Below are 72,089 nucleotides of genomic sequence, written 5' to 3'. Positions count from 1 at the left end.
GGTGGACCAATTAATCCTGATTCATTTACACATTCCACTAAATTCACACAATACTGTCTGACTGGCCTATTGTGCTCTCTACTTATCATACCTACAGGAGTTCTTCCATCCCCCCAGAACATTTACATCCCCACTTCAGGACCATTCACACCTGTCCCTGAACAATGCAACAACCATCCCCCAAAACATTCAGAACAGTCAGAATCTGTTTCTAACTAATGTAACAGGCAAACAAACAAAGCCCAGAAAAAAGCCCAGGAGCAGTTAAATCTATTTTTTATCTGATAAGATACAGATAGAATAAATACTGCAACCAGAAACAGTTTATTCATTTGTTCAATTCTTGTTTAAACTCAAAATTTTAACAGAGTATTTTCTATAGTATTTCAGTTTTCCATGTGTGTTTTCCATACGTCCCCATGTCATGTGTAAGGTGCACATGCTTTGCTTTTTTTTTTTGACTACCAACCTCACCCAGAGATGTAGAATTACAACATAGACATAACAAGCTCAAAATCAAACTTGATGAATGTATTCCACAATCACTAAGTATCTTCATGTTCTAGACATTGTAATAATCACAAAAAAATATTTAAGGCATTTTATTTACTTCTTTCTTGACAAATCCGGTCAAATAAAACAAGGAGATTGACGGAAAGTTTGCAGGTAGTGTGAGTTCATGGCCAGATGGCCGGACCTATAAACACATTTACTATCCAATAGCATTGCAGGGATAAACAATAGGACCCATTGACTATGTACACGTGGTCTTTAAAAAAAACTTTTTTTAAAGTTAGCTAAAAGTGGTTGTGTTAAGTCCTGCGTTTTATTGTGTATGTTACATTTTGTTCCCACACAGCAAACCAGTTTTTCTCTGGGATAATAGAATTAATGAACAACTACTTTATATGATGTTAGATGTTGTGTTTATACTTTAATCTGCTGAAAACAAGTGGACAAAAATGATAACAATGAAAAATGATTTAGTATTAACCAAATTGAAAATATAAAAGGACCAAGACTAGAACCCTGAGGAACCCCACAAGTCATTACTGACACTGTTAATGGGATGATCATGTTGCTCTGTGTCTGCTGTTTGCTAAAATGTTAGCCACAACTACTTTATAAACTGATAATATATCAGATGTTGTGTTTTAAGTTTGTTATGCTGCCAACAAGTGGACAAAATTAAAATGAAATCAGATTAATTTAACTTTAACGGGATAGAAAATATGAAGGACAAAGAAAAGAACCCTGAAGATGTGGAAGAAGTCAGCTGTTTGCTAACATGCTAGCCACATGTTAGCCACAACTACTTTATAAGCTGATAATTTATCTATAATCAAGTAATTCAGCTTTAAAAAATAATTTCATCCCTGAATCTGACCAAACAATCAGCAGACAACCTGCAGAAAACTGTTAAGTTGCTTAAAGAAATCAGTTTTGATGTGATTTTGTAGCAGTAGAGTGATTTTGATTTTGTTTTTTGTATTTTATGTAACATTGGTTATAATCTGCTGTTGATGATGTGCAGTCCTGCCAGCAGCTGTCAGTCTGCCTTTAACAAAAACAAGGCAGTTTGGTGAAAGTTGAGGGTTTTTTTATGACTGTTTCTGTCACTCTCTCTCTCTCGGCTCAGTTCCCAAGGAGACTGAGCGAAGGTCACATTTTTCTCTGACCTTCAGTTTTTTATCCATCAGCATATCACATTGCGTCAGCCTCCATCTGTCTGTCTGTCTTTTTTCATACGGCGCTTTGTTTTTGTCTGACTGTTGCAGTTCAGAATTAGACACACCCAAAACGTTATCAAAAACTCATAATTTAACAATGTATATTAATATTTTCATTAATAAACAGATAAAATTAAATACTTTGGTAACAATTTACCTGAAGTCCCCCTATTTAGCATTTATATTCAGCATGCAATCATTTAATAAGTGGTTTAAAGTACATTATAATGTAGTTATAAGCAGATATAAGGACATTTTAAGTGCTTATTAATGTACAATACTGTCTCTTGTAAATACTTCATTAGAGAACCCTTAGAATATGGACGATAGAAGACATGAGCCTTTAACACAAACACACTCAAGGTTACACTCACTAGTTAATAAAACCAATTAAATAAAAAGAGTTCAAGAATTTTAAAATATGAAATATGTATTTAAAGTAACATTGAATGTGTAGATGATACACTTCACATCGTAATGCATTTGGTGTCATTTTAATGCAATATAAACAACAGGCTTGGCACATATGGATGTGTAATACATGAGGAAATGCATACATTGTCTATTTAAATTATTCTACATGTGTCCAATAGTCTACCACTCATTCCACAGAGCTTCTGCACTGTGTATATACACACAGTGCAGATGAAAAATTAAATAAATAAATAAATAAAAAGACACTGGCTACTGTACTGACAGCTAGCTAACTTGGCAACATCTTACAGTGCTTGTAGCAAAGGCAGCCGTTAGAAAAAAAAGCACCCAACAAACATTGTTTGGATGGTGACTCTAATGAATATCAAGTCTGGCCAAATGTTGGTTTATAAAGTGTTGTGATGTCACAAGGTGTCGTCCTTTTCATGTTCAATAAAGGTCTTCCTGGACTTCAAAAACACTTCAAACACAGCAGCAGATCCAGATTATTTAGTTAGATTACATCAGTTAAACCCATAAATGACAACAAAAATGAAGGCCGCCTCCGTCCTCTCTCTTCAATATTTAGACTACAAAGTGGAAACAATTACTTTTCTTAAATTGTACAGTTACACTGTGTATTTATATCTTCACTGTGTTTTTGTTGGCTACATTAACTCTTTTTGTCCTTGTTCCGATCCCGTCCATGCTGAGTCCAAGGGAAGGTATTCAGGATCTGTTTGAGAAATGTCTGGAAATATAAAAAGTTTCAAAATGAGTCTGTGGAGACTAATCCTCATGGTCATTGCTGAAATAGTCCAGAACTACATCATTGTTAAGCAATAACAGTTTTGAAATATTACACTGAGGTGTTGAAGTTTTACCTGTTTTCACCCAAAATGTAGTAAGGTAAGCGGTTCAAAAGAGCAATTCACATATTGCTGCACGGGGACCTTTAGGTGCAGCAAATGTAGGCACTGGTTGAACTGGGAGGTTCCTGCTGCTGTCATCCTATTCTGCATAGTCATCATCAGGGTCAGTGGTCTCCTCCCTGGGTGCATCTAAATTTAAATGATACTCTCTACGATATAGCATAAAGTGCAGATGTTTAACAAAGGCGTACTAATAAAAGCTGAACAATGCCATCAGTTTAATTTGGTAATTAAAAGTAGGTAATTTAATCACTTCATTGACTGAACAACTGTGAAATCCTGCAAAACAACAAATTATATAATATGTGGTGTAAATATGACTACATTCTAAATCATTTTCTTCATATCTGTATTTTCACCGGGAGGTTCATGGGTGCTGTGTGACCCTGGAAGTTTCAACACGTGACGGTGTCTGCTGCATACAGGCGGACTCTGACCTTCACCGTTGCTTTCAGTGCTCTCAGCCTGACCTGCACTGTCCCCGTTCTGAGCCCGACGTTTCTTCTTCAAGTCAAAGTGAAATGAAAAAAAACCTTTTTAACCCTTTTAGATCACATCTTCAGCCATATTATGCACCTAGTTAACAATATGCAGTATGCCAAAAAATAATATAAAAAATCAATTTCTTTGTATTTTTGTATCAGATCCAATCATGTTTTCTTCCTGTAAAATAAAATATGACTGTGTGCTAACGTAGGCTTGAACCAACCAATAATATCATGACATCCACCCATCAATCAATCTTCAACTTTTAGCAGCACAAAGCTGAGATTCATTATGATGCGCTCACTTTTCAATGTTCAAATCAAAAGTCCTCCCAGCGTTACGTCCCGCCCGTCTGTCCTGTTTCACTCAGTTAGGTAATCTCTAAATGCTGTTTCACCTGGACTTTAATGAAGTCTTGAATATCTCCTACAACACGTCAACAAACACAATTAAAAGCAACAAATTACTCGTACTGTTAATTCATGTCACAAAACAGTGAAAGAAAACAGAGTGTTTACACAGTGCTGTAAACTAACAAGAGAGAGAACAGTGCTGTAAACTGAAAGCTAGCTAGTTAATGCTAACTAGCTAGCTACTGTAACAGTGAACAACATGACCATGCTAACTTTAGCTAAACCAGACAGACAGCTACGCTAACCACATGAAAACATTAGTCTATTAAGTGTTGTTTAAGAACATTCATGGAAAAAAAGTTTTTTATGGCATAAAATGTAAAACTCTATAAGTTGCATGAACCGTACACAGGATAGCTAGCTGCTAGCTGCTAGCTAGCTAACTGGAAGAACATAGGCTATATATTTATATAGCTAGCTCAAGGTACAGTACAATCACATCACCTAATGAGGTTTAACAATGCTGTGAAGATTTTACATAACAATGAAAGCAGAAGGCCTATTATGGAATTAAACTGACTGGCTCCTTCTATCAATCAGCTGATAAAAGGTCTTCATCTGCTGACATTAGCCAGCTAGCTAACCAGCTAGCTTGTTAGTTTTTATTTTTTAAGAAAAACTCATTGAAAATAACTAAACATTAATGATGTGACCAACTGTGGTGATTCTTCCCTCTATATTCTTTCTTCTGCTCCTTTCTGCGCTGCTTCCTGCCTCGTCTGTCTGATCATTTTGTCCTTTTTTGACTCATTTTGCAGCTGCAACTCAAAGGGAGCTAGAAACGTAGTCTTTGAGGACAGTGCATAATATCCTGCATGCTGGCTGGTTACGTGCATCACGTCATGACAGCAGTGTTTATTCCATCATGATGTCAGTTTATGACTGTTTATTATTGTAATTAAAAGGCTGTTTTAGTTGATGTTGTTACAGTAACCATGATGAATAAAATGATGTTAGTAGCACCAGAAAAGAAAAGCAACACCACACTTATGAAGAAAATAAAACAACCCAAAAAACTTTATCTTGTGGCGCCCCTGTGACATGTTACACCCCCTAGGCAACCACCTATATCGCCTATGACACGGGCCGACACACACACACACACACACACACTGAGGCCAGGGTCAGGCTGAGAGTTATCAGTCCTGTTGAGTCTTGGGTGTCGCTGTGGAGGACAGAACAGGCCCGGAGGATATCACTGTCACTGATATAGAGCGTGTTCATCAGTGTGTGTGTGTGTGTGTGTGTGTGTGTGCTCTGCGTCCATTCAGCCTGTTTGCATCTCAGACCTTGACAGCAGAGACATTTCTTCATTTTTCTTCTTCCTCAAAGCTACATTTACTGCTGAAATTTACCTGCTTTTAACCCTTAAAGGCTTCATATTCTGCTTGTTCTGTTATTTATTTCCTGTCCTGATGTCAGATTATAAACAAAACCTGAGTTGAACGTATGTAGAAACGCTGCCTTCAACCTGCTCTACCATGTTGTTTTTTTTCTACCTTGCTGACAAGCTGACGTCAGCTCATTGTTCCTGCCCATAAACAGCCGTCCGCTCCGTAGCCTTGGTTGCTAAGGTTGTTGCTAAGGTTTTTCCATCTGTTGTTTGCGTCGTCCACCCTCATGCTGATGACAGTAACTCTAAAAAAAGGACATGAAACTGAAGGAGCTCATAACGAGGATTATATTTTTTTGCAAAGCGATGAAACTAGTAATTCAGAAAGCAGAAGTAGAGCAGTGACGATGCTAACTCTGACGACACGACGAGGGACAAGACCATATTCATCTGCAACACATCAGGGAACCTCGTATAAAAGCAAAAATGAACAGGCTACGATGAAAAATATTAATGAATTCCAAAAACAAATCTTTATTTTGTTGAATGACTGAAAAAAACTAAATGGTAAAAATGGTTTTTGTGGGTTTATTACGATAAGATTAGATGCATTATTGTTATTTAATATGTAAATCTGCATTATTATATATGAACCTGTTGCTAACGAGCTCAGGTTCTGTATGTAGGAACGTTTGATCCATTTAAGGGTTAAACGCTCAGTTCACTCGAATCACAGACACACATTTTTTATTTTTAGCTCTGATTTTGGCAGATTTGTTTGAGGTTTGCAGATCGGGAGATTTTCTGACCTCGTTACTGAGCTGCAGCCGACTGGAATTTACATTTAGTTTGCGGTGCTGAAAGCTTCCAAAAATGATGTTTGAAAAGCTCAGCAAGAGTGAATCTATCCAGGAATAATGTCCCTGACTGCTACACATTCATTTACAGTTACACCACTTACACACATCCTCTATATATGTGTGTGTGTGTGTGTGTGTGTGTGTACGCGGATTACATATATTTAATGTTTTACTGAGTGAGAACAAGGTCAGCCACCGATGGGAGCGGGAAGTATCGGATGGGGAGATGATTTAAGGAGGCTGGGAGATGAGTTTTCAATTCACAGCAGCAGTTGGGGAGTAACAGCAGTAAATATGCAGATATGACAGCAGGAATCCCCTCCGGACCGCAGGAGAAGAAACATGGCCGACTGAACAGGAACCAGCCGATCCAGCCTGTAACCTCAGGAGACCACGAACATGAAACAAAAAACTGAGAACAATCAGCAGGTTGTACAGAAGCTGACGGATGTCCTTCCACACAACACGCTGACGACTTCATCTACAGTCTTCAGATGTAAAGTTTGTCCTGCTGGTGGCATCAGAGGTCATGGGGTCATCCAAACCTAAAGCCTTCATCCTCTGGGTTCATTTGAATCAGATGATGGCACCAGAGGAAAGGTCAGGAGGTCACGAAAATCAGCATGATTCATCTTCTGAGGACCACAAATATGAAGGAATGAATATATCTGATCATTTGTTGTCTTGTCTTGGCCCAAAAATCAAAAACATCCCTGAACTGCTAAAAAACTTCATGTTAGAAGTTTGTACGGAGTCCCTGAAGTGCCAAAAGATACATTAAAAAAAAAAAAAATGTGCATAAATGTAATTATTATCTGTGGACTGAGATCATTTATGCAAACAACATCAAATTTGCCAACAAAATTATTATCTAGATGCACAAGTTTTCCTGTTCACACAAGACAGTTTACACACTCACACGTTAATAATGTGCCTGAACAGGATCATGCAAAAGATAATGTGCAAAAAAAAAAAAAAAAAAACGTTGTTCACCGTAGTTACAACGTACTCGGCCGCCATTCCCAGTTTGAAAAGTGGTCCCTCCCTGTGTGAGTGCATAAGTGCGCATTATACAAATGTAAGTTATACATGTGTTTTTTAGCACTAAGCACCACTATACTATTGTCGGATATAAGTTGTCAGTATGTTTTTTGGGTTAATTTAGCAGTCTGTAATGATTTGGTAGCGCGAACGGTGACACAAATGCTAATGCTAGCTGATGCTAATTTGCGATCATCATTTCCGGTAAGTGCAAAACGGCTGTGTTTGTTTTGAGACAACACAAAATTTGCACATTACGCCAGTAATATATAGTGTACTCAGTGTACTACATGAAAGTGTACTAACAGAAGTATGTGATTTGAGACACAGCTTAGGAGTTTTTCTGTTGAACATTAGCTAGCTAGCTAACATTACCCGAGGTTGGCCAAGGAAATCTTAAATTGTAATTTGAGACACGGCTTAAGATTTCTCGTTATATAATAATTGTTAACACAATAATAATAGATCATTTGTGCGAACTGCATAGTAATTTGTCTAAACAAGATAATTGTGTGAGAAAGAAGGTGATGGTGGAGAAAATCATCACCATCATCGCCAGGTTTAATTCTCTACGCAGCAGGAGCATCCTCGGTGAATCCATCAGAAAATGAACCTTCAGTTGTTGAGAAATGTTGCTGGTCGCCTTTAAACTCCGCCTCCTGCAGGTCAACATGGCGGCGGTTGGTTTCAGTAGGAACAGCTGAAGTCCTGGATCAGACTGAACCACGCTGACCCTGCTGATGACTAACAATGTCCTCGACCTCCACACCGCTGTGGGCGCCTGTGCACACTGTGCTACGGGTGTATTTGTCCTCCTGCTTGTTTCGCTGTAACGACGGCGACTAATCTAACGTGCATAACCTTTCAGTGTCGAGGCAGCCGGCCTGGTGAAAAGCCAATTAGGACATTATTATCCCTCATGATGCCTCGCCAGTGGAAAGTTTCCCTGTGGGTTCTGCGGTGTGCATCACTGAGCAGAGAGGAGGAGGAGGAGGACGGATGTTTTCCTTTGACAAAAAAAAGTCTGGTGATTCTGCAAGTTTCATGTTGGAATGAAAATTACTTCCTACAGAGCTGCACAGATGCTGACTGACTTAGAGTGAATGGAAAGGTTGTAACTGTGATGGTCGGCCTGCTGCACTGCTTCTCTAACTGCCCCCCCCATCATCACACAGTATACTGGTTTAAAATGAAGCATTAATTGAGTAGAAATTAGTATCAGAGAGACTTCAGGTGAGTGTTACTTGATTCTGTGAAGTGAGTTTGCTGCTCGTTTTCTCTGAAAACACTTAAAGTGTTTTATGACAAAGTGTGAAACAGAGATCAAATCTTATGCACACAAGTTAATTATTGTGTAAACAACATAGTAGCTCATATAAATGACACTATTATAATTTGTGCAAAGATAAAATAATATCTACAATATAAGATATATCTATCTATATCTAACTAATCATGTCTGTGCACGAAGGTGATCACATGAATGAAGATCATTTGTATCAACAGTAACTTGTGTGAGTTTGAATCAGAAACAGGTTTATTGTTTAGTAGATTTGCATATTAAAGGATTTTTTCTCTGTTATGGTGCATATCGATCAAAATATTCACAAGAATCAAGTAATCAATGAATATATAATAGAAATTTACAATAAAATATATGTAAGTGAAAACAGCTGTTATAAGTTTAAATAGAAGAGAATGAAATGTTCGTAGTATAAACAGCGATGTGCAGATAATAATAATAATAATAATAATAATAATAATAATAATAATAATAATAGAACATTAATGTTAGTTGTGATGATTCACAGATGTACAAATATAAGATTGTAAGAGTTTCCGTTACTATAACGTGTCGTCTGAGTTTGTGTCTGATGATCAGCTGCAGGCAGAAGAAAGAATCCAACAAACTCATGAACATGATTCACTTTGACTGATTATCATCATCTGACATCTTTGTCTGCTGTAAATATTGATCATCTTCGTTCTGTTCAGAGATCCGTAGTCGCTGTTTGTGTCGTTGCTTCACTTTTTCTCTGAGCTGAGTGATCGAAACACTGCTCAGATTCACCGCAGCAGGTTCGCAGCTGAATCCAGCGGTATGTTCAGTTCAGACTGTTTACTAGTCGAACATTCATTCATCATGATTGTTTCTGTAGCGTTCATGGTCTCTACTGCTAAAAGCTTCCGATTCGTTTGTACCTATATTGATCGTCTCTATTATAAAGCGACTGATGATGATTCTGTGCAGCTATAAACTCATCTAACTACCTCGGCGCTGAGCTGCAGCAGGAATAATGAGCCTGAGGAAGCTGTGATGTCAAACACATAATTATTAAATATTAGATGAAGATGATCTAGAGACTATTTGACCTCCATATTGTACTCGACATGCAGTTTTACTGTCTGAACGACTTCATTCAGCTTCAGTTTTATTACAGGAGGAAGTTCATTCATCAGGCTGCAGCCTCGCTGTAACTTTCTCAACAATCATCTGTTACTTTGTTGGACTTTGACGTAAGCAGGCGACAGTTTCAGAGACTCACTGGGAACAAGCAGGATGTGCTGCAGCACTTTGTATCAGCTAAGAGGCAACAATACTTTGTTTTACTGAGGACAGAAGCTGTCGGACCACTGAAGGTCTGAACTGTGAGGGTCACTGCACATTTAAAGAGACATAGTGCTGCTTTTACTCATGTAGTTCATATCCCTGCAGATCGTTTTCGTCCTCCGTCTGTTTTTAGATTTCTTGGCATTTCTGTGAAAATCAACTTTCAGAGATCTGGAACCTCCTGAGAGAGAAGAGATGAGTATCAGCAGGAGTGTAAACCTGCAGCAGTCAGTGTGTCATATTTAGCAGGATAATGTAAATCATTTCTAACATGACGGCGGTGAGAAGAGGCCTCGCTGTAACAGGCTGGACCGATCAGCTGCTTCGCTTCGTGCACGTCGTCCTACAAGAGATGAAAAGCGAAGAAGAGCGAAACAGATAATCAGATAAAAGCTGACGGATGACAAACAGTGAGCGAGGTCAAAGCCGCCGCCGCCGTGCGAACGGCAGCTGATAAAATGTATTTTAGGAGGCGATGAGGACACTGATAGCGAGGGCGTTCCTCACTCAGAGGGGCTGATGGGAAACAAATGACAGCAGTTAATCAGACTGAGGACAGATCTCTGCTACACACAGATGATATTTGGCCTTCCTGAAGTCATGTAATCCATTCGCTACGCTGTCTTCTGTCTCACTGAACAGCTGAGCTGCACTGAAGGAGTAAAATATTGACATCAAATCTGTCCTGTGATGTGTCTGTTTGGCTGTAAATCACTTCAGAGACTGTTTATGAATAAAAAGACTCTTCTGAACTGTAAACCAGCCTGTTTGTAAAGACGTGAAGCCTCAGAGGAGACGTCAGCAGATAGATGGAACCCAGTTTCTCACCTTCTTTCTTGTGCACGTTAGTTTTACACATGTTTGTGTGCACGACAGGTTTTTCTAGATACTTTCTCATGCAGTTTCTCATATGCACTAGGTATACACAGATATGTTGCGTGTGCAGTATGGTGCTTCTTTTCGTGCACGTTTGGTAGTTTTAGATACTTTTCTTGCATTTTTCCAGATCATGTTTGTGTGCACATCAGGTAACTGCATGGTTTGTTGTGCACGATAGATAGATACTTTCTCATATGTGCACGGTAGTTCCTCATATTTCCTTTGCACACTCAAATCAGTTAGTTTGTTCCTTTTCAGGGAACAGAGGGACAAATCCCACATATTTTACCTGCACATTACGTAGTTTTACATGTTCTTTGTGTGGTTCAGGTGCTTCCAGATAGTTTCTAAAGCTCACTTAGTGAATCCAGATATGTTGCGTGTGCAGTACGACGCTGCTTTTCGTGTACGTGTGGTAGTTTTAGATACTTTTCTTGCATGTTTCCAGATCATGTTTGTGTGCACATCAGGTAACTCTGCATGGTCTGTTGTGCACTATAAGTTTTTCTAGATACTTTCTTATATGCACAAGGCAGTTCCTCATATTTTTTTTACACACTCAAATAAGTTGTTCTTTTTATTTACTTTTCACCATCAACAGGAGCAGAAATCCTTCATATTTCACCTGCACGTTATGTAGTTTTACATGTTCTTTGTGTGGACCAGGTGGTCACTAAGTGAACACAGATATGTTGTGTGTGCAGTACATGAACGTTGGGTAGTTTTAGATACTTTTCATGCAGATATAATTCCAGATATTTTTTAGGTGTTTCCAGGTAATTCTTAGTTTTGGTCTGTATAAAGAAGCATAAAGCTTCTCCACCAGGACAGAAGTAATAAACATCACACTCTGCTGCGGAGGTGAGATGATTAATGGGCCTGTTGAAGGATTGATGTGCAGAACATTGGGTGAGTTTTCTGATGAAGGCAGCAGACTCTGACTGGCTGTGACTCAGTGGAAACACTGATCTGTAGGCTGAACCCTGCAGGAGATAAGAACTCACAGCAGAACACTCATTAATGTTGCAGTCGAGCGTTTAAAACACAGAATGTGTTTTTCATGAAAGTCTGTAAATCAGTCTGAGGGTTCAGAGGCCTCGGCCTCTCATGAGGGCCAAACCGCCGACCTCAGCTGCGATCCTGCCGCCCGCGATGGCTTTCTGCGGTTTGCGGTTTGGAAACTCGGGTTAACCCCATTTTACATTTTATGCCACGATTAAAAATCTTCAGAGGGTATCCAGCTCTACATCATGTTACATTCCCATTCTACAGCTGGTAATTACAGCTCTCACTGTGTGCAAGAACGCCAGCGTTTCAATTTGAATATAGTGCAACAAAACAGATGAAACGCTCATACGTGCATGTACACACACACACACACACACCTCGAGTGTGTGTCCAGTATCACATGAACTCATAGTTTCCTGCTCGGCAGCCATTATGTTATTAAGCTCTTACAGTCTAAAGATAAACCTGTTTCCACTGTTTGACATGTCAGCGCTGAGTCACAGAGTGCAGCTTCACGTCTCCTCCGGCGGCCATGTTGGACGTCTTTGATCTGCACAAATCAACTGTGAGGTTTGTCACCAGAGGAGGAAAATACATCATGTTACTTCAGTTTTGTCCAGGTCAGAGGTTCTACCAGCTCTGCAGAGGTTTTTGTTAAATTTAACAGGAAAATGTGTAAAAAAACAAACGTCAAAATATCCCAAAAACACCCAACTAGTGTTCAAAAACTCCACGTTTGAGACTTTCTTAAAGTTGTAGCTGACAGATTGAACTTGAGTCATGCTCTCAGTAGGGGTGTGCCCGAATACAAATACATTATTCGGCAAAGTACAAGTAATAGTGGGTTTTAAAAGAATATTTGTTTCATACAAATATTATATCATAAAGTTATTTGTTGGGGGTGTTCCCCAGAGATAAAGCTGAGCTCCCAAAGAGACTCTTCATCACCTGTTGTTCCTCTTCTCCTTTCCACAAAGTTAGGTTGTAAAAAAATAGGCAATAAATGAAAAGTGCAAAGTAATAATCACCTTTGAAGTTCTTCTACATGTTACATGCTGTGCTGTCTGTGTGTTATATGACCTCCTTTATAAGGTAGTTTATTCATGAACACTTTAATTTTCTCAAATTAGAATTGTCATAAAAACAAAAACAGGCTCTTTCCACTTTTATTTGAACACAAATACAGATACTGAGCTCTCTGCACATCCTGGAGAACTGAAAATTCTCAAATATTGTCTTTAATCACTTTTCGTTCATTTATCTCACTTCGTTTGAGGCTGACATTAGAGACGAGTCTTTATTTCTCATTTCCACTTTAATATTCATATTTTCGTTTTGAAGCCTGTTTTCTGATCTGTTGCTGTTTTAAAGTCATTATTATGTTTATTTATCTGTAAATGTCATAATCACCAATCTGTTGAAAACTCTTCCTCTTCTTCTCTGACACAAATACTGATTTAATTTCAAAGAACCAAAATGTTACTATAACGGTTAAAATATTAGATTCAATTCATTTCAGTCATTTTCAAAAGTTTCTACATTTTAAAAAAAATCATAGTTGAGCTTCTGTCAATGAAATCCAAACATTTCATATTTTTCTCTCGTTTCTCTCTGCTTGTCGTCTATTAGGTCACGTTTTATTGAACAGTGCACTAATAAGACATAAGTTTAGTTTATTATACAGTAAACAAACACAGTTATACCCTAATTAGACCTAATTACTATTACAGTTAGCTCAGCATGAGTCTCATTCTAGTAAAGAATTAAGTAAAAAATATTTTGCTGCTGAGTTATAAACCAAAGCAGACTCACCTGTTTATTTAACCTGCGTACTAATAGATGCAAATCTGTGCATCAATTAACCATTTTCATCTATTAATTCTATTCACCATTAACGAGAGATCCAGTTACAACAGCACAGCTTTAATTAGAGTCAGATATGTGATTCCACTTTAGTAACAGTTCGGTTCTGTTGTCATGTGTTGAATTATCCTCTAATAAAGTCTAATAAGGGTCTAACAGTGAGAAATAAAGATCCAGTGTCGTGTTACTGGGGTCGATAGTGACCTGGTATTACATGGTCTGATATTTTAACTGGTATTAGACTCTGTATTACTGGTTTGGGAGCAGAGCGGCTCAGTGTTACTACCTACAAACTCCATGTGACTCTGGAGAACATCCAGATGTGACCTGATGTGGTTTGACTTCAGTTTTCTTCTAACGAGCAACAAATGACCTTGTAAGAAAGTGAAACTATGTTAAATAAAGCCAAATAAAAAAAAAGTCCTCCGAGCTCTCAGTGTTTAGACTATTATAAAGTATATAATTGATATAATATGGTGTAATATAAATTACATCTAATTACAGGCTGTGGTGTCTAATTAAACTATGGTAGGCCCATACTGGCAGCATTAACTGTGGTGTCTAATTACAGCGTAGTAAGAATAGAGCATCTGTGCAGCATATTTAGATGTGATATTGTTGTATTTGATTTCTAATTAGACTTTTAAATCAGCGTATTAGGATCCTATCTGGTCTCTAATTACAGTGTAATTTGGTATAATAGTGTCTAGTAAAGCATCATATGTGGTTTATAATTACAGCGTAATTTAGATGTACAGTGTCTAATTAGAGTATAAACTAAATGTTTGTTTACTGTCTAATAAAGAACATATTATTTATAGATTTTGTCTAATTTGATAAAAATAGAGCTTATTATGTTTTATTAGAGCACGTTAATTAAAGTGCTCGACTGCATTAACGTTGTTTTTTTAAATGGAAAAATAGAAACTATTTAAAGTAAATTAATTTCTGAATATCTCATGTGAGACGTTCATCCAGCCTTTATTTGTTCTATTATTTGAATCTTGGTTTTTATTTGGAGATTGATAGAACAGATTTGAGACACATCTGCAGGGTTTGTACCTTGTTTCTGCTGTTTCCAGTCTGCATGAACCCTTCAGGTCAAACTGACTTTTGCAGGATTTGTTTTCCTTTGGCACAAAGTTTCCGCTCTTCAGTCCAGTTCGGTTTAATAAGCTCAGCAGCAGGAACAAGAACAGTTTGGGTTGTGAATTCAGACTGTATTAAGCTTTAACTCAGGAATCTATGATCTAATTACTATGATCGTATTACGAACGGGTCGTTTTTTGTGATAGTTTCCCATGCAGCGCCGTCAGATTCCCGTTGGCTGGACGTCGGAGGGGAAATGACTCCTGCTGTCACACCCTCTCTCCGGTAAGCTAACCGTCACTGGACGGGCCTTTCACAGCGCTGCTATCGCACAGGGAAATGCAGTCATTTGTGATAATTGCCCTCAGTGATTTTATTCCTGTGCAAATCGCCCATGTCGGTAATTTGTCAAGAAAAACTTCCGTGTTAAATTACGCAGAGTGCTTTCATTCCCCGAGCCAGATCTGATCTCTCTCTCTCCACTTACTGCAGACTCCTGTGAAACTCTGCACAACATTTAATATCCATCAGAAAACTAATCATTTATTTATTTAGATCTTTATGTTTATGAGACGTGCAGGAGGTGGTGAGTATTTGGTGAAAGTACTCACGCCATTATTTTATCTGTTTTATTGAGCTTTTATGTCTGAGTCATCACGGTAGCATCAGTTGTAAATAATGCTAACGTAAAGAAGTTATTAAAGTTCTGATGTTCTGCCCTTAAAACAGGGAAAATAGTGAGTTTTCACTTGTTTGTATTGAGTTATAATTATGTACAGTACAACCAAATTCACACATTTTCTCAGTATGGATACACTCAGGACCGCAGTTTCCACAACTAAGTTATTCTGTGGTTTCTAAATAGCGTAAATTATATAGATAGATAGATTACATAGCCACGTCATGATTGAGCTGATTTTTTAAAAAGATTCTGATCTGTTTCTCTTCAGTAAATTACTGCTTTTAGCAAAAAAACGTGTTTTGTTAAAATGGATTACGGGACTTAGTTATATCTTCAGTTATGAAGGTGAGTAATGTTAACGTAATTTAAACATTCACCAACATTGTTCCTTTAACTTTAGTGACCACAGACAAATGAGTCTTGGTGGCTTTCAGTTTGAATCTTTCATGTAACATTTAACTCGTGTTATTTCGTGTCTGGACAGTTTTGAACGAAGACGAGCAGTCAGACGACGTCAGCGTGAGAGATCGTTGCTACGAGTCGATGAAGAAGCTGAACAGTTTGAGATTAAATGTAGAGACGGTGATTGTTGCTCAGAGTCAGTCATGTTTTGGTGGACATCAGTCACTTTGAGTTTTGGCAGCTCTTCTAATCACTGAGTGTAAACAGCCATAGTGACTCGACGTTAACGCTGTAAATCAGCGTCGGTGCTACACTGAGTGACTAGCTAACGTCGCAGCTAGCTAATGTTGCTAACGGTTATCTAAGACACTGAGGGAATTATCAAAAATGAAAAATGCTAAAAACACAGCATACAAAAATAAACAGTAAATATTAACAATATGTACAGAACTAACTGTGAAGAGTGAAATAACTACAGTGGAGGTTACGTTACTGTAGAGTTGACAGCAGGTTGACTGGAAGTAAACAGAAGCAGTTCGTAAGACAGATACACGTCTGTCTTAGTGGAGAGAAAATGACGGAAACACTCTAAATATATATTTCTAAATATTTGGAGACCAGTTCCACTCCACTACATTTCAGAGGGAAATATTGTACTTTCTACTCCACTACATTAATTTGACAGCTTTAGTTACTTTTCAGATGAAGATTTGACACAATGGATAATATAACAAGCTTTTAAAATACAACACATTGTTAAAGATGAAACCAGTGGTTTCCAACCTTTTTGTCTTTTGACGTCTTACAAAAAGCAGTGTGTAGTCGGGGTCACATTTCACATGTCTATGAGTTGTTAACAGCTCCACCAAATAGTGATTTTTCCCTCTAAACTGCTCACATGCTTTCATTTCAATAAATGTTCAAATGATCCAATATTTCAGCAAAAATCAAAGATTAGAGAAAAAGTCCAAAAACTGAAAACAGATTTGTGTATCAGAACTTTGTTTTTTCTTCTTTCCTCTCCCATTAATCATCTCACCACCCCTCAGATTTATCTGCTGACCCTTTGGAGGGGCCCCAACCCCTAGGTTGGGAACCACTGGACTAAACTAGCTAACTGTATATAAAGTAGTGTAAACTAGCTCCACCTCCAGCAGCTACAACAGTTAAACGCTGTTAAATAAGTAAAAAGTCGTTGAAGTTTAATGAGTGAGAAGCTTAATTCAGATCCTATAAACAATCAGTCAGTTTGTATTTTTTCAGTGTTTCCTGAATGTGACATCGAGTCCAAAAATGCCTCGCCTCCTCAAACAGTCGAGCATCAAACGGCGGCGGACCTTGCTGGCGGGGAAACACCCGGCTGTGGTCTACTGCGGCCTTTCATCTGCACTCACGCTCTTTACATTTCAATTGCTATACTTATGAGGACCCATATTGGTGTAATGCATTCCCCAGCATCTAACTTTAACCCTACCAGTCACTGACAGGCCTCCTGGACCATAATGTGAGTCCCAGCTGTCCAACAACCGATCGCTGTGTTAAACTGTCCTCGCGGCGCTGGCGGGAAACTCGTCGGTCCTCACAGAAATAGAAGAGCTGCTACTGAGGCGGTTTGGTGTCATCTGCTAGTCATTTTACTGTCCTCCTGTCATTAACACTGACTTCTATTTATACTGCACACACACACTCATGTTCAGACACACAGACAGGAAGTTTTATTTATTTCAGAGCTTAAAAGATAAAAGATGGATGTGTGGGTGTAAAAACTACATACTGTCACATGTTAACGTGTGTTTTTTGTCTGTTTATACGTAAAACTTTACTGACATGTTTATTCTGTACATTGTGTGGAATGTTTTTGTTGGTGATCTTATGAACACATATTAAATTATGGATAGGCATTTAACACTAAGTGCTGTCAGCCCCGTGTAGGCAGATCGCTCCATCTTCAGCCGCCCCTGTTGGTCCGCTGTCGGCACGCCGCTCAGGATGAAACATGACGATTTAATGGAGATTTAACGAGCAACTCGCAGGTCGGAGACTCCAGTGATTCAAAGTGTAGGAAATATTCTTACTACAGTGACTTCTGCATTTAAAAAAGCCAAATTAGAGGCAACATAAAAGGGCAGAGTGGTCACGTTGAACAATAATATTGATATTGATGCTGAGGGACTGTAAATGTTTGTTCATACGCATATGATGGATCACAGCCTTATAATTATGAGCCTGATAGGCGTCCAAGAGACCAGGAACAGACTGGGATCAGGAGGAATAACGGTCAGAGGAGACCAGTGGAGGACTGGGCAGGTGTCTTGTTGACGTTAGCTTATAGTTACATGTATATAGCTGCGGGCGCTAACGAAATTTTACGTTGTCTTCACATCACAGCATCTTAAAGTCTTCTATCGTGTATCAGGCTTTAACAAAACCAGTATTGATCGTCTGTTACCAGCAGGAGTATTGATACTTAACCGTAACAGAAACTAATGTGCAGATATCAGCTTCTATCAGTCGTATCTCGCTATGTGTAATAACGACACGCTACGTTTACAGTGTGCTACTGTTACTGCAGGAGATTTATAAAAGTAATCATCATAACAACTCAATGTTTGGATGTGTTAAAATGTTTTATGCATTAAGAGCAGATTCATAATTATCAAACAGGTGCTGCATTACTGGCCAGACCTGCAGACAGCAGCAGCTGATACTAATAATAAACATATATGAATAAAAACTATTGGTGCATTGAGTAAAATAAAACATATAATACAAATATAAACCACAGTTTAATCCCACCATCAAACTGATCAGTAAGTGTTTTAACAGCAGGCAACTATCAGTTTAATTCAATTAATTAATGAATTACAGTCAGTCCTAGTTGACATTGTGGGCGTCTGCTGTGTGTCGCTTTGTATTTTGTATTTTGTATAATGTGTTCTGTGTGTTGTTGTGCTGTTGTATGTATTGTTTGTAGGGGACTCTGGTGCAGTTCATCATTTATGCTAAAAACTGTAAACTGTCCCAATCAATAAATATAATAATTTACGCCAGAAAGCAGAGAGCTGAACAATCCTTCATTAACTGTTTCAAAATGTTCAATTTGTGTTCAATCAGAGACAGAAAATCATGAGAACGGTTTTGTTTTGCTTTTTTGATTTGTTAATTTAATAACCATGAGTAAATAGTGCAAATGTTCCAAAACACCCCATCACTACATGTTTCCCCAGAATTTCATATAAATCTGTTCCCACGTTCCCAAACAACAAAACAAATGAGTCAGTCTGAAACTGTGAATATAACCTCAAACAGAACCACGACGTCTGTGCTGCTTTCACACTAAATCCACATCCAGCAGTTACAGAGCAACATTATCATTCATGTGGAGTCGTGTTTCTGTCCACCTGGTGAATGTGAGTCCAATATTCACTCTCTTTTAGCTCTGTTTTTACTCTCTACCAACTCCTGAGGGAAATATCTGGCTCTTTAGCTGCTAAATGCTCCACTATGTTCACCAGCTAGTCTACAGCTAACTGTGTCTGTTTGGTGCTGAGCAGGTAGTGTACAGCGGCTTTTTACAGCTTTTTCTCTGAAAACGACACTATGAGACGCTGAGAGTGAACCAGAACAGTAAAGTTGCAGCCGGACAGATAAACAATGAGCTGAAACTCACTATAAAGCTCCGTAAAGCCGAGAGGAGCTGCAGAGACACTGATAATTCTCTGTAGGAGATTTGAAGCTCTGTGATTGGACGTTTCTTACCTAAATGCATCTTGGGAGTCATAGTTGACTTGTTTCTTCAGTTTGGTACTTTTTTTAACAAAGAACCAGATGTTTTACTTCAGTTCATCTTTCGTGCTGATGATTCAACCAGGAAAGTTTCAAGTCGATCCAAGATTTTAAAAACCTCCAACTGTCACCTAAAAACTGACGATGATGAAATAAATTTGACTTTCACTGTAGGAACCACTGGCGCCTGAAATTACTCCTTCACACATCTCTGCTGACATGTGCATCTCTTGTCTATATTTGTGGAAACAGAAGCATGTGTGTTCAATTACACAGACAAGTGACAGACCTCTAAAACTGTCCTGTCAAAAACTTGTGATGTTCTGCAGAATAAAAGCAAATGAATGAATTTATTTTGTGTAATTGTTGAAGTTGTTGAAGTTATTGATTCTTTGCAGACAACAAGCCAAACGTTTGCTGTTTTTTAGTGTGTTTGTGAGATTCTGTCTGAGTCTTTGCATTTAAACTGAAGTGTGTGTGTTTGTGTGCCACGTCCTTGTATGACATCAGACGTGTTCATGACAGCACGGAGTCTCCCCAAAAACCAGAGCGGAGCAGCAGATACCAGACCAAAGAGAACCCAGACCACACACACACACACACACACACACACACTTTCCTCCCCTTCATCCTCAAAATAAACGTCGTTTATGTTCGTGTCTCCTCAAAAAAACAGCACAAACCTCACTGCATTACCTCATCAATGCAGATCCACTTCTGCTCACGAGACGCCACAACACACGTTATAGCGAGCTTTAAAAAGCAGAGTATGAATGATGCCGGACGCTGCTGTCGGGGTGGAGAGCGATCTGGCTTTCTGTTGAAGCCGTGAGTCATCTGAGGAAGTCTGTGGAAAAAGTCTGTGAGGGGAGATTTTAAAATATAAAACCATGAACTTTAGAGTTGGTTCACATTAGATCTCATACAGTTTCTGCAGAAGTAGAGCTGCAGCTAACGATTATTTTCATTATTGGTTAATCTGCATTATCTAAATCTTTTTTTTTTGTCATTTTAGCAAATTATGTCAGCTGTTTATCACTTACTTTTACAGACCTGCCAACCTGAATGCATTTTGTGCAGCAGACACACATTTTGAGATCAAAGTAGGTATGAGTTGTTAGCGTAAGTTTCTTTGTTGGAAACATTTGGGATAATGTAAGTACACAACTCAACAACATATATAACATAGGTCTAGTTGTTTTTAGACAAGTTAATGTGGAATAATTACATATTAGAGCTTTAAGTAATGGATAAAAAATACAGCTGAGCCAATTGAAACATTAAGCTGACGGTTTACCCCGTATAATGACTTCTGTGTGGATCTAGAAGTTGCTGCAGGATAAAGGTAAAGGCCCATGTATTTCTATTTCACCTGTCATGCTCTCAGATATGTCCGCTTGCTTGTGAGATTATATTGACTGGAAAGTCCTAATTTTTCTGAACGAAATGAGCTGTAGCACTAGCAGGTTTGATATACATACATACAGGCGTTCCAACCACGACTGTGTGTGATTCAGTAACGTTAGCTAACAGTGTAGCTAACAGGTTGTCAACTTCGGGGCTACATAACGTGTTGCTGTCTGTTGCTGAAATGCTGACAGACATTTTCATTATTTTTAACTTTATCAGTGTGCAGGGTTGGGTCACAGTAGTCAGCAGTAAGTTTAGAGAAGGCTCAGTCTTCTCTAGCCTACGTTACCTGCCTCCCCTGGTTAAACCACCGACGTATAAGAGCTGGATAGGGCGCCACTCGCGATATTGCAGCGCAAAATTCCCCTGTGGCCCAAAAAGGATTTTCCCCCATAGACCGCCATTGTAAAAGAGATGCCTGTAAAACTGTTGACAGCACCCCTCCAACTGCAAACATCAATTATGACTCTTTCTATTATGAACTTTTGATCCATGGAGGTTTTATGTTTGTAAAACTTTCCTCAAGCTGAGAAAAGCGAAAAATCCGTGATGTCATCACAATGTTAAGTCTATGGGCCGAGCGGGAACTTGTGGGCGGGACCAGCAGGGGAAACACTACCGTGTATATTCAGTGGGCCGCACGACGCGGAAGCTAGAAACTCTTTTTGACATAAGCACCAGGCGAGCAATTTCTATAGGACTGAATGGGCGCCATTTTTAGTCTGGTATCCAGCTCTTATAATAAATCCATGGGTTAAACATACACACAAGAAGTAACATGGCCAGCTTTTCACTGAGGACACTCTGAAGTCAGGAGAGAAAGGAAAGAAGTCCCCATGAGATACTGAGGGGAGTGTGTGTGTGTGTATGTGTGTGTGGTCTATAACTTTGCCTATTCTAGGAAAATTTCAAGGAAACACAAATGAAGTACAATATGTAAGGAGGGATGTTACAGTTTCAACAGCCGTGTTATTAGATCATTATCCCATTGAGTAATAACGTTCCTATAATGAAAACAGTTTATTAACCAGCTTTAAAATATTTATTTCACCAGAACCACAAAATAGTCTGTTTATGCTGGTTTGGGTTTTACAGCTACATTGTCATCATCTTTTCAAACTAGCTGAAAATCAAATTGGCTTAAAGTTTGATTATTGTGGACGCGTAAACAGTAGAAACTATATAAATGCAGCAGCAGTGGGAGGTTAGTGTGTAGCCTGAGTGAAACTGTTCCTTGATAATCTGTGTTTAGGCAGCTGAAAGACAAATGGATAAACAGCCATAAATGACCAACTAACAGTATCTGCAGATATTTCTGTAAACAATCATATTGTTATTGGTATCATGAATTTTCGTCTGACTGCTTCATGTATGCAAATGATGTACAATCATTCATTGTGTGAACAGTAGTAATTTGCACATCTAGGCTGCCATAGTGGTACTCAAAAGATTGATCCAGGGTTGGCAGGTCTGCTTCTAGCAAACTATTTCAACTGCTTATATGATACTTTAACTATTTTGTGATCAGTAGTTTTTATTGTTTTTCTTTTCGAACAGGGCAACACATCAGATACATCATGGCAGTACAAGAGCTGAGAGACGACAGCTGGAATACAAACAAGGTACAACACACAGTTATATCGCTGAGCAGCAGACAACACTGAGACTGTCTATATGATTCTTAGGGATTTGAGCCGACGTCATATATGTAGAAGGTCCTTTAACGAAGGAGATGTAATTCACCTACTTAGCATAATATTCCTCTGGTGAGTCTAAAAGAGAGACCCTGATGGGCTGCCACAATACCCAGATGAGAGAACCACACCCTGGCTGATGGTTGGGTGATCGCCTTCTATTCTGTGACCATGAGTTTTCTCCTCAGCATCAAGGGATGTCTGGACCCAGTCTGCCTGGCTTTAGGGAGAGAGGATCACCCAGAATAAACAGGCTCGGGCAGAATGGGATGTCTAATTTAAGGATCAGTTTCATATTCGCATGTATGGCTGACCAGAATGTTTGTACAACCACAGGACCACAACATATGGAGGAGTGTACCAGTACTCCCCCACACCTCCAGCAATACGAGCTGCCCCTTAATTTCACCCTGTGTATCCTTGAGGGGAGCCAGTATGCCCTGTTCATTATTTTAAACTGCACTAATCTTGTCCTAAGTTCCCATGATGTTTTCTTATAGTTCTTTAAGTTGTTGTTCCATTATTCCTCTGTGAACGAGGTTGACATCAGTCTCCCAGGCTGACTCCTTATCGGAGCCCTTACTATTGAGAGAACATCAGAACTTGGTGGGACTGTTGTAGTGGAACCGAAGGTTTGAGATAGGAGATGTCTAATTTGAAGATATCTCCAAGGGAGAGGACCTTAATGACTGATTCCCTGGAACCTGGCAGACTGGCCCCGGCTGTACAGTTCCACGTAGTCCCTCCTGTTCCAGCGGACCTGAAGTCTTCCCCTCCCAAAATTTGATGGCTTGGAACCACCTCAGCTGGAGCTCCGCCATCCCTAGCTCTGCACCGTTTTGGGGGTCAAATCCAGACGCTGCCACCATAACCTTTGCCGTGTCAAATGTTGAGGGGTACACAAAGGTGTTGGGCTTATAAACAACTTGGTGGTCCTTGCCCCTGCACCCTTTCAGGACAGTTCATGTCCCTGAGCTTTGTGAGGTGGATGTCAGAGTTCCTGCAGAATACGTCCTGCATGTCAGACAGCTGAAATATCCTCTAGATGTGGAGAGTGGAGAGTTTATAAATTGATATGGATCAATGGAAAAAGGGAGAGAAAGAGAGAGCAAGAACCAGGTGAGAAAGTGGACAGGTAGTCAAAGACCATATAGTTATAATGCCGAGGTAATGATATGCTGTTATCAAATGTGGATTCTCCCCAATGTCTTCCCTGGATAATATTTCCTGGATGCTTTGTGTTTTTTCCCACATTAAATGTTTCCCAGAAGTATACTCAGAACATAAATCAGTGGACTTTATTCAAAACAGGACATCTTCATTAAAACACTGTCCTAGTTGACCACATGTGCTATTTGTTTATTTTCACAATACAAGGAGGAGAAGAACAGGGAGAGTATCTGAGACAGAGGAGAGAGCAGCATACCGGCGACCAAGCCAAAGCAACAGGGTTTCAATATGTTTCTTTTGATTTAGGGGATAGGGACACAGGTCCTAAACAGTTAAAGCTGTCTCAGTACCCACAGGATCAGTTTGGCACGCAAAAAAAGAGCCTTGCAACAGAAGTGGTTCCAGTTTAAATGGCTAGAATACTCCTCTAGGAAATATGCTGCTTTCTGCTTCACTTGTCGGGTATTTGGTAAAATCTCAGACAGGAGGTATTTGTGAATGGTGGAGTCAAGAACTGGAGAAAGGCACTGAGCATGTTTCAAAAACATAAAAACCACCAAGTCACACAAGGACAGTGTAGTTTGCTGGAACAGCTACAAAGCAAGTGTATCAAAAGAAAATACTGAACAGATAGAGACAGTGAGTGCCAATGAAATAAGCCAAAGGGAGTACCTGCAACGTGTTGTGGCGGTGACTTGCATACTGGGGAAGCCAGGAATACCATTCGAAGGTCATGATGAAACAACTGAAAGCCACAATAAAGGCAATTTTCCTAGAGTGCATGACACTTTTGAGGCTGTTTGATCCTTTCTTGTAGAGGTGTACAACCTCATCCAACAGCACATACCTCTGGCCTGCCAGTCAGAATGAGATGATGGTGTTGTTCAGGAGAGGTAACTGCAGCTATTAGTGAGATAAAGGAACTAAAGATGTGTGCAGTTATGGCTGCCGGAGGCAAGAGATGGAAAGAGAACAATTGGTACTCTGTGTGAGATATGTCTCTAGTAAAGGAGAGCTTCCTAGCCCTCACAGAGATGACGAATTTTGATACCACATCAATAACCGCTGCGATTGAATCAACTGGTAGAGAAAGGAATTGATCAGTTGAAATGTGTGGCACAGACTTACAACAGGGCAACAGTTATGAGTGGGGCAGTTGGGGATGTGCAAGCAGCCCCCTTAAGACATCTGCTGTATGTGCATTGTTATGGACATGAGTTGAACCTTGTCTTATGTCACACATGCAAAGCGGTTTCTGAGGCCAGAGTGTTTAGCATGCTGGAAAGTGTCAATTCTTTTATTTAGTGTCTCACCTGTGAACCACCATAAGTTTGTAGACACTCAAAGGAAGTCAGGTTTGCAGACAAGTGAACTTCTCAAACACATGTTGGGCATGCCAGCTTCGTTCAGTGTTTGACAGTTTCCCTGCCATCATTGAGTGCCTCTACCATCAACACACCTATGGTAGTGGGATTGAAGGCAAAACTCAGCAAATTCTCCTCAGTGTATTTGCTGATTGTTTTCCAGGTGTCTGTAAGAGGATGTTTACATAGATACCTACAGAAGGAGACCATTGATCTTACCCGAGCAGTGACCAAAAAGCACTGATTGACCGTCTCCAGAACAAAGGCCTTACATGAGGCTAACCAGATAGCAGAGACATCTTCTGGACAGACACAGAAGACAAAGCAAATGGATGGATTCGTTGTTGAGGTGACTTATGGGGCAGGAAGGAGAAGTGGTTCTTCTGAGTCAGGAGAACTCAAAACAAAATTGGTATTTCCTTATCTGGACAGAATGATCTCTGAACTTGAGAAGTGTTTTTTCTGGTGTGAATGAAAAATTGTTTAATGGAATTCAGGCGTGCAGTCCAACCTCAGACCACTTGACTGGTACAGCATTACCATATTGACCTTGAGTCAGGGGATGTGATGGTTGCCAAAACTATCTGAGGCGCAAGAGCGAGGCTATTCAAGACCTGCTCACATTGTACAACCTACTGGATTCTGATGCGTTCCCTTCACTGAAAGCTTTTATTCAGGTTGCCTTGTCTATACCAGTTAGCTGCTGTAGCTGTAAAAGGTCTTTTAGTGCTTTGCGTCAGCTCCATACCTGGCTTAGGAGGACCATGGTGCAAAGCAGACTCCTGCACCTGGCTGTGATGTCAATTGAGAAGGAGGTGCCTGAGAGAGTCCAAAACCAAAATGTGATTGATAGATTCGCCACCCTCAAGGTGTGGCGACATAGCTTAATTCTCCCAAAGTAGAAGGAATGATCTGCAGAGAAGGGTTAAGTGATATTGTACCTTTTGGTAAGATGGGTTGAGTTGAGCCAATGTTTAGGGCTGCAACTAACAATTATTTTCATTACCGATCAATCTGTCGTTTATTTTCTTGATTAATTGATGAGTCGTTTGGTCCGTAAAATGTCAGAAAATAGTGAAAAATGTTGATCACTGTGTCCCAAAACCCAAGGTGATGTCGTCAAATTGTTGAACAGTCCTCAACTAAAAATATTAAGTTTATGTTCATAGAAATAGTTAATAGTTGCAGCTCTACAATGTTAAAACATTCTTCATTATTAATTTATTGTTTATACCTTATTATCTTTTCATTTGATACTGCTAGTTCATGAAGAAAGTGACTCTTTGTAAACCAAGTGATGGCTTTGTGGCTCAACATTAAAGTATTATAATTAAATATCTATAAATCTGGACCCAAGAGTAGAGTTTAGACACAAAGGCAGTTTATTGTAAAGTTGTAGAGGCGGACTCAGGAGACTAACAAGGCACAGAGCTGAGCAGGCAGACTGGGAGGGCTGGAAGCGATGAACCTGAGGAATGGGTAAACAGAACTATCCAGAGTAACAACACACAAGAGAATAACGTCTTTACTGGGAAAGTTGGCCAATGCATCAACACCACAAAGTACACGGAACAATCTGGTGAAGAGTGGTGTGCAGGACCAGGGTATAAATACTGCAGGTTTCTGATGAATGGATGAGCAGCAGGTGTGCAGGTGAGCTGGATCGCCACGCCCCAAGGATGAGGCACAAACACATAAAAGGAAACAGAGATCAACAGCGGACAAACAAGAAACACAAGGGAGCGGAAAACTGGGAGACAATAGAATGAAAGAGAGAACCTGCCTAACCACAACATAAAGTTACTTTTCTCAGACTTGTTGGTGCCTTTCTAGTCACAATTAAATATTTGACCATTATTATTATACACTACAGTAGACCACCCAGCTAATCAGGTTGCTTCTAAAGGTAACATTGTGTATGTAACTGAGTTGAGAGAAAGGGGTTTGCAAACAGAATATTCCATTTTTTACTTTCTTAAAAAAGATTTTGACGTAGTGGATTGTGGCTGTGATCCCTGCCAGACACCTGAGCTCGATAACCACACCGTCAATATCGTGGCAGAGCTCTGCCAGTCGGTGATTATATGTGGTGGAGAAAATCGGGATTCCCTGAGAAATTCCTCCACTGCCACATTGCTCATTAAAAGCAATAAGTGACTCAGTGTTGTAACTAACTACCTCCAAAAATGCAGACATGGTGATGTGGTGAATGTACAATGTAAAATAAACACAAAAGGAATGAAAATACAATCTAAACACACACAGAACAAGAAGACAAACAGGTTTTGTTTTTTTTAGTAGACTAGACAACCCAAAAACAGCACAAACACACTGAGAGAGTGAAGAAAAAGCAAGAAAAATCAAGAGACATCTGGTTCCTGATATATAAGGCTTTGTTTCGAGAAATCTTCGAAATCTTTTGAATGGGAGTCTCATGACAGCTTTATGAAAGGACGATGTTAGGGGCACCAAACACGAAGAAGAAACTTTTATTCGCCATTACTTTTAGTGAACTATCTCAACTGTTTATCTGTTATTTTTAGTTGTTTCAACTGTTTATTGATTACTTTTAGCTAACTATTTCAACCATTTATACATTACCATTAGTTATCTGTTGGCTATTCTAACAGCTCTATACAGAGGTGTTATTTACATAGTTCTATTTAATCTTACAGATGAGATACCCCCACCTTCAGACACACAGTTATAACACTGGAAGACATATTTTTTATCTCATGACCTTTAAAAGTTCTTAAAACCTGACTCACCTGCTGCAGGTGTTTTCCTGCAGCCAACTCAAGAGAAAAGTCAAATCTAAAAGTCATTTATACCTGTTTTACTATCATTTGAACCAGACTCTCATATTGTTTCCACTTGTTTTTGGCTCAGTAGCTCGGACCAAACAGTCAGGCGTGTCGCCTTTTAGCAGCTTTAAAGTTTAACAGGGCAGAGGAGGAAAACCGCTGGGTTTCAAGCAACCTTTTGACCTCTCGCCTAGTGTGTTACAGCTTTAATAGCACTGCATTTTTTCCTCAGCGTGTGGAAATGAATTCCTGCTGTGTCTTCTCCTCGCTGGCTGGAGGTGCTCCAGCAGCCTCGTCCTCGACCCTGAACGTTCGTCCTCTGAGCTGGAAAAGCTCAGCGTCAGTTTTTGCAATTACATTTTTAATATGTGTGTTTAACAATGTAAGGTTGTGAATGTCAACGTGACCCAGAGTCAAAAGCCTGCATGTAGCTTTATAACATGATGGAAAGTGATGACAAATTGTTGCACAACTCTGACTTATTTTAAAGAGTTTAAAAACAGAGAAAAAGCAGCTTTAACAACCACATAATCTTCAAAATAACCTTATATTGCCTTTTCTCTCCTTAATTAACCCCAGGGAGTGTCTATAATAGGGACATGAAGAACATGTAACGGATTAAATTAAGTGTTTTGGTTTATAGTGGAGGAAACAAGGAGAGAATGAAAGGAATATTTTGGAAGAACAGCGTGTTTTTTTCCGAGATTTAAAAGACCAAAAACACATTTTCTTTGTGTACATCCTTTAAACTTTAATGGTGAAGCAGAAAACAAAAACCAAAGAGATACTGTAAAATAAATTAGATTAGAAAAATGCCACAAGCACATTGGATTTGTACAACAAAGCAATGCAACATACTGGAATCTTGATTTCCATATATACAGAATAAAAAATAGACTTTTTATTCTTTGTCCACTTCGTTCAGTGTCAATATTTTTTCGTCTTAATAAAAAGAACAAGATCTGAACAAACACAACCACTTCTTTTATTCTTTTTTTTTTTTCAACTTTTTACTTCTTTTTGAGGCTTTTTTTTCTGCACTGACATTTTGTTCGTGTCCATGTACACACAGAGCGGACTGTGAGTTTGTCACAAAAGTCCAGAAGAAGAGCGTCCACTCTTCTAAAACAATAACAACAAAAAAAACAAAAAAAAAACAAAAAAGAAAACATAACACGTGTGACTTCATCAAAAAGGGGACCAATACTCCAAACATTTTGGTGAACAAGTCGACAATACTGATATCAACACATACGTACGATACAGAAACACTCAGAAATGACCAGATTTGATTGGACAGCGTTTGTTTTCTCCCAAAAAAAACAGAACAAGGTGACTGACTGTGGATTGTCTTTTTCATATGGTGGAAAGTAAGGAGTAAAGCATTGTGGGAAATGGAGTTCTTGGTGTGCAGGGAGAGAGAAGGGGAGCAGAACGTGAGAAATAAAAACATCAAACAACTCAAAGAAAAAATTCAAAAAAACCAACCAAAAACTAAATAAATCTGAAACAGAAGCATGAATTAAACATCAGTCGTCTCTCTTTATGAAAGCAAATGACACATTCAGAGATACTGAATCGTGAACTTCAGTGAAATTTCTCACAAAATGGACGTAAATCAGGCTGTAAATTAACTTTTTTTTTTTTTTTTTTTTTCTCAACATCATTTAATGAAAGTTGATCTTCAGCCGTTTTCTCTCGCACACAAATAAATGCACAAACTCGACTCTTTGGTGTTCTAAAGCAAACTAAAACTGGACACACTGGATGTTTTCTCCAGAATACAACCTTCATTTTATTTTTCTTCTAAAAGTGAACACATTGATCGAATGCTTCAACTGAAATCCTTTTATTTTACTGTGAACTCGAATAAAATCAAACAATACGCTGATGACACCTTTGTCTCATTGAAAACTGCTCATCTGTTCATCACTACAAACCAAAAAGACCATATTTTTTTATCACTTATCTCCACTTTTAATGACATTTTTGAGGATTTTTAAGGGATTTATTCATCGGTTGATTCTTGTCATTAAGGGAGTTGTGATAACTTTTGTGAGCTTTTGTGCTTTGGGGGATTATTTAGTGGTAAAAGCTTTCACTAAAGTGCAACTTTGAAAAAAAACATTAATATTAATTGAGATTGAAATTAAGCATCAAAGTTCACTCTTGACTGTAGAAATAATAATTTGACCAAAGAATTCCAATTCAAGTTCCACTTACTAGCTTTTTTTCTGAGCTTTTGACCGTATTTCACTGCCTTCATCAGCAGATGGAGTGAATTCGAGTTGGTATTTTTCAAAGCGATGAGTCTCCCCAAATGCATTCTGCTTTATTAACTACCCCTTTCAATTAATTTTAAAGTTATAATTCTTAACATTTTCATAAAATCAAACCTTGTTTTTGATACTGATACAGTAGTTTTTCATTATTATGGTTCATTCCCATCCTGGTTTCAAATGACTACAACCTACAATGTGAGTTTGTTTGGCTTCACTGTAAACAGAAACACCAGCTGCTTCTCTGTATTTCTGACAAACAGCCGCTCAGAATCTGTTTGCTGTTGTAATAAAACACACCTGCAGTTACCACCGGTGACCACAGGTGTCGCCAAATCAACCAGGACTACTTAGCCTAATGCTAATGTAAGGTCTTTAAAGTCACTTTAAGAAGTACTTAAATAAAGGCTATTTAAGGGGTAAAATTGTGTTTTTTTGGTTTGTAGTAATAATGATGAAGTTTTTTAAGACTTAATCTACAATCTTAACAGAAACCAACAACTTTCTTTGTCCTGGCTAATGCTAACTGTCCTCAGCTAGCTTTGTTAACAAACTGTAAACATCCACCAGACACACAGGGATAGAAGTTGTTTTTACTCCTCTACGTCTGTGTTTTTAGTCATTTATTTTGTTGTGTTTTGGAGATTTTATAAAATAGCTGGTGTGACTACCAGCTGTCACTGCTTATTGAGGTGTAAATGACAGAAAATGGCCACCACAAAACTGCCACTCATGGGGAGCTGTGAAATGACTCTTTTTTTTTTATTAGCTACATCAGTCGATCCCAGAAAAGGTGATTTAGATTCTTTTATTTTAGCCAAAATCTACACTTTTCTTCTTCTAAGTGCCGTTTGTTCTCCACTTCAATAAAAATCCTCATAAAATCCGACCTGGACAGACAGGAAGTTCCTCCAGTGGAGCAGCCATTTTGTTGGGTTCATCAGCGCTCTGGGTCATCAGATCAATACCGACTATGCTAATATTTTAAACGTCTAAAACAACTTCAAATGTAGCATCCACTGTATAGTTAGCTACAATCCGTGCTGTATTTCCAGCTAGCGTTGCTACCAACATGTTAGCAGTTGATGCTACTAGCTGTCAGAAAACTACAACCGCATTGAAGTGAATGAGAAAACCAACATTTCTCTACAGATACAAAGTCAATACATTTTTCTCCACAGTGTTTTGCTATCAATCTCTATTTCCACTGCTTCTAACACAACATTTGGTGGAGATTTTAAGACACTCAGACTATTGTCTCATTTAAATGTTCTTTGTAATGTTGGTCTCACAATTAAGTTGTGAGTTTTGCAATTTAAAATGAGCACATGGTAGATATTTAACTGGCTGATTCTAGTGTTATATTTACACATATTGTGTCTCTTGAGCCCAGAACGACTTATGATGATGTACCGACAACATCTGGCTGACGGTGGAGATCAAACCTGTGAGCTTTCTGTAACCTGGACTCGCCAGTCTGTCTTCTCTATGATCGTCTTCTCAGTCTGCGGCTAATCTGAACACGAGTGTCGCTATAGTGCAAAAAATGAAAACGTTTGTAACGTTTCCTTAAAAAAAAAAAAAAAACACAACAGACAATAATAACACAAATGCAGCCAAACAAAATATTATTAACAATAACAATAATATTATTAATATACTTACTGACAATAATAATTATAACATCAACATGGTAACCATGGTAACATAAAGAAGTGTTTGGTTCCAGCAGCCGGGCCAACTTGTTTCTTTCAAGTATCTCTCAACACACACACACACACACACACACACACACACACACACACATCACAAATTAATACTTCCAAAAATAATACAAAAGAGTCTTCTTCTTTCTTCCTCGTACATTTTGAAAAAAGTAAACAGTTGGGAAACAAACAAACGAAAACAAAGTAAAATACAATAAGATCATAATACGTGAAACAAGTTGCATAGTTTTGAGATTTTTTTTTTTTCGTAGTTTTTCAGGCACCTCGTCTCTCCAAGGTCTGACTGGTCGAGTGGTGCTTGAACGTCTCAGCCACATAAATAAGCCTCGCTCCCTCCGTTTGTAACAAAAATATATTAGATATTCTTTTTTTTCTATCTTTTTTTCTTTTCTTTTTTTTCTGAAAGTGCCATCAAGACTCTCTCTGAGTTCAGCTGGACGAGGACGGAGAAGAGTTTTTTTTTGTTCCCAGAGAGCGACGCAGGGAGGAGGTGAAGAACGAAACGTGATGAGGATCATAAAAGTCACCTGTTTATCTTCCTCTCCTCCCTCCATCTCCTCCTCCTCTCTCTCTCTCTCTGTCTGGGATCAGACGTCCTCCCGCTCCCCCCCGTCCTGTCCAGTCCAGTTCGGTCCGGACTGATCCGGTTCAGGTTTTGTATCTTTACGAGCAGCCGCACTCCTCCACGATCATGTTCTGGATGTCCTTCTTGATGATCTTTTGCTCCTCGTTGTAGTAGAGCATGGACATGGCGCGTAGCCGGGTGGGCACGCAGCACGACCGCAGGTTCTGGAAGGGGCTGTAGCCCCTCATGCGGTAATGGCTGATGACGGTGGAGTGGAAGGACAACGTGGACCCGGTGATGCTCGCCACGTGGGAGGGGCACTCGCCCTCGCAGTAGTTGGCGTGGTAACCAGGTGGCGCGATTATCCAATCGTTCCAGCCGATGTCTTTGAAGTTGACGTAGAACTGTCGTTTGCAGCAGACGCGGACTTTCCCGTCACACTCCAGCCCGCGCTTCCTTCGCCGCCGCGTGTCGCTGCCGTCCCCCTGCCGGACCACCGCCATGAGGAAGGGCCGGTGGGATTGTTCCCGTTGGTTGGCGCGCTGCGACGTCTCTGAGCCGCCGGAGACAAGGACAAGTGTGGCGCCGGCGTCGGCACAGAGCGGGCAGGACACCCGGAGGCTCAGCGTCGTGCTCTCTCGGCTCTCCAGCAGCGCCTGGACCGCCGCCGACACCGGGAAGGTGTGCCAGCCGCTGCGTCGGGTGTCCACCGTTTTCTCCGCCAGGAGGATGTCGTCCTCCGGCAGAGACGCACGTCCGCTGGGGAGCCGGCGCTGCTGGAAAAGACGGATGGTGACCTTGGCTCGGCTGCGGTTGGTCTTCGCCAAACGGAGGAAGAGCCAGACGTTGGCCTGCTCCACCAGAGACAGATCACCACCTTCTTTAGAGAGGACGAAGTTCACCAGGCCCTGAGACTCACCTGCAGACAGAGACACAGAGGGTTAGGATGAGGTCTGCGTGGAATGACGTCACCTACAGGTAACCATAGCAACAGTAATGATGCTTCAGGCTGCCGGTTAACCAGACTACAAAAACTGTAAAACATGGAGGATATGAGGCTTTTCTTTTACTACAAGTAGCAGAGTACCGTGAACGCCTCGCCAGACGCCAACACAAATGATCTGACGTGTGTGTGTGTGTGTGTGTGTGTGTGTGTGTGTGTGTGTGTGAAGTAAACTCAGTCTGTCACACACACACGATGTGGGTGTGTGTCAGCCACATCAGAGCTATAGAGTCATTCACACACACACACACACTTATCATTATGTTACCGTCTCTAACACAACCTCACACACACACACACACACACACACACACACACACTCTGCAGATTGGACTCTTCCTGCTGACTCAGCAGCAGTGGTCGGAGGTTTTGGAGTCGGCTAATGGTTCCCACCAGGAGCTGTGTTGTCATTACTGCAGCTCAGTGTGACTGAATTTACAGCAGCACGTCTGAAAAACTGAAAATCTTTTTTTTTTTTGTTCTTTGACTTCGGGGTGAAGTGTGGGAATGTTACACTGTTTTATTTAGGAAGGTAAATGTGAGACGTTTCCTGTGAGAGTTGGCAGCAGCTGCTCTGTGCTGATAGTCTAACAGACTCTTTTTTTTTTGCCCTGAATTCAGTCTGCCAGGCTGCTCTGAAGTAGTAGTCAAAAGGTTCGTTTGGGGTTAAATTGCAGGATATTTTTTTTAAAAATCATCTATTAATCATTTAGACAATAAAATAACTTAGAAGACCAGAACTTTCCTACATATTTTCAACACACACACACACACACACACACACACACACACACACACACGTCCAGACCTGTATTTTACATTTCCTAGAAAACCTCCAGGCCCCAGCAGCAGCAGCCAGCTAATCACCACTTTGAAGACCCAATTTCCATCCGTCGCCGTTACATAAGATCTTTGCATCACCTTTTCCTCTCTCGCTCTCACTAACGTCTCTCGCTCGTGGGTGTCAGCCACACAGAAAATACAGAAAATCAAAGTCACGATTTGGGAGTTTATGAATGTCAGCAGCAGTGATGCTCTGCTGAACGGTGTGAATGGGCGGCTTGTGTGTGTGTGTGTGTGTGTGTGTGTGTGTGTGTGTGTGTGTGTGTGGAGGCGGTCGGCACTTTAGCGAGTCCATTAACGCCGTTTAACCGACAATTCGGAGGCGATTATCTCACTTACATCATCATCACTTCAGAGACGATGGAGAAAAAAAAAACCCTGATCATTCATTCATTATTTCTTAGAATAGTGTTTGTGATGTTTGCTGGAGGAAGAAGAAGAAGAAGAGGAAGACGAGGATGAGTCTTCTTCTTAATGAACTGATCTACTAACACGTATTGTGATTTATCTTCATCACCATGAACACACACACACACACACACACACTACAGCACCAAACCTGGATTCATCCGCCGCTGAAAATAGTCCCTAACAAACTACAGTGTCCAGCTGATTTAGTAAATTACTGAACCTTTTTTAAACATGAAACTATATATCTGTGAGCTGCTCAAACTGACCCTCACGACACATGGCAGCACTGCAGAGCTGAAAGCAATCAGTTGATTAATTAACTAGATAATTGATGAATCATTTAAGTCATGTTTTGGTCGCAGCTTCTCACATGAGAATATGCACTTATAAAGCAGCTCTCTACACTATGAGCCACATTCACCTGTTCACACTGACTGATACTGGTGCAGCCATCAGGAGCCCCGACACACTTCAACATGCAGACTGGAGGAACTGGGAATCAAACCACCATCTTCCCATTAGTGGACGACCCAATAATAATACGTCATAATATTAATGATCAACATTTATACACCGTTAACAATCAACGGACTATTAAAGAGAATAATGACGGATGTGATAATACTTCCTGATGGACGACTGTCACTGCTGCTCATTTAGAGATCATTTGTGTTTAATCAGATCATGTAGTGATGTGGAGGAAAGTGTTGCATGATGCACAACCTCACTGTTGGTTTGACTCCTCATGTTTCATAAGAAACACTGAAGATGAAAGCAGACAGTTTCAGGTGAAATGATTTTCTTTGTGCAGGATAAAAAACTAAAGCTGCAACTAATGATTGTTTTCATTATCAGTTAATTAATCTTAAAGGATTCATAGTGAACTCCAGGATTAACAGATACACAGTTAAATGTGTTGTATTCAGTTGTTGCTGCAGCTCAGAGTCTCTGAGAGACTTTGACAACCGTTCCTGAGAGTCTGAGAGTCCTGAAGGAGGAAATCCTAATAGCATGTTAGCGGCACAAAGTAGTGGCTTGAACGGTGAAGTCGGACGGAGCCGCTTATTACGTCTCTAATGACAGACGAGCTGAGCGGACGGACGTCTGTTACATGCGTGTGATTTACAGTCACATGTACACGTCTGCAGAGACACCGAGAGACTTTAAACTGCTGCACAACGTGGACGTGATGTCGTCCATGACATCACCGCTCGCTATCTGTTGGCGTCCTGCTGGAGATTCACTTTCTTTTCTTTTCTGAAAAGCTGGAGCGATGTTGGAGGATAAATAAGTTTCCACGTGTGTGCTGGATGGAAACATTTGAGTTATTTTAAGAATAACGTCAGTATTTTATATTCATCAGCTGCTGTGAGGCTTTGAGTGTTTCTATAACACACAGACGTCGGAGGGTCTTTGAATGCAACAGAAACAAACTACAGAACTTTAACATAAAATAAAGTTGACTAAACATTGATGGATTATTAACGATACATTAATGAGCTTTAACACTGATGCTGGTGATCAAGCTTTCATCCCTTTATGGAGCTGGCTTTGTGCAGGAAGGTACCGCCATGTTGACACAAAGCAGGAACAACATGATGTCTAAAACATCACCGTGTGCTGCGGCGTTGAAGATTTTCCTTCATCGGAGAAAAAGAGGACGAGACTGTAAAGTAAAGTTTTTCACAGTGAAACTAACGGCTGCCTGGAAGGAAGGAAATCAATCTGAACACTAATGGTGATGTGAAGTTTAGTCGACTCGTTCTTAATGTGTTAAAACATGTAAAGACTCCATCGAGCAGGTGAGACAGAAGAAGTTCCGGCAGCTCATTTACACTCGAGAGACGAGACGTTTGAGTTTCCTGGAGTCTGTCCGACCTCTGCAAGTCTTCTGCTAACAGCTCATCTCTCTAATCCCCCTCCATTTACAGAAGACTGATCTTTACAAACTGTCTGATGTCTCAACAACTCATAAAACCTGATTTCTGGCCCTCGTCTACTCTCACACACACACACACACACACACACACACACACACACACACACACACAGTTTGTCATGCGGTGTCTGTGTTTGGACAGCGCAGCGGCGAGGGAGGAGAGAGTGTGTAGAAAACTGAAGCAAACACGTGTTCTGATGTTCGTTCGGGTTACAAAAGAGTTTCAAAGAACTTCACGTCTTTATTTCAAATGAACAGACAACATGGAGGAAACATTCAGGAACTATCAGATAAAACCTTTCTGCAAACTCTGGAGTTCTTTCACTTTTTATTTAAGCCATCAGAAACAACTTATAGCATCTTAAAACCCAATTTAAACCATCAAAACCAGTTTCTGGGACCAGTGAACAGCCATCGCTGCAGCTCTTTGACCCTTCCAGAGAACACCGAACAGCTTTTTCATCAGCTGTTCTCTGACAGACAGACGAGGAACGATAAACGGACATTTGAGCCAAACATCATCTTCATCATCATCGGCAGTGGCTTACAAACATTTGGGGCGTATATTATGACTTTAATTTGATTTATCAGACGAAGCCTTTCTAACAGCTAACAAAGCTAAACAAGAGATCCTGCCAACATGTGACACAAACACTGTTTGGTATGTTGTTAAAAGGTTTTTGCTCTTGGTTTATGATAAATCTTATTAAATCCTCTGTAATCCCCCTCACACACACACACACACACACACACACACAGTGCAGAGAGTCATCTGTTAAACGGGCGTTTGAGAGATTAAAGTTTTGTGTTATCAGACACCTGGAAGCTCTGAGCATGAACTTCCTCAACAGCTGAAACCACAGATGATTTTTCCTCAAAGCTATCAAAAGGTCAAAGGTCAGACATCATGAGATCAATCTATAATTTTCAATATCAAACGACACCAAAACAAAACTTTTCTTGTTACCAGACTTCTACCAAAAACCCACGAAAAAAAAAACTCACTTTAACAAGTCAAGTTATCAGATTTTTACTGAGTTTCTTTCAACAGGTGAACAAATCTGCTGCTGAAACAAACAAAAACCACCATAAACCCAGTGCCTGCCATCACATTTTCAATTTAGACCTTCAAAAACCCAGTTTACACCATTAAAACCCCAGTTTAGATCATCAATCCCAGTTTATGCCATCAGAATTCTCAATTTAGACCTTCAGAAAGCCACTGTATACTATCAAATTCTTAGTTTACACTTAAAAAACAAGGTTAGACCATCAAAAACTCACTTTATGCCATCAACAACCCAGTTTACACCATCAAAAACCCAGTTTAGACTATCAAAAACCCAGTTTACACAATCAAAAACCCAGTTTAGACCATCAAAAACCCAGTTTAGACCATCAATCCCAGTTTATGCCATCAGAATTCTCAATTTAGACCTTCAAAAAGCCACTGTGTACTATCAATTCTTAGTTTACACTTAAAAAAGGTTAGACCATCAAAAACCCACTTTATGCCATCAACAACCCAGTTTACACCATCAAAAACCCAGTTTAGATCATCAGAATTCTCATTTTAGGTCTTCAGAAAGCCACTGTATACTATCAAATTCTTAATTTACACTTAAAAAAGAAGGTTAGACCATCAAACACCCAGTTTAGACCATCAAACACCCAGTTTAGACCATCAAAAACCCAGTTTAGACCATCAAACACCCAGTTTAGACCATCAAAAACCCAGTTTAGACCATCAAACACCCATCTTCTTACAACAGGTAAGAAAACAAACAAAAAGAAGTAAATGTGACACACTGACGTGGAGACTTTTGTTCTAATTTACAGGCTGAAGAGTAGCACCTGAACGCATCGTCTTGTTTTTCGACCTCGCCGGGCGTCGTCGCTCGGCGGAGGCGGGGCCTGAATTGGGACGCTGCTAATTCTGGATTTGACTGTTGACATCAGTGAGTGAACACACCCTCCATCCTCTGTTTGCTGTGTTTACTGACACACACACACACACACACACACACACAGTGTACCCATCTGTCCAAACACACACTGTCGTCCTCTCATTGTCCACCATAATCCCTCCTTTCAATGGACGAGCTGAGTGCGTCCAGCTGTTTGTGTATCTTTGTTTGTGTATCGTGTGCGAGTGCGTGTTGTGTGTTTTTATGTCAGTGAAGAAGAGAATTGTTCTATTTATTTTCACTTTTCCTCTCGTCTTTTATTCCGTCGCTATCTGCTGCTGCGACTGTTCAAAGACAAAGCAAAGAAACATCAGCTTCTGTTGGGATTTACAGTTTGCACAGCTGTTTCTGTCTCTCTCTCTCCTCTCTCTCTCGTTCCCACACTCCAAAATGGAAACTGTTCACTGGGCGGACAGACCAGAGAGAAGATGAACCAGTAGGAGAGCTAATTTACTGGAGCTGGAAGTGACAGATGTGACAGATCAGTGCGTTTAATGGGGGGGCGCTAATCTACCACTCCATCTCCTCTGAGTCTGTCAGGTTTACATTAAAGGATCAAAAACATTCAAACAAGACTCACAGTCTGCTGAGGCCGAGCTAAATGCTAACACCAGCATGCTAGCATGTTGAAGTTTAGCAGGTTTACCATGTTCACCGTGTTGGTTTAGCGTATTAGCATGCTAACATCTGCTAATTAGCAGTAAACACAAAGTATGTCTTTAGTTTTGCAGATGTTTGGTCATAAACCAAAGTATTGGACAGAATTTAATGGTGAGCAGATGATGGCGCTGGATGAAAAGAGGATCAAAGTTATTACAGATCATCTTGAGGGGAACATGAACGTAATCTATGACAGTTCATCCGATAGTTGTTGCTAAAAGGTTAACCTCATGGTGGCGCTAGAGGGAAAGAGTTCATCCTCAACATTTACTGACAATCTGCCTGCATGATATCCATGTTTATTTGTTGAACTTTGGCCTGATGGTGGCGCTAGAGTGAAGATGTCTCACTCTGAGCCAAAGTGTTGGATGGACAAAGAAACCAAACTCACCAGTTAGTATTAGCAGAATGTACAGTGTACTATATTTCCCAGAATCCCTCAGCTGTCAAAACAAGTGACAATATTCTACTATACAGTATTCTTTCTTTCTTTCTGTCTTGTCTCTGTAAGAAGGATCACCGTCGGCCCTCCTTCTGTCTGTTTGGTTTACATTAGGGGGGTCGGTGGGCGGGGTCGCCGCCTCCTGACAGTGTTTAAGAGTTTAAAGACACTGGAAATGTAACGTGGTGCTAACGCTGACCCGGGGGTCGAGGGCTCCAGTCCTGTCGGGGGTTTGAAATAAAGAGAGAGAGAGCTGGAACCAGCTGATACACATCTCTGAAGCTGCTTAAAGGGGAAATTTGGTGGAAATTTATGAAGTAAAACAAAACATAAATGAAGCCTTTGATTCAACTCCTCAAAGCACAAACCACACAGTGAGATCTAAGTCACAGATAAGGTCATTAAACGGACATTTTAATTAAAAATGATATCATAGATCCAAAAGTAATTAATAATATAATATAAATAATCATGTTTCCTTAATGCCTGAACAAGTAAATCCATCCTCTTCTCTCTAATGAGGCTTTGATCTGGATTTAAAGGATAATTTTGGATGTTTTTTTTTTACAGGATAAACTAATATTATCCTGTTTAGTCACATGACAGCTGCGACTCCTCCAGACTTGTTCTGCTCCTCTAAAGTCGTCAGCTGAGAGCGTTTACAGGAGGATGTAAACAGCGACTGTGTTAATGGAGTTAAGGTGGACAAGGTGTAAACCCTCAGTGCGGACTGTCAGGCTCAGCTTCGCCCGTGCGTGGGACAGAAATCCGCTCCAGACCCCCGGAGAGTCGACGCCCTGCTCGGCCTTATTGGCACCACATGTGAGTGTTAGTAAATACACACACACACACACACACACACACACTGAGCTGAAACTAAATCTGTGTAACGCTGTCAAACAGCCGGTAAACAAACGTGGTGAGGAGGCATTAAAGAGGCCTCGCCGTCTGAGGGAAGCAACGTCCTGGATGCCAAACTCGCTCATCGTCAGCTGGAGAGAGACGACACACACACACACACACACACTTTTTTTTTTTTTTGAAATCCCGCCTTTTTGTAGTTCTGAAGAAGTCATTTTTTCATTTGGGTGGATCAAAGCGCAGACAGGAAAGAGAAGGATGGTATACATACGCCCTTCACAGCAAAGCTACACCCAATATTATAAAACTTTATGTTTCAGACGAACAACATGAAACATCTGCAGACGTCACTTTGAGCTCAAGGAAATGCACATTTTACTGTTTACAGACAGTTTATAGACCAAGAATCCTGCTCAAGAGCATCAAATCCTTCAAAAAGAAGCCTGACAGGATTACAGAGGGACAAGCTGAACATACAGTAACCAATCGCAGCCCAGATCTGTGTTTAATATAAATAAATAGAGACAATTAGAGGCCCACGCGACACAAAATGTACATAAACTCACTCCAGATTGTTTCAAACTTAAGTGGAAGGTTTGTTTGTGCTTCAGTTTGTTTGTTTTTGATGGTTTGGGGGTCATATGTTGGACGTAGTGTATTGATGTACACCGTTGGCTGTTGTTATGGGGCCAGTAGCGGTGTAATAATGTGCTTTACGCTACATTTAATCAACAGCTGTAGTTTCTACACAAAAGGAAATGTTGTATAACTATATAACCATCTGTAACTATTCAGTCAGGTCTCATGTGAACATCCGAGGCAAGTTTCCCTTCAAGTGATGATTACAGGATGTACGGAGTTAATATTCTTGCATAATTAAACTGAAAAAAGTGACAGAAAAACTCCTGTAAGTTTTGCCTCAGAGGTCTTTTTTATTTTTTTTTTTTTTTTTGGTTTCAATGTTTTCATTCTTTGTTTGTGGGAGATTTTGTACAATAACTATGGAACAAATCTAATCTAATAATAACAGGACCAGAGTTCAAGTCTCACGTCGTACAAGAACGTCAAACAAGTATGTAAAAAACTCTGGATTCTCGTTTTCTACAGTATTTTGTTTGTGGTTGTTTTGAAAAGCTCTGAGCTGTAACACAGTGTCTTGTTTGCGTTGTTCACTCGCTAAACTTTCCCGTCTGGCGTTTTCTTCCTGCGAGTACCAAATAAAAGTGGTCTGTAAAATTATTCAAGCAGTAAACGTCTAACATGGAGTCAAAAATGAGAGACACTGTTTCCTGCCTGCAGCGGTCGGTAATGTTTTCATCAGCTTTTTATTGTGTTTTCATTGTTTTCTCAAAGTGATTTCAGGGGGCATGTTTTTCATCTACAGACCAGATTTCTCTCTCGGGACAATAAAGTTTTGATCTAAATTGAAGCTGAAGTGCCAGCTTGTAACCCTCTCTCTGCCTCTCGGTTCGTCTGGGTTCCCAGGCCGGTTTATTTATACTGAGAGAGCAGATAAGCGCTCCAATCTGACAGTCAAATGTTCCCGACTCAAAATACCAAAATGCCAAAGAGACCCCGCCGCCGCCACCGCCGCTCAGCTCAGCTCAGCTCAGCTCAGCTCGAGCTTCTGACGCACGGAACAGCGTTTTTCTCAAAACCTTTAATATCTACAGAGACTCAACTCTTCCTCAACAAAGACGCTTGTAGCATCTCAACGACTGTTCACTTGTGAAAACACAAATATGAATCTAACCGTGTGAAGCTGAAGCGGCAGGAAAAACAATAAATAAACATCATAATATGCTCCATATGCTTCCGTACCGTCGTCATTTACAGTAGCGCAGACACTGAAGCGGATTCAAAATAATTCACTCTGTGCTGATGAAGAGGAGGAGTTCAATCAAGATGAAGATATGAGTACAATCAGCCTCCTGCAGAGATTAGACAGTGACCATAATAATAACAATTATTGTTATCAGATATAAATTAGTCTGCAAACAACCCCGAGTATCATCTCATCATTATTTACACATTATTCTCACTAAACTGCATTCAGCCTGTTTGCAGCTCATACTGGACACATACTGGTTCATCTGGTGCATCCATGCAAACACACGTAGCTGCTTAGTGTGAACGGCGTCACGTAAACGTCTTATACGTCAAAACAGGCAGATCGGAGAAATATGAGAAGCTGCAGAGTCAGTCAGACAGTAAAAGACTAAATCTGTTCAACAAAGAGGACCAGAAGAAGAAGAAGAAGAAGAAGAAGCTTCTCTTTATCTTTATCTCTGCAGGAAAAGTCTTATCAGGACTGTTTCAACACATTAACAACATTTAACCGTTTCTACTTCCTGTTTCACATTCACACCCTGCTGACTCCCACTATACATGGAGATAATTGAACCATTCATGGTCGTTTTAAGTCGTTTCTTCTTCGCTCTTCTTATGTGAAAATATCTGCTAGTTTGTCAGTTTTACATGATAGTAAACTCAACATCTTTCATCATATAATAACAGAAGATAATAATGTTTGTTGGCAGCCTCCCTCCGGTTTGTTAATCAGCCTCCCAGTACAACCAGCTTCATACTGCTTCTGTTTCAGTTTGTAATAAATATAAACCCGACCGCAGTCTGTCTGTGTGGCTTAAAGAGAGACGAAGAGACGAAGTCATTCAGGGACAGTCGAGGTTGAGAAGGTTTACTTCTCTCTCTAATTCTCTGACTTCTTTCCCTCTCGGTGTCTCTTTCCCACCGTTCCTCCCTCTGCGTTTGAACTGCCTTCCTGTCCTCCCTGATTCCTCCCAGAGGGACAACACAGCGGGCGGCTGGCAGAGAGGAGCAAAACACAGCGACGTCTCACTCTCACCGCTTTTCAACACACCGCCGAACATCTCTCACTCTGTTCTAACGACGGCAGAGTTTGATTTATGTCACATCTGGGATCAGAAACTCAACCGACATGATAACTAGGTGGAAGCAAACTAAAGCTTTACTTTTACCTAGAAATAACTAAACTCATGATAGAGATTCATATTTCATTCATAATACATTTATTTCCAGAGAACCTGCTCTCACAGCTGGAGGATCCAGAATGTTAGCTTCCAGCTGCTAATGGTACATTTATTTCTAAAATAAAGCAGTGAATCATTTAAATGACCTCATAAGTAACAAAACCTGACCAGTAAATGTTTTTACTTTGTATTAAATCTAAAAAAATTGGAGTCGAAGCTCTTTTCTGACAGTCTGGCATTCTTTAACGAGTTAGTCTGTAACACACAAACAGGAGGAAACAGATCAATATGATGTATGAAGGGATATACTGAGTGAAAGTTTGACTCCTTTGAAGGAGTTTCAAACTCTTTACAAACCTGAAATTCTGCAGATAACAGTTTCATATACGTTCATCTATTAATCCATTAATCATCTCATTAAAATATCTTAATTGCACTTTAATTGGGGGGTAAATTAATGGAATTTCAAGGTAATTAAGTAAGAGATGCAGTTTGATAAACGAAGGAACGTCAGTTGTGGCTCAATGACGTGTTTTTAATAGTTTGGAGCTCTGAAATGTTGAATTTCACTACATTTATACTTTATTGTCAAATCTCTAAATCTACAGTATCTTCAGATTTTCGTGTGTGTGTGTGTGTGTGTGTGTGTGTGTGTGTGTGTGTGTGTGTGTGTGCTGCAGGTCTGGACCCAATCTGTAGTTGTTTACTATGTAGTGATTCATCTCTCCAGACATAGAGCATCTTTGGCCGCCGGTCACACATCAAAGAGGAGCCAAACGATGCGGTGGGACGACGACGACGACGACGACGACGACGACGACGACGACGACTAAACCAGGACTCAAACCAGCAGCGTTACGACTGCAGGACACGACTGTAAACATGTCACAAGACAAAGTGAAGGACCAGGAGGGAAAAAAAGAGAGAAAATGCAGAAAAGAGAAAGATTTAAAGTAAAAATGATGTAAATGAAGGAGAAGAACGAGTGAAGAAAGTGAGAAAAGAAAAATGATGACAGAGAAAGATGGAGGGAGGGATGAGGAGAAAAAGATGAAAAGGTGGAAGAAAAACTAGAAAGAATAAACAAAAGAGAGGAATATGAGGAAAATATTCTGGCAGCTATTCGCCAATAAAATACTGTAAAATACAGTAAAATTCCATAATTAAAGGTATTTCCACCTAAAAAACAATTTCTATAAAAATACACTGACTCTGCTATAATACAAATGATCAGGCTTAAAATGACAGAAATGTTCTGTTATAAATTGAGGTTAATTACATTTTACATGTAAAATCTTCTATATTAATCTATATTTAATGTAATAAAAAGATTGAAAACATCTGATTTACCTTTTAAAAAATGTCAAAATATCAATCTATTTAATTTAAGATCATATAAAATGTAATATGAGGAACACATTTCTCATGTTATTTTACATTAGACATGTAAATTCATTCATTACATAAGAAAATATGTCAAATTAAAATGAAAAAATCTATAAATAAATGTTTTTTTTACAGTGTGGGAAGAAAGAGATGAAGAGAACGAGAGAAAGGAAACGTCTTAATTGTGGTTTATTTTCACATCGGACACGTTTTTGTGTGTCTTTGTTTCTCTATCAGCTGCTGTGATTCACTGTTTCCTCTCTGAGGACGGCGAACCAGCACCGAGCTCAGCGGAGGGGTTGCTAGTTTGAATCCCCCAGACAGACTCCGGTGGACACCAGAATAGATCCAACAATGACCGGTTTATTCTGTCTGCCAGAGATCGGAAGGGTAGAACGAGGTTAGAGAGCGCAGCAGCGAGGGAGAGAGAGAGAGAGAGATGAAAGTGGATTGTGGAATGTCACTAATGATGTGTTCAATTAAGTTCAATTAGCTTAATTGTCCTCTGTGTGTAGGGAGAGACGAGGGGATAAACAGGGAAGGAAGAGAGGAATTTAGACAGGACAGAAAACCACAAACAGATAGATATTGTGTCGGAGCTGCTAAACGGAGGTTGACACTTCATCTCCGCCAAGAATCCAGTTGTCTCTGGGCTCCTCTACTCGCTATCTCCGTCGCCCAAAATAACCGATTACCGAGGTCCCTGAATGCATCAGTTATTCCTAACAAAGCACAGGACTGGCTGCGTGCAAAGTATTCTCACGGCGGGTCATGTCACATCCCAGAAAAGGTTTTATCAGGTCCTATGAGGAGGAACCGGGTGGGATTTCTGTGTTTTTAAAGTGCCGACATCTGTTAAAAAGCTCTTTTAGCTCAGAGTTTTGGTTTTGCCTGCACATTAAAGGCCTCAGTATACTTCAAAATAACTGGTTCTGTCCCAAAAACAAAATGTTGGTTTTGAGTGACAGCCGTCCAAGCTAGCATGAGCTGATCCAAGCTAGCATTAGCCGTTAAAGAGCCTCAAAGCTTGTGAATGAAGTTAACCACGTCGTTTTTTCTGCCTAATGTTTGAAGTTACAAAATTAATAATGAATATAATTATACAAATATTTACTGTTTGGTTCAGTTTCAGTGTTTCCAGCCAGCAGACAGGAATATAACAAATATTTATGTAGCTTTAACCGAAAATATGAAGGACCGAGAATAGAACCCTGAGGAACTCCACAAGCCATCATTGACATTATCAAAGGGATGATCGTGTTGCTGTTTGCTAACATGTTAGCCACAGCTACTTTATAGGATGATATTATGAAAGCTGTGGGGTTCTTCTGCCTCCTAGTGGTCAAAAACTTCATTAAAGGAGCTTTAAGTTTTGCTTTTACAAAGAAAATTATCAATTTTGTTTATCTTCACTTTTTTTTGCGTATTGAAACGTTTTAGGGAGCTGATGCACCAAAGAAGTTTAACAGAGTGAAAGACATAAGCTGCCAAATTTAGAATTGTCGATTAATATTAACAAGAGCATTATTTAGCCTTGAGCAGTGTCTGCAGGCTGTCAATCAAAACTTTTTTTTTAACATTTAATAATCAAAGTGAACACAGTCGTAGCTCGTTAGCTGGTGTTTTGGTTTCTGTGGAAGATCAACGTCATTTTAAATGGCATTAAATGGAGTTTCTGAAGCGTCTAAATGCTTTTTCTCCCTCATAAAGTGTTTCTGAAATAGTTCTGATGCATCAAAATGGGCTGTATATGTTCTAAAGGGGTTCTGATGAAGTTCTTAAGTGGTTCTAAGCAGAAAGAGGAAAGCAGGAGGATCATGTTGGGATTTGTAAGGTGGTGACAGCTGCATGGCCCTGCCTCCAGAGTGGCCATCAGCCAATCAGAACTCATGATTTTTTGGGGTTTGGCGGTTATATAACCCGCCCGAACAGAACACGCCCCTGGATGTCACCCGCATTGGTGACGTTTAACAAACCGTCCGACAAAGAGAACAGCTTCAGCGATTGGCTGTTTTCTGACAGCAGATTCATGCTCTTATATTCTCTGATGTTTTCCTTAAAATAAAGCTGCTGCTCTCAGTCTGTCTGCACCGATCCACTTCATAAAAATCTTTTTCCATCTGCTGTTCCAGACTCTCGCCTACAGAAAAACTCAAACTGCAACAGAAAATCCAGAAGACGTCAGCGAGAGTCCCGCCCACACGGCTTGATTGACAGGTGAGCTCTTGGAGGAAAGTACGACACAGGAAACTCCACAGCCGTTAACGCGACTTTAACTCCCACATTATCATTAATAATCAGCCTATAAAGAGTTAATTAATGGTTTATAACACACTATAATGTAGTTATTAATGTTTTAGTCCACAACTATCAGATCATGAATGACGACATAGTAAAACACAGCTGTAATAATATAAAATGTCCCCATATGTGCTTATAAACCATTTATTAACTATTTATACAACTTAAAAGTGTTATCGGTGAAGAAAATTCATTCATTTTTAATTTTGTCACCATTTCTGTTCACTATAATCAGCTCATACAGATAATTTCACATGTTTGAGTCCATCGACTATAAATCTTATATACTTTATATTATATTATTGATCATTTTTACAAAGTGTAACCGATATTTTTAAATAGATTTTCTGCTTTAAGTCAAAATCAGAAGACAAACAAACAAAATGAGGAAACATGGATGTTTTGAGAAGCAGGATGTCACATGTTGGAGCATCTTTAAAGGAACCAGATGCTGCTCAAATGATTCATTAATCATATAATGATAATGAAACTGATGGATTTAGAAAATGATGCAATTTAAAGACTTTAAAGATTCGACTGCAGTGATGAAGTCGTTTAACTACATGACAGCAAGTTTATAAGCTCATAACTCAGAGTTCAAACCGTCCGGTGAGCTGAACATGTTTAAAACATGTTTAAAACATGTTGAGAGGTGAGGAGGCGGAGTCGACACCTGACCTCAGCCTGCCGTAGTGCCTCTGAGCAGCGCAGAGGAGGCGGCGACGGTTTCACCCTGAATCCTGACTTATTATTCAGTAACACAGCAGCGCTTCACTCTCTCTGACTCTCTGTCGCTACCGTCTGTCAGGAGAGCGTTCCAGCACTATTTAAGAGAACACACACACACTCATGCAAACACACACACACACATGCAAACACACACACACACACACTCATGCAAACACACACACACACACACACACGCAGGCGGCGACACACGAATCCGCTCTGACTTTAAGTAGATAATGAGGTATTCTTTGAAAACAGCAGGAGGCGATTACAGAGGTTAGTGTGTGCGTGCGCGTGTTTGTGTGTATGTGTGGATATCTGATGGGTTCGGCTGAGTGAGTACGCAGGTGGAATTAAGCAGGTGGACACACACACACACACACACACACACACACACACACACACAGACTGGACGTTACACAAGCTGATTTCCAACACAGCTGCATTTTTGTCTTTTACGCACACAAACTGAAACACATGCAAATATGTGCTTAAACACTCTCCACACACACACACACACACACACACACACACACACACATGCATGTACACACACACACACACACATGCACGTACACACACACACACACATGCATGTACACACACACACACACACACACACACGTACACAGGTAACACATTCCTTGACACCACTAGTCATTATGAAAATGCAGATTTACACATTTAAACATTTACTGTCGATCTGCCGCAGAGTTCTCACACACACACACACACACACACGCACACGTGCACACACACACACACACGTGCGCACACACACACACACGTGCACACAGAACAGAAATACATGTGCTTACACACAGTCATCTTGATTTCTGATCACACACAGACACGAGTGCATGCACACACTTTGTTTTTTCATATATACACACACAAAAGGTTTTCTGCGTGTGTGTTTCTCTGATGCAGAACACACACACACACACACACACACACACACACACACACACACACACACACACACACCAAGCCATCGTACTCACCAGCCTCGGCGAAGGTGATGATCTCCGTTGTCTCCTGCGCGTCGCTGCTGTCTTCCATCCGTGCTGCCGTCGCTGCTCCTCCCCCTCCTCCTCCTCCTCCTCCCCGCCCTCCTCGCGCCTCCTCCTCCCCCTCGATCTGCACGCTGCCGTCCTCCGCCACCCGCCCCACGTGGAGCTTGCGCAGGGCGTTGAGGAGCGCGGCGCGCGGCACAGGCCGGGTGATGTTAGGCCGGGCCTGGAGGTGCAGCATGTTGAGGATGTGTCTCTTCACCGCCTCCACCACGTCCTGCTGAGCCGCCTCCTCCTCCTCTCTGTCGTGTCCCGCCATGTCGTCCGCCGCCGCCGCCGTCGTTCCCCCTTCGCTTCTGCGCATCCTGGCCAGGGCGCAGGAGGGGCAGTGGGAGCTGGAGGCGGCGTCCAGCGGGAGCTGCTGATGAGGGTGGACGCTCAGAGAGAGCGGCGGAGGCTGGAGTTTGGACGCCGGGTCCGAAGACGAGCTGCAGCTCTGGACCAGCAGCAGGACGATCCAGCTGAGCAGAGGTAAGACAGACATGATGACAGAAGACGCCTGATTGGCTGCCGGGCTGGATTTTGGTGATGCTGCCGCCGGATGCAGACACGAAAAAGATGAAGAAAAGTCGAGTTTTGGCCAAAAGTGTTTGAAGAAAAATTCAGTCCTGGATGAAGACAGAGTCTGTTTCCTCTCTGCCTCCTCTCGCTCCGACTGTCTCTCGCTCTCTCCTCAGAAGTTTGGACGCTGCAAAGTTCAGCTCAGCTCACAGTCCACCTGCGAAAACGGAGGGAAAAAAGCTGTAAAGAAAACGAGAGGAGAGAGAGGAGGACAAAAAAAAAAAGAAGAAGAAGAAGAAGAGGAAAAAAAAAAAAAAAAAACCACACACTCAACGCCGCCGAGAGAGAAAATGAGTAATCCTTATCTTTTTTGTCAGGGACAGATGGCTGGAAAATGTGGAGGCGTCACAAGAAAGAAAGAAAGAAAAAAGAAAGAAAACAAGAAAGAAGAAGAAAAAAAAAAAAACTCTCAGATGTGATGATGAATGAAGGAAAAACTGTGGCGAGCAGGAGAATCCTTGTTCCCGGGGTGAAGTCGCTGCAGAGTGTGTGTTCAGTGTGTGTGTGTGCGAGAGGCAGTTTGACTAAGTTATCCCAGACGAAGGGAGTTCCTCTCTCTCTCTCTCTTTTTACCTCTTTTGCTCTCTCTCTCTCTCTCTCTCTCTCTCTGTGTCTTGAATGCGTTCCCTCGTTCACCAGTTGAATGGTTTTACCGGAGTGGGCTGGACTCTCTCTCTCTCTCTCTCTCTCTCTCTCTCTTCGCTCTCGTCTTTCCTTCCCTCCCTCCTGCTTCTCTCTCCTCTCTCTTGTCCTGGCAGCCTCCGACCATAATTATACCTCCCTCCCTCCATCCCTCTCTCTCTCCTCCACTCCAGTCTCCTCCCATCTCGCTCTGTGACTCATAGCACTTCCAACTTTTACCTTCTCCCTCCCTCCTTCTCTTTCTGTCTTTCTTTATTTATTTCTCCCCTCCCTCCCTCTGTTTGGCTGTTAATGGAGCGAAGCTGGGATTCCTTTATCCCTCCCCTCCCTCCCCTCCCTCCCTCCCTCCCTCCCTCCTCCCACGGTCGGCTGTGAATGAGTTACGTGTTGAGGGGAAAATTCTTGGATGACTTGGATTTCATCCTATGACTCTCTCCTGTCTGTCTGTCTGTCTGTCTACCAGTCAGTTTGTCAACATGACATCACGGTTCATGACTGTGCGGTCTCGCCTCGTCGCGCTGCGGTGGGCGACGTGTTTGGCGTGAGGGAAGGGGAATCCTCTTTTAACCCCGTCTCCTCGAAATTTATGGCATTTTTCAAAGCAAGGGGTCAGAAACCGGGTTCAACGGCGGGACAACGTTTGCAGGATTTTTCATTGGAGGCCGTTAACTGCTTAAATATGTTTAACATGTACATGTTTTGTTATTTCTTTTTATTTTCCCCCATTAGTCAGTGAGTAAGTGGACAGTTTATTTTAATACTCATTTGGCTAAAAGTGCCTCTTAGATGAGTATCTGTGTTGTACTTGGAGACTCGAGATGTATTTTATTGGACTTGCACACACGATAAACAGCAGCCTGCTGCATTTATGGCTGATTGAAAGTTGTTTCTGTTAGACTGCCCCCCCCCCCCCGTTTGTGTTTGTAAAGAACAAGGGCCCGATTTGGCCCCCGGGCCGCTATTTGCCTCCCACTGCTCTGGTGTGTTTGCTTTGGTCTGAATCAGTCGGTAAACTTTTCACACAGAACATCTCTGACAGACAGGTGAGACTGAGGAGGTCAGTCAGATGTTCCCACCACTTCCTCTAAAGCAGAGAGTCTCAAACACTCGGAGAGGTCATGTGACCCATGTGTTCTACTGCATCACATAACTGAACAGTGTTTCTGTGTTGAGTCCTTCGTTGATTAACCTGAGCGTGATGTCCAGGTGGAAACACTGCTGCAAGGGTTCATTAGTGAGTTCTTCTCTGTTTTCATTGGTGAAAATGTTTTTACTGCTGCAGTCTTGATATCACGACTTCAGCTGGTTCAGTTTTTTGTTTTTAGGATAGTTTTGTTCATCACAGGCGTGTTTGGTGTCGTCGTGGCGTTCGGCTGTGCTCACGTACACGTTTTTCACCATCAGCCATCAAACAACCTTTTCTGTATCGGCTAGTCTTCAACAAGACATTTTACTTTTCCAACTGGAGCTGCTACATCTGACAACAACCTGCTAACCGAATGAAGACGGCTGAGGTCATGTGACAGCGACGTGTCAGTCAAAAGTGGTCCGAGTCAGATTGTGGTTAAATTTTGTTCCTGGTGCGTTAGAAAAAGTGTTTCTGAATGGTTGTTTCGGTCCGAGTATGACACCAAATTATGATGCTTGTTCAGTGAAATGTCCCCCCAATAAAATAGTACTAATAATATAAGAAATAACACATCATCATCAACATAACAAGTATAAACTACGATTAAACTATTCTGTGTAGTGATTTAATGTTTCAGTATTTTTTCAAGCAGCTTCTACAATATGAGAATGTTTCTACTTTTCCTTGTTTGATAGGAATGTAAACAGAATATTTTTTGGTTTTCGGACTGTTTTGATTTCATCATCTTGGATTTTAAAAACTTTTTTTAATAGATGCAACTTGGGACCGACGTATGAACGACATGACAACAAGCGGTTGTATGTTGGACTCTTAAGTCACATGATGACACCTGAGCAAGTTCCATTTCTCTGAAGAAGGCCATGGGATATGATCAAAAGCTTTGTTTCTTAATCACTTTCAAAATCGTGAGTTCTTTTGCTTCTTCTGTGCATCCTGATAACATCTTGTTCCCAAACAGGATCTAAAGAGATGTTAATTTGGTTCTCCAGGGCATCCAAACGAAGACAGTTAAGGAAGTTCTAAATATTTATCATTATTATGATTATTATGATTATTATTATTATTATTATTATTATTATGATTATTATGGGATTGTAAGGAGTTTGAAAGGGAACAAAAGTGGTTCCACATGGGATTTCAAGGGGATCTCATCGTCTCTAAGGAAGTTGGTTTCCATCCAAACGTAGCACACATTTTGACAGATTTTCCAAATAAAACGTCCTTAATGTTGCTGCTGTGAGAATATTAGCAGATAAATCCTCCGGTCGCTGCCGTTAAACCGTTACAGAAGAAGAAACAACGAGATGACGTCATTGAAAGAGCGACAGTCAAAGCTCAAATGATGGAAAACATGACGGAAACATGACGTTTCTGTTAGTTTCATGTATGGATGTGAGGAAGCTCTTCAGTGACGTTTAAGTCATGTGATTCATGTACATCATTTATACTCACAGTCTGTTTATATTTGATTTTTATCCACACAGCTGCTGTTACTCCTCAGAGAAAAACTTGTGATATTTAGAGATCAGGTTTCTTTATGTGCAAAACTGAAAATGGAAATAAAAGCAAGTGGATGGAAATTCCCACGAATTGCACTTGAATATGATTTGTAGTTATTTGTTGATTCTTCTCGTTTTCTGTGCGAGTCATCCCTCCCTCCCTGATGTGTGGTCAGATAACGGAGAGAACCCGGAGAACAGTCAGATCTGACTGTAGAGGAAGCAGCAAAGACACTCTGAAGCTTCCTGCTTTAATCAGACGTCTGGGATTCTCCCTCTGCTGTTATGACATCATCACAGCGGGGGTAAACTCTGTGTTTGTGTGTGAGTCGTCAGTAAATTTGAAAAAAAAAACTCCAGCTCATGCCTGCGTGAGCTCACCGCTCGCTGAGTTGCCTTATAAAGACGTTGCAGTGTGTATTATGGAAATTAACTAGTCTGCACCGGCTTTCTTTAAATAACTCACAACCTGTGAGTCATGAACCTGTCGTAACGCCGGCAGCAGCAGCAGCAGCACTGATGCTCTTTGTTTTGAAAGTTGCCTCTGGGGCTGAAAAAAGAAAAAAAAAAAGCATCCGAAATACATCCAGAACAGCTGGAAAAGAACGAGGGAGCGCTTCAGCTTAAATGAACCTCTTCAACCCCGCCAGCCAGAGCCATCATTAAGTCCTCATGTTGTTCAAAACCACAAAACTTTATTTTAAATTCTAGTTCAGATCCAAATGTTTCCAAATATACCGAAATCTGTCAAGCTGAATCTTTGGGAAATGTGTGTAAAATTAAGCAGCAGACGTGAAGAATATTTCCATCTGAAGGAACGACGCAGATGTGAAAAACATCCAGATACACGTGTTTTTTGTTTGAAGCTAATTGCGGGAAAATATGAGAGGAGTTTCAGGATGGAAGTCTGAGGTTCTAAAAGATTCTGCTTGGTTTTTACAGATGTTCTAATGGGATTCTAGAAGATCTGAAGAGATGATGAAAGGGCACAGAGGGAACTGTAAAGGGTCCTGCAGGGGACGCGACAGAGGCTCTTAAAGGGGTACGCTGCTTTTTAAGTGGGTTCTAAAGAGTTTTTAATGTTTTTGATGGTTCCAGGGGCTTCTAAAGGGGAATATATGTGGTTCTACAAGGGTTTGAAGGAGATCTAATGGACTCTAAGAATGTTCTAAAGGGTTTCTAATGTTTTAAGGGTTCTACAGGGTTTTGAATGGCACAAGCCTAAGTGGTTCTTGTAAGACAGTCTGATGGGTTCTAAGGGGTTTCAAAGGGGAACGAAATTACAAATTTAAAAGAGATTTAATTGTTTCTAAGAAGGTTTGAAAGGTTTTCTAATGTTGGAAGTTTAGATCAAAGATTCATGATGAGACCAAACCGTTGTAGAACGTTGCAGGGAAGAGTTGCAGCCGTGTGAACTAGTCCGACTCAAACAAGTCACTAGTGGCTGGTTTTAGAACGTTAGGCCATCACCTGTTTCAACAGCCAATCAGCTTGTAGTGAAGTCAGGAGGACACAGGATCACCTCATCAGACTGTTTGAGTCATGTCTGTACGATACAAGTGCGATCCAAATGTTTTCACCATTTCATCAATAGTAGAACTTCAACTGCACCAAGTATCTCACCATCACTGTCTTTATTCATATTTTAAGACAAATTATCCAGCTGCAAAAAGCCTGAAAAGCCGGCAGTTAGAGCAGAAGTACAGAGAGTCGTTGCTATGGAAACGATACAGCCTCTCGTCTAGTCGCATCGGTGTAAACTGGCGGGTTTCAGAACGTCGTTTCAACTCGTCTTGTCATGAATCTTTGGTCCAAACTGGCCTGAAGTTCTGCAAGAGGGTCTGAAAGTGGAACACAGGTGGTTCCACATCTGATTTAAAGGTTTTATTTTCCATGGCGTTTAAATGGGGACCCTCGTGGTTCTACATGGGGGTTTTAAGGAGATCTAATGGGCTCCAAGAAGATTCTGAAGGTTTTCTAATGTTTTAAGGGTTCTACTGGGTTTTAAGTGTGAATCTAAGTGGTTCTACATGGGATTTAAGGGGTATAATGGGCTCTTAGTGCTCTCTAATGTTTTGAAAGGGATTTAAAAAGGAATAAAAGTGATTCTGTGTAGAACTTTAACTGGGATTTAACTGGTTCTGGGATTGAAGAGGTTAAATTTGAGACTTTTCACAGTATTTTATAAAGAAGAAAGTAAGAATTGAGACTGATGTGAGATAATCCAGTCATTATTATTATTGTAATATTATATAATATTATGTGTTATTGTGGTTCTGTTATAAAGTGTGGAAAGTGTTTTTAAATGGTATTTAAGGGGAAAATCCGGCTGTGGGAGGTTAAACTGAAGGTGTCCAGGGAGGGAAATCAAACACACCTCATCTTGTTTAAATGTGTGTTTGGTTTCTTGTTGACTGATTTAATTTTTCAGCTTCAATCACAACTAATCAATTAGCACAACTTTTTCTTCAAAAATGGTTGCATTCAACCTCCAGCAGGACAAAATCCATTTATTAACAACTTATTAACATGTTTAACCACAGAATAAAAGACTTATTACAAGTATTTATTGATGGATTACGATGTATAATTAACATTTAGAGTGAAATTGTTCTTATTGATGATTTAAAACTGAGCTGAATTAACTTTATTGGCATCGTTGTGAGCTCAACATTAAACATAAAAACATAAACATGACACAAAGTATCATACATGTTAAGATAAGCTGATGATAAATTAAAGTGCAGGATGTTCATGATTCAGACATTAAATAAGTTAAACATGTTAAAAATTGGAAAAATACAATAAATAATAACAAAAACAACCACGAACTTCAAACAAAATCCTTTTTTTTCCTCTCATGTTTTTCTTTCAGCAGCAGCAGCCACCAAACCAAAACCACAGCTTCCATGATCTAGTAAATGTTTTATTAAGCATAAATAAAAGCATTTATAAAGGCTGATTTATCAGAACCTTTTACGACAGGTTTTTACCTTTTTATGAGCTTGTTTACTTTCTCTGTTAGAAGAAGCTGCGGTTCAAAGTTTAAAGGAATATTTCAGATAGTTTCTGTGTTTCCAGCAGGACGTTCAGGTGAACAGAGTTCAGGTCTCACAGCAGATTGAACTGCTCCATCTAGTGGACGTCAGCTGTCACCTCCCCGCTGTGACCTCACAGCACCTTCACACATCCTTCTTTCCATTTCCCATCTCTCCTCTCCTTCGCTCCGTCTTTCTTTCTCCATATTTGTTGTTGTGGAAATCTGATTTCTTTCTTCTGTTCTCTCTCTGCAGCTTTATGAAACACACTAATATACTGGCCTGCTGCATCAGGACCAATAATGTGAGTGTGTGATGGATGGATGATGTGGGAGAAAAGAAAGAGAGAAACAGTTGTGATGAAGAGAGGATGAGGAAGAGACTCCACACCGCAGGGAGAGATGGGTAAATATCACCTGAAAGAAGGAGGGAAGGAAGGAAAGATAGAGGGAAGGATGGAGAGACGGAGGGAAAGATGAGAGAAGGAAGGACGGAAGGAGGGAAGGAAGGAAGGATGGAAGGAAGAATGGAGAGAAGGAAGGAAGTAGGGAAGGAAGGAAGGAGGGAAGGAAAGATGGAGGGAAGGATGAAGAGGAAAAGACCAATCAGATCACATACAGGTATAAAGGTTGGTAGGTAAAACACTGTCCCGTTTATCTAGTTTGTATAAAAGTGATTCAGTTTCAGTTCAGTGAATAACTTTAAATGAACTCTTTTACTTAATTCAACTCTTTCATTAAACTTTAATCAAACTCTTTCCAGGCAGCTCTTCTAGTCGTTATGTTCATAAACCAAGAAACAAAACGCTGCTGAATCACATTTTCTCTTCATACAGTTAATTCATGTATTTGGCAAGTTGATAGTGAACGTGTGAGTGAAACGTTCAGAGAACCTGATTGTTGTGTTTTTTTCCATTAAAATCTCTGCTGTTGCAGTAAAATCTCAGCTGGTAGAAAGTGCAGCGGTGTGAAAGTGTTTGTGGTTTGTGTTTAGACTCTGGCAGCTCTTGGTTCAGGTCTGAGAAAGATCCTGGTCTCAAACCTGAACACACACACACAGGACTCAGGATGTGAACCTGTAGCCCCCCTCTTATAAAGTCAAAGCTACAAGACTGTGGACACAAAACTTTAACTTCAACAAACTGAAGTGTGACTCCCAGGATGCATTTCAGCCAGAAACATCGCAGACGTCGAGCAGAAACTTCCTTCAAATACGAAGCAATGATGACAAAACACGATTTCTCAGAAATGACTAATAACTCATCAGAAATAACTGTTGCTCATAACATAAACCAAACAGAAGTAATATTGATGATATTTAAAGACAAAATTTGAAACGTGGATACAGAACGAAAGAAAAACACCAGCAGCTTCTCACGAGTTCACAAGTTCACGAGTTCACAGCTTCATTCAGTCCTGATGGTTGAAGTTTAAAGTTTAGGGGCTCAGGAATGTCAGCGAGGGTCCTCACAAGTCTGGTATAGTATAGTGTGTGTGTGTGTGTGTGTGTGTGTGTGTGTGTGTGTGTCACTGAGGCTTTTGAAAATATGAAAACAACTTTATGAATGTGTGTGGGTTAGAGTTTATTTACAACTCACACACACAAGGGATTTCAGATTTAATGGACATGTTGTGTGTGGTGTGCATGAATAAAGGTATGTGTGTGTGTGTGTGTGTGTGTGTGTGTGTGTGTGTGTGTGTGTTCGTGTGTGTGTGTGTGTGTGTGTGTGTAGGCGTGTTTCTTGCAGCCAGCTGGAGGAAAACTACAGCAGCAGTTTCCCTGATGTGGTAATCCTCCTGCACAGTGTGTGTGACATCCAGTAACCAATCAGAGGAGGAGGAGGTGATGATGTCATCCCAGTGAAGCGTCCAGGTGGATGAAGGTTTAGTCACGGTCACCCCTCTGAGCTCCGACCTTCTACTCCTACCTGAACCAGAAACACACCTGCAGCGGGGGTTTTGTGTTCCAGGTTATAGATCTTATAGTTCCTGTAATAAATAATAATAAATGAAACTTTGTAAGATACTGAAGCCCTAGTTACAGGTCATTTACCGTTTATGCAGCAGGTGTTTGTGTGTTTAGCTGATGTTGTCATGTGATGTAACTTGCAAGCTTTTTTTTGTCGTTGTTGCTCGAGTGACATAAAAACGTTGCAGCGCTGAGTTGTTTATCTGTCTCTCTCTTGTTGTACCTGCATGGCCACGTTGTCTCTGTATGAAGTATTAACTGTTTGTAGTAACAGTAAACCTGCAACTGACCGCGCATGTGACATGTTTAGTAGCACGCTGGAAAACAAGGCTCCCTCAGAAGCCGCTGTGTAATCCGAACCCTCGACCGGCGGTCAGAGATGATGTATCTGTGTTGAGATGTGGAGCAGAGCCGTGTTGAACTATGTATGTAAGTTTAACCCTTTCGTCAACTGTTTCCTGTGTTTTACATTAAGGACATTAAAGATGAACTGTGGCGACTTTATACGTGTAAAGAGTAATATTAAACCTCGCTAGCTGCTCCGACTGACTCACAGTCACAAAGCCTCAACTTCTCTCTACAAATACGAGTCATTCTGGTCTCAATCTTTAAATTCAGGTCCTCTAATAAGTGTGCTGGTGGTCATTTTGGAAATTATTGTTCCTTTAATAAGATTTGAAGACTTATAGTAGCTTAGACGTCTGCTGTGAGTTGGACTGTTGTCACACAGGCTCCAATGCAAACCAATGGGTGATGAAAAAACAGAGTGATAAACTATCAAGTGATTTGATTAACGTGAAGCCGAGGCTCCACACGGTGCATTCAAGAAACATCTGTAAATTTAACTCTTCAGTGAACACCTCAAGAGTTGAGCCCCTTTGACCTTTTAGCACTTCATAGTTTGTGTACTTTGAATTTTTAGCTGATGAGTTGAAACACGCAAAAGCAACTATTTAAAGATCATCCCAGTCACGCCAAATAGTTTCAGTCTGACACAGTGACACTGTCAGGAACCACAGAGGAAGAAGCACGCATCACCTCAGAGGATATTACAGTAACTTACTTACATTTTCTGGAAAGCCACCCTCACCTCATCTTAACCTTCAACCAGGTTCTCACCCTAAAATGTAATGATTTACATTACAGGAACTTGATTTTTTACCCCCAAAAGGTAGCAGAGCTCCAACAACATAAAGAGTCTGTCTGTCTATACTTGTGAGGACTCTCATTGACATAATGCATTCCAGACCATAACCTGCACATTGCAGATATTATCCTCACTACCAAGGTTACAAACTAAAATTGGTCCTCATAAAGATACAAACACACACACACACACACACACACACTCGAGCACTGGGGTCTTTCATATTTTCATTTCCCACATCCTCGTCTTCAGGCTTTGTGTGTGTTTTAAAAGATCCAGACATTTTCCAGACGCAGACCTATGACACCTCAAAGGATCTGAGGTGATTCAGGGCTGCTTCACACACACACACACGCACATATATACACACACACGCGACCCCACTCTACATGTAGTACAAGTTGTGAATCAAGACCTCCAACACTCACTGCTGGTCTGAGTCAAGTATCAGAGTGTGTGTGTGTGTGTGTGTGTTCTTGTATTAGTGATGTTGTGGAGACTCTGCTACCGTTTGGGAATGAAAACCAAGTCCCTATAACGTCAATCATTACCTTTTATGGTGGAAATTTGGTTTAAAGTCAAATTGAAATTAAATGTCTGTTTTTTCACTAAGCAATAATGTGTCGTTCTGTCATCAGCGGAGCAGACGGTCACACTGAGCCTGACTGCATCCTGCTCCCCAGACTCTGAACAACAACCCACATCAGCTTCCTGCTAACGTCTCCTTCTGATCTAACTTACAGACATGAACACACATATTGTCCTGAACTAACATTCACCGGGGAGAAGTTCACCGCTAATGTCAGTTAGCAGCTAGATGCTAATTAGCTGCTCAGCTGCAGCACAGTAAACAGCATATAAACATACCTGCAGATGTCATTTCTGACCTGTTAGATGCTGGTTTGGTCATTGCTCTTCAAAATCCCTCTTAGCAACAGATGTCTAAGCTACTATAAGTCTTTAAATCTTATTAATGGAGCAATAATTTCCAAAATGACCACCAGCACACTTATTATATATTGAGACCAGAATGACTCAATGAAAACAATGATTGAGTATTTGTAGAGAGAAGTTGAGGCTTTGTGAATGAGAGTCAGTCTGAGAATTGGATTGTTATTTCATACCAGACGGACGGGAGTGGACATACGGCTTGATGAGTGACTCAGTGTAGGAGGGTGCATTTCTATTGGTCGCCTTGACGGCGAGCCAGTGGAAGGAGACGATCAGAGCTTGTTTAGGTCTTGGTGTTGTTTTTAAAGGGATTTTACATGTTTTTAAAGCTCTTCATGGTCTTCCTGCTGCAGCCTGTTTGTCTGACATGTTAAAGGACACGTTCACAATTTCTCAAGTCAACACAGGTTTTTATTGAGCCTCTGACTCCTTGATGCCGTCAGACGGAGCGCTGACTCGCAGTCAATCAGTTTGTCATCCAAAGTTCACCTGAATCTGACGTCTGTGACTTTGTTTCTGATGGAGCATCTCTTGACACTTTATTTTAAAGGACGAGTTCACTCTTAAACCAACAGTCAGGAGCCCAAATGAACATTAAAGCTGTTTTTCTTGCTGTAATCATTCCTCCTGTTCAATAAAATGTATTTAAAAGTTTATCTGACGCTAATATGAAGCTTCAGCATCCAAATGAGTCAAATCAAGTAGATATCTTTCAACGTCTTTTTAATGTCAAAGTCCCTCTTTTTGCTTTACAGACATGTTTGATAGTTTCAGATAAGAGAAGATTTAAGTTGATAAAATGTTGATAATCTCATTTGAGTTGCCTCCAGTTATTCATCAGAGCGAGTGCTGCCCTGAGTTTTGCCTCTCAGGCTCATTGCAGCTCGCCGTGTGTTGGTCGAAGGCGTAGATGTCGTGTCACTTTCCTCTCTCGCTCGCTGCTGTTTAAACTCTACGGTTTCGACTGTTTGGACAAACAGAATCTACACAGTGGTTTCCTTCAGGTCCACACGCTCACAGCTTGTGATAAATGCAGATGGAGGAGTTTATCCTCATATACACGAATCTTTCAGTGATTCCAGTATATGAAGCAACATCCTGTGAAACTGCAGTTTATGTCTTTTTAAGGGCATGAAATGTTGAAAAGACACGAAAACTGCTTTCTCTCCATAATATTTAAGTGCTATCTCATTCAGTTGCCAGTAAACTATTGTGATTTACTGTGAAGTTTGAGTCATTTGGGAAGTTGGTGACTAACCAAATGTCAACATTGGATGTAAAATATTGGAATTAACCTGACGTGAGATAGAATCAGGGATTATAAGAAGTCGCCTACACAGGAATTTAACTTCACTGCTTTCTGCTCAGTTGATATTTAAAATGTGTCTTCAGTGAAGTACAACACCTGTTCTCACTGTAAACAAGTAAAAAAACTCTACATTCAAATATATATGAAAGTATGAACCAGTATGAATAAATAAAAATGGAAACCTGTAAGTTCAAAGTGAAAACGTTGTAGCTCTGTCAGCAGCGACATCACACCAACATTACTTATTAAAACAGAGCAGCGTTGATGAGTTGAAGCGCCTGAGGACAAAAGCTGTTTGCTGTGGAGTTTTTAACGTCTCTCAGACATTAATCACACTCTAAACACATCATCAAGTAAACAGATGTCGACATGGATCAGCGTTTTCACCGATGACGCTCCTCTTATTGTCTCTGGAAACAGGAAGCTGCCTTTTGTTGAGCTGCTGCTCCACATCACGTTTTCCAAACTGTAGTAAAACTGTGAAATAAAAGCAGAACAAACGTTAAAGGACCAGTGTGTTGACTCGGACTCGGCAGACATGGAATATAATGTTCATAAGTATGTTTTAATTAGTTTTTAATCACCTGAAAATAAGAATCACTGTGAAAGAGTCTTTATATCTACACAGGGAGCAGGTCTTCTCCCACAGAGCCGCCATGTTCCTACGGTAGCCCAGAACGGACAAACCAAACACTGGCTCTAGAGAGGGACTACAAATCCTACAGACTGGTCCTTTAAGTGTAAAAAAAAGGAAAAATTACATAATGATAAATAATAAAAACTACATGAATAATAAAACAATAAAGATATATAGAATAATAATACAGATAATATCAAATCTGTTCTCTCTAAATGAGTAAAACTGTCAAATAAAGTAAAATTATTAAAATATATCAAAACAATTTCATTACATAAACAAACTATTAAAATACAAACATAAATGAAAAATAAATAATAATAATAATAAATGAATAATTAAAACAAAAAATAACATATTAAACAAAAATTTTAAAAATAATGTGAAATCTGTTCTCTGAATGAGTACAACATGTAAAAGAATAAAATCAAATGAAATATTAGTTATACAATAAATACATAACAAAAATAAATGAATAAGAAAAGTAAAATAAGTAGTTTAGTTTAATTCATGCATAAAATGCACAAAGTGCTTAATGTGAAAAAGAAGAATCACAATATTAACAATAAAACATTAAATACAATAAAATAAACAAACATTTCATTTTAATGTTTTAACAGATTTTTTTCCAGTAATATCTTTATTAATAGTTTCTATTTGCTTCCAACAGAGAAATCTGTTCTCATCCAGCAAGACAAACATCAAAAGGCAAACAGATTGTCCAAGTTTCAGCAGATTTATATAAATATGCATTAAAGCTGCTTTAACGTACGTTTCTGACTGATGTTTGTGAAATAAGTCAAACTGGCCGACCAGCCGACCTCTGACCTCTGACCTCTGATATGTTCTGTTTATACAGCTCAGAGCGTCCACGTGTTCATGTATACGTCTGCAGATCATAAACTTTACCTCACATGGAAAGAACAACTCAGCCTCATTTCATCTGCACTTAACAATCTTTTTTCTTTCACATCATTTCAGTGAGATATAAAGTCTGAACTTTAAAGGCAGCAGCGGAGTCAAAGGTCGCCGTTTTCCCAGTGCAAAGCCTGAACGCTTTCCTCTGTGGTTTCACCGTGACTTCAGGATCATTTATACACACCAACACATATTGTGCAGTGTCACTCCAGCATCATCATCATCATCATCATCAGCGTGGGGAGCAGCGCTGACGCAGTTCTCAGAAACAGCACTTGTTTGAGAAGGAAAAGTGTTGAGAAAGCTTCTGACCACAGCGTCAATTTAGGCCAAACCGCCGTATGCGATCTGTCCAAACATGACAAGGAGCAGAGGGGAAATTATGTGAGAGGCAGAGAGGGTGGAGAAGGGAAACACAAACTGTAGTTAGGAAACCATGAGGAGAATGATGTGGTTTCACAGCTGGGCACTCAGACTGTGTGAGAACACAAAATCTCTTCTTTCTCTCGCTGAAAACCAAGCTGTAAACATCCAGCGAGCCGAGCTGTTACCAGCAGTCTTTATCTCTCTCGGCTCAGTTCTCATCAGATTAATGAAGCTTTACCGGCTTTCTGGTGAAAAAACATGAAATATTTGCAAGGGTGTAACTTTGGGTTGAACTCTGAGCTCCACCAATGTAGGCTGGTCCATGGAAACATTCATTTCAAGAGGAAGAGACGTACAACATACAACAAAACAACATGTTCTACATATCCAACTAGTGCAGCTGAACAGCATAAAATCATTCACTTTGTATAAAAACACCAACGTAACAAATCAGTTTGTTCTTCCAGTGTAAATAAAAATGGATGTTTATCACTTCCTGAACACGTCTTCAGTCATTCAATAGTTAAACCACAATTTAACTGCACTTAATCCTTTTTATTCTGTGAAACTTATTGCAGCATCGTTGGCTGTTAAGATCCTGGCAGCTACGTTACAACACAATACACATTACATTTAATTATGATTCACATAAACATACAGGATGGTTGACTGTCCATCCTGTATGACTATCCCTGATAAAAGATCAACATTAGAGGGAATCAGACTCTTCTATGGACGTGATGGACGTCTTTTAACCTGATGATTCAGACTCTTCTATGGACATGATGGACGTCTTTTAACCTGCTAAACAGTGTTTGTTTGCCTTCTCATGGACAGCAAAATGGATTATATAACTCTCTATCAGTGCTGGTTGACATGCAGGAGCTACATCCAACTGAGACATGTACTTTTCTCTCTAAATGCATTTTAACGCACTGTGCTGCTAACTGCTTGGTTTTTTTTTACATGGAATTTTTAGATATGCAGAATATTTTTATCTTTACTGTTGATGTTGCACTGCTGTGTGCTGGGAAGATGCAAATAAACAAGAAAATGACAATAAACTAAATCTTGAATCTTGTCTACTGATGGCCTGCGTGTGAGGCATTTAGGGAACATCTGTAAATTATAGCATCTACTGATAGCGGGCACTGTTCTCTCTGAGTATTGAGAAAATTAGCATGAAATGTTAGCATGAAAACAAAAACTGACATTAGCATTAAAATAATAAAGTAACGTCAGCAAAAAAACAATAAAGCAGTGTTAATATAACATATAATTCCTGCTGTTTGACTGCACTCACTCTGAAAATCTGCTGTTTCTTCCTAATATACTCAACACATAATTGATCAGCCACGCAGCTGTCTTTATAAATTATTATTACAGGTAAATAAACATTCATATTTAAATCTGGATTTAATTACATTTTTCTGTGCATAAGTGGGTTTTTTATTATTTTTTTCTGCACAGACACAAAGTTAAAAACCATGAAAAAGTGTTGCAGTGTGGAGAGAAAAGCAGTGACGCACTACAGGTTTCCCCTCATCACACACACACACACACTCACACACACACACTCACACACACACAGACACACACACACACACTCACACACACACACACACACACACACTCACACACACACACACTCACACACACACACTCACACACTCACACTCACACACACACACACACACACACACACACACTCACACACACACACACACACTCACACACACTCACACACACACACACACACACACACACACACACACACACACAGCGATGACTCACTGCAGGTACGCCTGGCATCGATCGGCTGTCTTCACCTGTCAGCTCTCTGCTGTCATTCTCTCTTCTTCTACTCTTTTTTTTTTTCTCTGCTGTTTCTGCTCGTTTGTCCGTCCACTGACCTCTCTCTCTTCCTCTTCCTCTTCCTCTCTCTGTCTTCCTGTCTTTGAGTCTTATCTCTTTCTTTCTTTCAGTTTGTTTACTCGTTTTTCTTCCTCGCTGCTCTTTAAAGTCTAAATATTTCTTTATTTCCTTCAGTCTGTCGCTTTCTTTCTTTCTTCTCTTTGCCTTGTTAGTCTCCTCTCTCCATCCATCCTTTCTTTCCTCCGTCACCTCTTATTAACACGTCTCCACATATGATGGAGAGAGAGAGAGAGAGAGCAGCTCTTCAGATCTCTTTAAGGTTTTGAAGCTCGTTCTGTCATCTCACTTCTTTCTCTTTAACTCACTTTGTGCATCATCGCTCCCCAGAGAGAGAGAGAGAGAGATAGAGAGTGTTTGACTTTTCTTTCTCTGAAGAGTTTTGAGTGCCTTATGTAACCGCTCACACACACACACACACACACAGTAAGCCCAGGTGTTAGTTGTGTCTATAAGGAGTCAGAGGTTCGGGCCTTAAAGCTTCATTGTTGATCTCTGGCTCAGAAGCTGATGACGTCTGACACACACACAGGTTTTTATTGAGCCTCTGACTCTTTGATGCCATCAGACGGAGAAAGTTTCGTCAGTGCTGACTCGTGATCGATCCGTTTGTCATCCAAAGTTCACTTGGATCTGATGTCTGTAACTTTTTTTCTGACGGAGCGTCTCATAACACTTTATTTTAAAGGACGAGTTCACACTTAAACCGACAGTCAGGAGCTGTTAAATCATTCCTCCTGTTCATACTGACCATTAGAAGATCCCTTCATAATGACCTTAATGAAGCTTCAGCGTCCAAATGAGTCAAATCAAGTAGATATCTTTCAACGTTACAGTCTTTTTAGTGCCAAAGTTCCTCTTTTTGTTACTATACTTCCACCTGCAGCTCAACAGGGAAACACTGTCCGAGGAAACACAAAGAGGGAATTTGATGCTAAAAAGACTGTAAATGTGTCAGATATCCACTTGATATGACTAACTCAGACTGATGAAGCTGAATAGAAGCTTCACACAGACTTTTAAATGACTGTGTGGACACACTGTGGATTTTATCCTCCATCACTTCCATTGAAAACACATTTGAAGGATCTTTTAATATCCAGTATGAACAGGAGGAATGATTACAGACACCTGACTGCTGGTTTAACACACTGGGAACTGGTCCTTTAATAAAAAATATACAAATGTGTGCTAACAAGAGCATTATAGAGTGTTTCTGTTTGTTATAAAGCTGCATTAATGGTTTATACGCTGCTGGATAAGGAGGTTAAATTAAAGTGTTACCAAATATCTCAGAGGAAAGAGAAAAATCTGTTTGTAGTTAGACATGTAGAACTGAGGACTGTTTTTTTGGGGACGGATGAATAAAACAGATCTTTTTCCCAGTACAACAAAGGTCAAAGGTCATGGGAGCTTCAGAATATTCTAGAAAACAAGGAGAGGAAAAAGAGCAGAGAGTGAACCGACGGGGAGCGTATGAAGCAATGTTTGGAGATCTAAAATAGACGTGACCTGAGCTGACTGCAGGTGTGTGCTGTGTGTCCAAACATCTGCTTTGAGCTCCTAATCCTGCTAAAACGTCTGAGCTCAGCCCTCTGGGTGACTCACATACTTTCTCAAATAGTTTGACTCGTAGATAAAAAGGAAAAACGAGCCGGAGGAGCTGCTCCCTGAGCGCTGGGAGAGTTTATTATGTTAAATTGAATCTGTAATTTTTTATTTTTTTCATGGTTTTGCTGCAGTAACATCCCTCCTCTCCTCTGTCTGCGCAGCATGAAGGCTTTAACATTTAAGGGATATTTTACACTCAAGCTTTAGATTATAGAGCAGAGAGCAGTTACATTTATTTAAAGTGTTCGCCACAGAAACATCAGTCATTTCTTTAAAACTCTTAAACGACACATGAGACCTTTGTGGTTTCTGTGCAGAGTGACGCTGGTTTCACTCAAACACGTTGAGTTTATCATGTGGAAAACTAGTAAATATTCACATGTGAGAAGCTGCTACCAGAGAGTTTAACCATGATGTCAGGAGGCGACGCTGCAGCCTCCATCTGCTCAGTCTGATGTCATCATGTTTCATCTTTCTTCAGTCGACTTTTAGACGTTTTTGCATTTTAAAAAAGGTCAGAAATTTTTGAAAAGGAAGTGGCTCCGTATCTCCGTATCTATTATTATTATTACACATGCACATCGTTGATTGATTGCACAAGATCATGTGATCAGATTCAACCGGTTTCACAATAAAGGAACGTTTTCTGTGGGTCAGGATTACAATAGTTTAACTGTTTTAACGAGACCACTTCCTGTTTCCAACCGCAAGTTGGGACAGTTTTTAAAAAAAAAAAAACATAAATAAAAATTGTCATGGTGTTTACTGTTGCCATGACGACGGAGGTTGCCTAACTTTAAGGAAGAAGTAACTTTAACCTACATTTCGGCGCCAGCTAAAGTATTTCCTTTTTTAGACTGAATGATCCGGTGTTCATCCAAACCAGAGCTTCACCGCAGTGATGTCACATCATAAATCAGTCACATGATCACTGCTGATAAAGATGCCGTATTATAAAAAACACTCCTATTGATCTGGAGTCACATGATACAACAGAAACACATCAGTCATAAATAAAGGTTGAATCTATAGATCCAGTTTGGTGACTGTTTGTGTTTGTGTGACATAACGAGACCAGTTTATGTAAAAGGAAAGTTTTTGTTTGTGTTTCTTAGTTGGAACCTGATTCTTCTTCGTTGCCTCTAATTGCTGCTTTTCACAAACAGTTTTTGTTAGAAACTCAACATTTTGACCGATGTTTGGTTTTCCTGTTTAGCTTTTCGCTTCTATTTATATTTATAGTGAGTTGACTTCAGACATGTCTGAACTGTGTTTATGCAACACGAACACACCTTTCACTCTTTCACTCTGCTCTTCTTCTGTCTCTGCTTTAACGACCGCACGTCCTGCATTATTCACCCTCACGTGTAACGAGAGACGTCTTTATGTCTTATTATGTATTTTTGATCACTTCCATCTCTTGTGATGTTTCAGGACTTTATGTAACACAAAGAAAATAATCAATAAAAAGTGTTTTTTTCTTCTCTGCAGTTTGTGTCAGTGTGTATAAAAACCCCTCTGAGCATCTAATATACATCAAATATTCACAAATAATAAAGTGAATTAACTGGACAGATGATACAAACTTAACAATAAAACTTAATTCAAACATAATTAAAAGTCACATCTTCTCAATTCAATACAAAGAACAAAGTTTTTTCTCACATTTAAACACAAACGTTTGCTTGTGTTTGTATATTTTCTGCAGTTAATTCTTTTTATTCTCATACATGTTGGGAGCTTTGAGGACAAATTGAAACCTGGTGTGTTTAGCGGGAGAAGATGAATCACATGCAGCTCCGGGAGAAAGTCACAGATCGACTCGAGTTGCTTTTTATCGTCGTCTGCTGCTCGTGTTTCTCTTTACATACTTTTCTTCTTGTTTATGACTTCCTCCTCTCACAGCTGCTCTTTTCTTTCTTTCTTTTTGTTCACGTTTTTCTTTCTCCTGTAGAGCAGGTGAAGATGAACAGAAACATCTGTCTCCTGTGTGTGTGTGTGTGTGTGTGTGTGTGTGTGTGTGTGTGTGTGTCAGCGCTCCCTCTAACCACAACAAGGTCAAGGCTTTAATCCTGTTCTTTGATGACTTTGTACAGATCAAACAGGACACAGTCTCAGTTACACTCTGGATCACACTTTTACTAACACTGAGGCATCATGACTGTGTGTGTGTGTGTGTGTGTGTGTGTGTGTGTGTGTCTGTGTGTGTGTGTGTGTGTGTGTGTGTGTGTGTGTGCGTGTGTGTGTGTGTGTGTGTGTGTGTGTGTGTGTCTGTGTCTGTGTGTGTGTGTGTGTGTGTGTGTGTGTGTGTGTGTGTCTGTGTCTGTGTGTGTGTGTGTGTGTGTGTGTGTGTGTCTGTGTGTGTGTGTGTGTGTGTGTGTGTGTGTCTGTGTATGTGTGTGTGTGTGTGTGTGTGTGTGTGTGTGTCTGTGTGTGTGTGTGTGTGTGTCTGTGTGTGTGTGTGTGTGTGTGTGTGTGTGTGTGTGTGTTGCTGATAACATATGATGCAGAACAAACAGTCACGCTCTTTGTTTCTTGAATCTTTTCCTTGAATTTTACCAACATTTGAAGTCACAGTGAAACAGAAACTGAAGCTTCTTCTTCTTCTTCTTCTTCAGTGATTTCTGAGTGAAACAGTGAGAAGGCTGTTTGTAGGATGAGGAGGATGAAGGTTAATTATATGAATATATGAGTAGATTATAACTCAAACACATCCTTTGCAGATGTAAACACAGTTTTTGCAGCTGACAGTTAGCTTACCTGCGAGCTAACGGTCAGGTGGTTTTATATGATGGTTGTCGTCCATGCAAACTATTGGATGAACCGTCTGTCCATCACCGGAGCAGCTGATTGGTCCAAACCATCGGTGGTTCGAACACAAGCACATCATTTTAACCCTGACAAGATGGATTCAGCTGCCTCACAGTGTCATTAGTCACATTTGACTGGTTACGTTAATGTAACCGCAAAAATATCAAAAATATTTTTATAAGAAAAAACTTTTAACTTTTCAAGAATGACGTAAAATTTTAGAAAAAATATGTAATATTTCAAGAATAAAGTCATAATTATTGAAGAAAAAGTAATAATATTTCAAGGAAAAAGTCGTACAGTTTTTAGCAAAACAAAATTATGTTATAATAATTTAGTCAAAATTCTTTAGAGAAAATAGAGGAAAAAAAGAAAAAGCCACAGTAGAAAAGGCTTCAGGTGTGAAAGGTCACATGTATGTTTTAGGTTCATGTGTTCATTCATCATGTAAATAATAATATTATAATATTGGTGTAACTTCAGGTCATTAACGTCACTCAGTCGTCTCACCTGTTTACTACGACAGACAATTCAAATCTGGTTAAATTACGACTTTATTCTGGTAATATTGTGACTTTAAACTCATTAAATCGAGACTTTTATTCTTGAAATCTCACATCTTCGGCGTGTCGTTCTCTGTTTGTTGATCTCATCTTCACCTCGTCGGTGAGTTTTTATTATCCGTGTGTGTGTTTGATGAATAAGTGCAGCGACAGCAGGAGCGAACAGCTGCCTTTGAAACGCTCTGATCACAGATTGAATGTTTTAAGACACATGTTGAGAACACACATGAAGTCATGAGGTCTCTCTCTCTCTCTCTCTCTCTCTCTCACACACACACCTGGACTCACAGCTCCGACCGCCACCGCAACAAGCTGCACTCACTTTCTGTGATGACTCAACACAGATCAAACACACGTTTCCCACAACATCACACACACACACACACACAGCTGATGTGCACTTTGATGACTCGACACAGATCAGACGGCGCTCGCACAAAGAACACACACACAGAGCAGGAGTCGTGACATCACTTCCTGTCCAGCCTCTGCTCTGTAACTCAACACAATCTCTCCTTTTGTTTCTTTTGCTGTGCGGAGTTCAACAAGGCTCCATGTTTGGGCCTCTATTATTTAACATTGACATGCTTCTATAGAAAAACCAAAGTCATGACATCACTTCCTGTCTGGCTCCTGTAACTAAACACAATAGGCTTGTTGGAGATGAGCCAGGCCGCCGCACAATGCATGCTGGGTAGATTTGTGTCCGTACATGATTGAGGCAGCTCTTCACTGACGGTGAGACCCAAGGCATGATGGGAAACACCTGGCTGTCCCCTGATCAGAGAGCTGATTGGCTCTTATTTTTGACCATAAACACCATGTTTCATAGAAAATCCTAATTTCTGTTTAACGGTAATATTTATCTTGTGTGGTTGATTATAATAATAATAATAATAATAACAAAGGTTATTTATATGGCATTTATCAAAACATGCAGTTACAAAGTGCTTTACAAGGCCGACGTAACAAGAACAAAAAGGGTAGAATACAACACCAGATACACACACATTCATATATATATATATATATATATATCTCACCTCTGTCAGTCAGAGAAGCGCAACGTTTTTAGTCCAAGATTTCCAGAAGTTATAACTATTGTGAAGCAACAGAAAACATATTAAAAGAATAACATGAATGTTCGGAACTGAGTCTAATTATGTCTGAAGGAAACTAAAGTCTTGTGTTTTCCTCTGTGTGTGTATGAAGCTGTGAGAACTGTGTGGATTCAATAGTTCAGTGTGATTTTTAAATGCCTTTACATTAATATTCTATGTAGGCTAAACTTATTCAATAAATATGACTTCCAAGGGCTAAAATCTGATTCTCTCCTCAATAATAACTAAACCTTGAATCTATAAAGTAGAGATTAAGAAGCAAAATGACCTGAGAATATTCCTCAGTAAGTATAAACATCTTAAATGTTAGCGGGTATCAATCCTCCATTTTTCCTGTTCAGTATTTTGTCGTCCAGAATTAACGACGTAGCTTCATCAGACACGTCTCTGACTCAGACTGAAATACTGTTGTGTCCTTTTACAGCCAATGGAGAGTCAACCACCAGGCACCATTACTTCCACACCAGTGTTCCCAGTCAAACTCCATCATCAGAGACTGAACTCAAAAAAATAAGGGAAACAGCCAACCATCATTTTATGACACTGACCTGCTGAGTCACTAGTGAGACTAAATCACACGCGTGTCAAATACTGAACCAATGAAAACAATGACTGATGTACTAAAGGAAAGCAACGCAAAATAAAAAATATTGAAAAAGTTATTTATGTGTTTTTGCTTTTTTAAAAACATCTCATC

General features: G+C 40.1%; 1 protein-coding gene and 1 long non-coding RNA gene across 5 annotated transcripts; one reads left to right on the top strand and one right to left on the bottom strand.

The window, feature by feature from the left end:
- Positions 1–14,598: 14,598 nt before the first annotated feature.
- On the top strand, positions 14,599–58,088 carry LOC137172949 (uncharacterized). Of its 4 annotated transcripts, none has more exons than XR_010925083.1 (9): positions 14,599–14,944; positions 22,497–22,561; positions 38,578–38,696; positions 40,378–40,629; positions 47,198–47,282; positions 52,274–52,426; positions 53,963–54,062; positions 56,314–56,463; positions 57,791–58,088. It is a non-coding gene; the product is annotated as an uncharacterized lncRNA (long non-coding RNA). The 4 variants fall into 4 exon arrangements; XR_010925085.1 differs by lacking the exon at positions 14,599–14,944 and adding an exon at positions 14,955–17,776; XR_010925084.1 differs by lacking the exon at positions 14,599–14,944 and adding an exon at positions 17,824–19,153.
- On the bottom strand, positions 28,939–50,430 carry inhbaa (inhibin subunit beta Aa). Its single transcript, XM_067577586.1, has 3 exons — positions 50,303–50,430; positions 49,100–49,886; positions 28,939–33,461 (listed from the first exon to the last, which is right to left on the bottom strand). The coding sequence occupies exons 2-3, from the start codon at positions 49,650–49,652 to the stop codon at positions 32,641–32,643; spliced, it is 1,374 nt and encodes a 457-aa protein (XP_067433687.1). The 5' UTR covers positions 49,653–49,886; positions 50,303–50,430; the 3' UTR covers positions 28,939–32,640.
- Positions 58,089–72,089: the final 14,001 nt, after the last annotated feature.

Source organism: Thunnus thynnus, chromosome 21 (genome assembly GCF_963924715.1).
Source record: "Thunnus thynnus chromosome 21, fThuThy2.1, whole genome shotgun sequence".
Taxonomy (NCBI): Eukaryota; Metazoa; Chordata; class Actinopteri; order Scombriformes; family Scombridae; genus Thunnus; species Thunnus thynnus.
This window is presented reverse-complemented; position numbering and strand designations above follow the sequence as displayed.

Excerpts from the sequence above, each read along its gene's own strand:
- inhbaa (XM_067577586.1), bottom strand. The coding sequence starts at position 49,652 with ATGTCTGTCTTACCTCTGCTCAGCTGGATCGTCCTGCTGCTGGTCCAG. Across the intron at positions 33,462-49,099 it reads CATCACCTTCGCCGAGGCTG|GTGAGTCTCAGGGCCTGGTG; the intron begins GTGAGTACGATG and ends CTCTGTCTGCAG.